Source organism: Neltuma alba, unplaced genomic scaffold (genome assembly GCF_004799145.2).
Source record: "Neltuma alba isolate B1F8T4 unplaced genomic scaffold, ASM479914v2 tig00000111_pilon, whole genome shotgun sequence".
Taxonomy (NCBI): domain Eukaryota; kingdom Viridiplantae; phylum Streptophyta; class Magnoliopsida; order Fabales; family Fabaceae; genus Neltuma; species Neltuma alba.
The window spans coordinates 113,619-185,707 of NW_021631922.1; the positions used below are offsets into that span (position 1 = coordinate 113,619).

Sequence of the window (72,089 nt, forward strand, 5' to 3'; positions counted from 1 at the left end):
TATCCTTTAGTGTATGGATCATACGTTTTTTCTGTTCGTCAGTCTGTGGATGATAAGCTTAGCTTAGTACCCATGGCTTCCTGTATTGCTCTCCAAAACCTAAAGAGAAATCTGGGGTCTCGATCAGAAATAATTATCTCAAGCACTCCATATAACCTCACAACTTCTTTAATGTATATTTGTGCCAGCTTCTCTAGTTGGTACTCTTTCCTTATTGCCAAGAAATAAGCTGATTTTGTTAGGCGGTCTACAATCACCCAAATCGCATCAAAACCTAACAATGCGTGAGGTAACCCATTACAAAGTCTGAAAATCCTATTCCATTTCCACTCTAGAATACCCAAAGGCTATAAGGGTCCTGACGGCTTTTGATGTTCTGCTTTTACCTTTTGGCAAGTAAGGCGCTTTGACATAAAATCTATTATATCTCTCTTCATGCCAGGCCACCAAAACAATTCGTTAAGATCTCGATACATCTTGGTCATGCCTAGGTGTATAGTGTATTTACTTTTATGTGCCTCCTCTAGAATTTGTCCCTTAACATCTGCCTTAGGAGGAATATAGACTCTTCTTTTATACTTTAGAATTCCCTCTGGAGTTATCTCATGATCCCTCATCTCATTTCTTAGTACTTTGGCTTTAAGAATGTCAGCTAGTGAGTCTCTCTGTTGAGCTTCTTTTATTTGTTCCTAACTTGTACTTCCGCATTTGCAATTCTAATCTAGCCTGCAATCAATTGTATCTAGCCAGTAGGGTTCCAATCTCAGATGCTTTCTATAAGTTCTTGCTCCTTGATTATTAACGATGCTACTTGCACTGTCTTCTGGCTTAATGTATCTGCTACAACATTTGCTTTCCCTAGGTAGTGCTTGATTTGATAATCATAATCTTTAAGCAATTCTATCCATCTTCTTTGTCTCATATTGAGTTCCTTTTAGTCCTATAGCTACTTGAGACTTTTATGATTGCAGTAAAATTCAATGGTTGCCCCATATAGATAATGCCTCCAAATTTTCAAAGCATATACAATTGCGACCAGTTCAAGATTATGTGTGGGATAATTCTCCTCATGAGTTTTCAAATGTCATGAGACATAAGCAACTACTCTACCTTACTGCATTAACACGCATCCCAATCCTTGTTTACTCATATCTTTATACACTACATATGGTAGTTTAGGATCAGGGATAATCAGCATGGGAGTAGAGGTTAGATTCTATTTCAATTCTTGAAAAATAACCTCACATTTATCATCCAACACAAACACCTGATTCTTCCTCCTAAGTTTAGTCAATAGAAGGGCAATCCTGAAAAAGTCTCATATAAACCTTCTATAGTACCCTGCCAGTCCTAGAAAACTTCTAATTTTAGTCACCATCTTAGGCCATTCCCAATTCAACACGGCTTTTACCTTACTTGGGTCTACCGCTACTCCTTCTCGAGTAATTATTTGACCCAAGAATTTCACCTCGTTTAGCCAAAATTTGCACTTACTCAATTTGGCATACAACTGTCTTTCTCTTAAAGTGCCTAGAAGAATCCGCAGATGTTGTTCACGCTCTTCTAGTGATTTAGAATACACCAGAATGTCATCAATAAACACCACAAGAAACTGTTCCAAATATGGCCAAAAGATTCTATTCATATAATCCATAAATATTGTAGGTGCATTTGTTAATCCAAACAGCATCACTAAAAATTCATAATGTCCATACTGAGTCCGAAAGGCAGTCTTCGGAATATCTTCTACCTTAATCCTTAACTGGTGATAACCCAATCTCAAGTCAATCTTTGAAAATACTGTGGCTCCAACCAATTGATCTGACAAGTCATCTATTTGAGGCAATGGATATTTATTCTTTATTGTCACTTTATTCAGCTCCCAATAATCTATACACAATCTCAGGCTACCATCCTTCTTTTTTACGAATAACACTAGTACACCTCACAAAGATACTCTAGGCTATTTGAAACCTTTCTCTAATAGATCCTCTAGTGCTTCTTTTATTTAGCCATTTCATTTGGAGCCATCTGGTATGGTGCCTTCGAAATTGGACTCGTCCTTGGTACCAAGCCAAGAGCAAATTCCACTTCTCTTTCTGGTGGTAATCTGTTAATTTCTATTAGAAAAGCTTCAGGGAAATCACATACCACTGGTATGTCTGTAATCCCTTCTTTAGTTTCAACCTTTACCGAGAAAAATACCATATAGCCTTGGCAACCCTGTCTCAAATATTTATCCGCCTGAGCCACTATGATTAAGTTTAACTTTACTTTTGTCTGAGGGGTTGATTCTTGGGTAGGAAGGATTAACGTTTTGTTCTTACAATTGAGGAGGATGTTGTGTGAAGACAACCAGTTCAAGCCAAGGATAACATCAATATCACAGAAAGGCATGCATGTAAGGTCTAATATAGTGTAACAATAGGCATACCAGACAATGTAATTCAAACAAATACTAGAAGTCAAAACTTTAGTTCTAGTAGGAGTAGAAACACATAAATCATATAGCAATGTGTCAACAACAAGGCCTAAGTACCTAACACAGTCATATGATATAAACGAGTGGCTGGCACCTGAGTCAAACAATGCATTCACAAGGTAACCATTCATACTAATCGTACCTTAGATCATCTCGGGTGACTTACGAGCTCTTCCTGATTAAGGGCGAACACCCTACCCTGAGCTTGAGGTCTCGTACTGTCGATACCTTGCAGGCACTCCCTAGCAAAATGTCAGGGCTATCCATATCTGTAGCACATGTTCTAACCTATTGTGCATGGCCTGGTCTCTGTGATTCTCCCACAGATCTCATATTTACGTCCTCAGTGAACATTTTCAAAGCCTCCTCATCTAGCTCCCCATTTAGGCGTCCTAGTAAACTTAGGCCTTCTCTTCTTCTTATTGTCCCTGTAGGAAGTTCCTTCCTATCTGGTCCTTACCCTTGACTTCTCAGCTTTAGGGGTTGCCTTGGCTAGTTCATAATGAATCTAGCTGCTCTCGGTGATGCAACAGGCTTCTACTATCTTATTAAACACTTCAAGTTGTCGCAGGGCTACTTTCTCTCTCAGTTCAAGTCTTAGCCCCTTGATCATTTTCTCAATAAACCAACACTCATTGTTCATGTGTTGAAGGTAAGTGGAATATCTGGACAGTCTGATATACAAGGCTAAATACTCATAAAAAAATTCGTTGGCCCTTACTTCACTGTAAGGAGTTCTACCTCCTTTTCATCTCTGATTGACCGAGGAAAATCCTTTAAGAAAAATTATTCTTTAAACACTTCACAAGTAATGGGTGTTACACCTTACTTTTAGGATACCTTAGGGTCCAATTAGAATCACTTTTGACCACTTTGGATGGCCTTAAACTCAAAAATATCCATTCTGGATGCTGATTTTTCTAAAATCACTGTTTATTTGGTAAAAATCCAATTTTTTTGTCTAAATTTGAAAATTCATAACTTGTTCTAGAAAAATCAGAATAGAGCGATTCAAAATTCTATGAAAAGCTATTTGAATTCTCTTTGAAGAAAAAATAATCTTGTGAACCAATTCCATTTGTGTCAGTGCCAGAGTTTTCAGAAAGTTACCATCGTTACTTTGGTAAAAACCCTTTTTTCATATTTCAATCCTTAAATTTGAAAAATCACCATAAATTGTACCAATGTCCAATTTTCATGTGCTACCTATTGATATGAAGCTCAGGATGTGAATTATAAGCATGCCAAATTTTGTGATTTAATTCGTTCAGTGACCTACTCAAAATGCAGCTCTAAGTTACAGTCTATGTAGGGTTACAGTAACCAAGCAAGTATGCTTATACATAACCAAAATGTAATTGTTTCCCATGATTTATCACATATTTACCCTTAAATTTGCAGCTTCTTCTTGGATGACTCAGCCCCTAGAATGTTAGATTACATTTGAAAGGAATAAGATTTCAAAGAAATCCCAATAGTAAGAATAATAACTATAACATCAAGCATACATCATCATTATGCATATCAACAATAGCTACCACTGGAGAACTAATTATATCATAATTAGGCAATCTTAAACATGCAAAAGCCAAGGCAATAAAATGTAAGGAGCAGCTACATCACAATCATCATAGTTCACCTATATAATAGCAAGCATCCATGCCATAATAAACAATGCAATGTCAACATTAGTACTTAATTAAATCTTACTACCTTGCGCGAATAGCTCTTTGTTTCTTGGCTCTTCTTCTCTTCCTCCACAAATATCAAACCTAACATCACATTACACAAAAAGGGGCAACAACATTACAATCCAACCCATACAAAAAGCAAAGGCAACACTCAAGTAACCCTTAGCCCTTAATCTTTGAATTTTGGAGCTTTGTTTTCCTTAACCCTAAAAATTCCTTTCTTAGGTCAATCCTATATCAAAATTTCATATAGAATCCAAATATGAACTTGGATTCATGAAAAGAAATTTTCTTCCCCGTAAACTAAAGTTGGTCGAACCTAGGGGTCTTAGTTTCCAAAAATAGTAACTTTAATTCTAATGCTTCCAACACTTGTTCTTTAAGTTTACCCTCACTATTTTCCATCTTAAACACAATAGAAGCATCAAAACTATGAAAATCTCATCCTAGGTTCTAGTTCTTGCTTTCGCGGAATAGCAACCCTAAAGAACCAACCATGAAATCTTCCAAACAACAACTTAAAACCACTTGAGACAACCTTGAATCAAAGTGTTCTTACTAGGTTTTGCAGCAAAACTTCCTCCCCTAACCATTATACATTTTGGCCAGCATACACAAGAGGGATAAACAGAATTTTTAACCATCAAACTCAAGAAAAACAAGCAAGAAGTACAATGAAACAACTTACTAACCTTGAATCTTAACTTAGTAGACCAAAATAGCTTCTTTTTCCCTTGATCACACTTCAAGAATCCAACTTGCAAGAGGTCCCCTCTCTTGGCCGAAAATGTGGTCTTGAAATTAGGAAAAAAGTGTTCTATTTAATGCTAAAATATCCCAACCACCAACATTAATGATATGCTAGGTGTCATTACCCTAAACCACCTTGTAACCTCTCCCTTAATTAAGTAAATTCCAAATGAAATTAATTTCAAAAGTCAAGATCCTCTCCATTTGAGGCTTGACACTTGGCAACTTTAAATCCTCTCCATTGATGGCTTGACAAGTGGCAACTTGCAGACCATTTAAAGTGTAAGACTCTTTATCTGTGTACTTTTACTCCGAGTTTAGTTCTTTTTATATAATTATAGTACTTTGGCCTCTGTAATTATTTCCTATCAGATCCATAATCCATTCTTGTCACATCTAGTAATCTGGTATTTAGGAATAAAGATATTCCTAAACATTTATAGGAAAAAAAGGATGAGGAGAAATAGAAGAATTTTGGTGGAAAATATTTATTATGATTTTCCAAGTTAAATGTGAAAGTTTGACTAATTAAGGAAAATTGGTCAAAGATAATTGTGGAAAAATATTTTCCAAACTTCAGAAAATTAAGAAAAATTAAGGAAAATATTTCTTGAGAAGCATGTGAGGTTATATAATTAGTTTTATCACCAAATTGCCCTTACAGAAATTACAAAGGAATTTAAGGTTGATTTAGCCTAATTTAAAGCCTTTTATTTGGAAAATTCCAAATAAATATTTAGAAGGAGAATAAAATCGCGAAAAATTCCTATGATGTCTGAAGGAATTATAAGAGATTATGGGATTAAAAGGAGACTCTCAATTATCCAGGATTTTTCCTAATTATTTAGAAAAATAGAAAAATCACTAAAGAGGAGGAAATTAGTTTTTCTTTTTATTTAATTATTGAGAAATTGACTATGAGACAAAGAAGGCATTTTGGGAAGAGAAAAATGAGGAGAATAATCATGTATGTGACAGAAAATAATTACAGAGGCTAGAGTACTGTAATTATAGAAAAAAATTAAACCCCGAGTAAAAGTGCACTGATAAAGTGTAAATTAGAGTCTTGCACTTGGCCCACAATTTGCCATTTTTCAAGCCCATAATGGATGGTAATTAAAGTTGCCAAGTGTTAAGTCTTGAATGGAGAGGATTTTAACTTTTGAAAATTAATTACCATTGGAATTTCTTAATTAAGAGGGAGGTTATAAGGAAGAATAGGCAAATGACACATGGCATAGCATTAAAGGATGGTGGTTAGGATATTTTGAGCATTTAGTGAGCTCTTTCCCTCACCATTTTTAGATTTGAGTTTGGCCAAGAGGAAGGAGAAAGTGATCTTCCATATTTGTGAGCTCAAGCAAGGAGAAAGCAACCACCTTTGATCAAGTAAGCTTGGAGGTAAGATTAGTGGTTGGTCCTATGATCTTTCTTGCTTGATTCTCTTGAGTTGGATGATTGAAATTTCTAGTTCTTCCCTTTTTATTGTGCTGGCCGAAATGAATATATAGAAGGGAGGGAAGTTTTGATTGGTAGACATAGTTAGAATACTTTAAATCATGGTAGTTTCAAGTGGTTTGGTGTTGTTTTTGAAAGATCTCTTGGTTGGTTTTCAAGAGGGACTATTTGGCCAAAATGAAAGCTACAACCTAGGATGTATTTTTTAATGTTTTGATGCTTACATTGTGCTCAAAATGGAAAAAGGTATGGGATAAACCTAAAGAACAAGTGTTAGAAGCATTAGAATCAAAGTTGTGATTTTTGAAAAACAAGCCCTAGTGTTTCGACCAAACTGAATCTTAAGGAAGGAGATTTATTTTCTTAAATCCAAATATATATTTGGATTCTACATGAAAAATCATGTAGGAATGAGTCAAGAGAAAATTTTTAGGGTTAAGGAAATAAACTCTGAAAATTCTAAGAACAAAGATGGAAGCTTTAAGGGTTTAGGAGTTACTTGAGTTAGGTTGTTAATTTTATATGGAATGGTTGATGATTCTTGCTGCCTTTTTTACTGATTTATCATGTTAGGGTTTGGTAATTATGGATAAGAGGACAAAGGTCAAAGAATCAAAGAGTATTGGATTAAGGTAGTGGGATCTAATTAGCCACTAATGTTAACTTTGCAATGTTATTTATGGCATGAATGCTTGCTCTTTTATGGTTGAACTATGATGATTGTGATATGGTTGCTCCTTATATTTGTTGTCATTACCTTGCATGTTGAAGTTGCCTATTCATAAGAAGATTAGTTCTCCTATGATAGCTAATGTGAAATGCTTTATAATGATGCATGTTGATGTTTTGATTGATTGATCTTGCTACTAGGATTTCATTGAAAGCTCATACCTCATATGTAACCTACAATTTTAGGGCTGAATGACAAAAAAGGAAGCTGCAAATTCAAGGGTATTTGTGGTGGTGATCCATGAGGAAACAATTATATTTTGGTTATGTAAATGTATGATGATGGGATGCTGTAACCCCAAGCAGGATGCCAAGTAGGAGCTACGTTTTTATTAAGTTCCCAAACGAATTTCTTCACAAAATTTGGTATGCTTAAAGTTCACATCATAGGCTTTAAATCAATAGGTGGCACGTTAAAAATATACAACTATACAATTTTTGGTGATTTTTCAAAGTTAAGGTCTAGAATCCGAAAAAAGAGTTTTTACCAAAATGACAGAGTTGACTTTCACAAAAATCTGGCACTTTCTCATAAGGAATTAATTTCTAAGATTATTTTTCTATGAAATGGAATTCAAAGAGCTTTTAACAAAACTTTGAACCACTCTATTTTAATTTTTTTAGATTAAGTTATGATTTTTTGAAGTTAGACTAGAAAACTGGAATTTTACCACATGAATAGTAAAAATTTGAAAATTAGCGTTTTTGGGATATTTTTGAGCCCAAGACCATCCAATGTGGTCTAAAATACCCCAGAATAAATTCTAAATTGTACTAGAAGTGAGGTGTCACATCCAGCATTATGATAATTAGAAATAAGAAATATTCTTAAATTATTGAGGATTAAAAATAATAAGGAAAAATATTTCCAAACCTTGGAAAATTAAGGAAAAATGAGGATAATATCCTTTGAGAGTTATATGAAATTATAAAGTTAGTTTTATGACCAAATTACCCTTAGATAATTCATAAGAGAATTTAAGGGTGATTTAAGCTAATTAAGGGATTTTATTTCGAAAATTCCAAATAAATATTTTTAAGGGGAATAAAATTCCAAGAAAATTCTTATGAGACCCCAAGGAATTATAAGGGATTATGGAATTAAATGAAGACCCTGAAGTATCCAAGATTTTTCCAAATAATGGTGAAAAGTGAAAAAATCCCTAAAAATAAGGAAATTAATTTTTCTTTTTATTTAATTATTAGGAAATTAATTTTGTGGCAAAGAGGGCAATTTGGGAAGATAACAATGAGGAGATTAAATTAAGGATTTGATAGAAAATAATTACAGAGGCAAAACTACTGTAATTATAGAAAGAAAGCTAAACTCAGAGCCAAAGTATATTGATAAAGCAAGACTAGTGTCTTGCAAATCAAAGGGATCATATTGAGCCATGTGTCAAGCTCTTGAAGGAGAGGATTTGAATTTGCTAAGTGTCACTCCTCAAATGGAGAGGATCTTGACTTTGGTAATTAATTTCTTTTGGATTTTGTTAATTAAGAAAGAGAAAACAAGATTAAAGAGGGTAATGACACTTGGACTCTCATTAAAGATGGTGGTTGAGATATTTTGGACCATTAAACAAGCTCTTCTCTCCCCATTTTTAGATGCATGTTTCGGCCAAGGGAGGAAAGGAGAGAAAAGAGAGAGTCTTGAGTGAAAAGCAAGGGAAAGCAAGCACCTTTGGTCATACAATCAAGGATTCAAGGTGAGTTCTTGGTTCTAGATGTGTTCTTGCCTTGTTTTCTTTCTCCTTTATGGTTGAAAAATCTGTTCTCCTCTCCTTTTGATGCTGGCTGAACTGATTATTTAGAGGGGAAGGGAGTTTTGTTCATCACGCTTGTTAAGACACAACAACACAAGCTAGTTCCTAGTGTTTGCAAGTGATTATAGGTTGTTTTAAAGCATTTTTCATGGTTGTTTCTTTGAATATTCTTTTCGGCCAAGTTGATAACTAAACCCTAGGATGAGTTTTTCAATGTTTTGAGGATTCCATGGTGCTTAAAATAAGAAATGGTGTAGGGTAAACCTAAAGGAACAAGTGTTGGAAGCTTTAAAACAAAGTTGTGATTTTTGGTTCAAGTCCTCTAATGGTTCGGTCAAAGGGTAGCTGAAAGAAGAAGTTTTATTTTCCTAGATATAAGCACATATTTGGAATCTACATGAAAAACCATGTAGGAATAAGTCAAGAAGTGATTTTTAGGGTTAAAGAGAAACAAGTCCAAAAATGGTGAACAAAGGAGGGAGCTTTATGGATCAAGAATCATTTTTTATTTATGTTCTTGCTTTTTCTTGATTGGTTAATGATTCTTGCTACCCTTTTTGATGGATTGCATTGTTAGGGTTTGATATTTGTGAAGGAAAAGAGGAGAAGGAAAGAAAGCTAAACCTTTTGGAACAAGGTAGCAAGTTAAACCTAGCTACTAATACTAACTTAGCATTATTGATTATTGCATGATTAATTGCTATTATGTGGTTGGACTTTCTTGATTATAATGTGGCTACTCTTTGTACTTTCTTGCTTTGGCCTTTGCATGATTGAGTTTGCCAAATGATAAGCATGCTAGTTCACCAATAGTAGTTAATATAGTTATGCATGTTGATGATGCTTGTTGGTGATATAGTTGGTTAATTTGCTATTGGGATTTCAATGAAATCTCATTCCACAAATGCAATATAACATTTTAGGGCCTGAATTCTCCAAGGAAAAGCTGCAGATTGAGGGCTAATTTGTGGGGTTTAGCCACAAAAATTCGTGAACTCATTTTGGTTATGTATATATTATACTAACAGTGCTGTAAGCACACTGACACTGTCTGGTTCATGTGATTTTTTGATGATACTCCTGAACATTTTTAGTCACGAAATTTGGCATGATGAAAGATAACATCCTGAGCTTCAATTTGATAGGTAATACGTTAAAAATGACCCAGTATACGATTTATAATGATTTTTCAAAGTTAAAGGTCAAAATCTGGGAAAAAGAGTTTTTTGCAAATGGATAGTGTTGCATTTCTCAAAAACCTGACGCTTTTTCATAAGGAATTGGATAATGAGATTATTTTTCCTTGAACTAGGACTTAAAGATCTTTAAGTAGAATTTTAAACCACCCCAATTGGATTTGTTTGGAATAAGTTATGAATTTTTGAAGTTGGGCCAGAAAAACTGGATTTTTACCTGATGAACAGTAAAAATCCAAAATTTAGCGTTTTTGTGGTAAAAAGTGAGCCCAAGACCATCCAATGTGGTCTAAAATGGTTTTGAAAGGAATCTAAGTCAATATAATAGTAAGGTGTGACATAAGGTATAACAATTCTTCTTATTTTTCTCTTCCAGGAATGCTCTCTTTTGCTAAAATCCCAATTTCCTACTAATTATAGAAAGAAAAACCATTTTCCTTTTCGTAAGAGTTTTTTACTTGTCATAAGAATTAGGGAGTATCTTGAATATTTACGAGACTCCTTTTAATTCCATAATCACTTATAATTCCTTGGGATATTATAGGAACTTTCTTGGAATTTTATGTTCCTCCCAATTATTTATTTGGAACTTTTCCAAATAAAATGTAATATTGGCCTAATTTCGTTTTAAATTCCTTTGTAATTTTTCTTGGGATAATTTGGGCATAAAACCACTTATACCTTATCATATAATTCTCAAGGCATATTAACCTTATTTTTCCTTAATTTTTTAAGGCCTAAAAATATTTTTCTATAATTATTTTTGGCCAATTTTTCTAATTAGTCAATATTCAATAATTACTAAAAATTCAATAATTATTGCTTTCCATCATAATTTCAACTTTTTGAGCCTAGGATGTTATTCAGGGGCCTTTTCTCTATCTTTCATAATTATTTGCTAAATTTTAAAAATTTCTAACATATTTTTCCCAAATTTCCATATTCTTGCCACTATTCTGGCCCTTAGATGTTCGGGAATTTCTTTACTCTTAATTATGGATTTTTTGGATGTGACAATGGGAGTTACATTCACTTGGAGGACTAATTTAGTGTTCCTCCATCATCTGTTTGCTTCTTCCTTTAGTTTGTAGATTGCCATCTGAGCCTTCCTCTCATATGAGCATTCCAAGATATTGAAGATCTTTTCTGGCCGAGTTACCCAGTCTTTGGCCACTTGTACATCTAGAGTTCCCTTGAAAGCTAGAGGGTGGTATTTCCCAAACTTTACTATCCATTACTGTAATGTATCAGGTTCTGCAGTAGGTCATGCCCTCTCAGTGACTCCTTCTTAAGGTTGCTGAGGTTGTTGGGCGGGTTGAGCTGTTTCGACTAAGCCTTGCCTAATTTGCTATAACTATACTAATGCTACTACTGTAGCAGCATCTCTTTCCTATTTTTGTATGGCTTGCGTAGCCTATATCTCTTGCATAGTCCTCTACCGTTCCTCTAACTGTTCCATAATCCTTTGTATTGGGTCAACAGGGGGTGCTGGTTCTTCCCCTACTTGAGTTGCACGCCTTGTTCTAACCATTTTGTTAAATCTTCTTAACTACAAGAGGAACAGAATCATTACTTCAATACAAAAGATATTTTACATTAAACTTTTTTTAGTTTTATGCATATGTAAAAATTTGTTTAAGTATTAGCACAGCCCATCATAACCATAATATACAGTCATCCAAGTTCACATCACAGAAGCAGAAAAAGGAAACAAAGTAATAACAAAAATTTCCAGATCATCTAATAGCTGATCAAAAGTATGACATACAGAGCAACCACAGATCTTCCAGAGCTCTTCCTGCCAAATCCAGGTCCTCAGTAGTGTGTCCATCAATACCCGACTCCAGAGGGTGTCATCTGTATTTGGATTCTACTCGAGTACTTCATTATGTAGCAGTCTCAGATAAAAGAAGTAATCCAAATAGATGGTGGCATACTAATTCTGTGTCTGGTCAATATCTCTCCCCCGTTCCACATACTCCTAAAAGATGTCATCATACCCTTTAAATTCTTTCTTAACCGGTAAAGGTCTCTTCTTGATTGGTAGGTCCTTAACCTTAATCTGATTAGGTCTTACCACACTGATAGGTACTGCCCTGATTGCACTAAGGCTTGCTTCATCTGGATTTGGTCTAGGTCTCATGGGACTTTGAGCATCATGATTAGAGTCTACCTCTAGGTGGACATCCTCTATCTCACTCAATAGTTGGTAATACCCTGGTAGTGGAGTAGGGTTATCAGGGTCTTCGGCCAGTGGATGGTACCAATTCAGGTATGGTTCTGCTGACATTCTCTAGTTGACAATGCCTTCAGACTCATTGTCTTCACAACAAGCCATCTTTTCTTTCTACACTTACATCAATTCCATAATACACATCCAGACACAATCTAATTCACATCATAATAACTAACAATCAATCATATTTTATATCACACATCAACCAGCACAATACAACCATACAAAGAGAGAACCTTTGCTCTGATATCAAAAAGCACCACGCCTCCTTTTTATACCATATTATATCACAAATAGAGTCATTTGGAACCAATTCCCAAGACTTAAAGATGAGAAAATTCAAGATTTTAAATTTTGGTCTCAGGTTACTATTTATCCAATACTGAATTTTTAGCAAAAATTAAAAATTCATAATTAATTGTAAAAAAAATCAAAATGAGATGTTTTTAACCTCTATTTGAAGCTTGCTGTATGTTCTTTAAGGAAAAAATATACTCATTGGTACCATATCATTATGAAACAGAGCCAGAAAATTCATAAAGTTGCACTATTCATTTGATCATTTTTCAATTTTTTAGAATTTTAACCCAATTTTGGAAGGGCATAACTCTTAGCACAAAACTTCAAATTTGATGATCTACCACTTGATTTAAAGCTAAAAATTAGATCTATAAGTCTACAAAATCTTAGATCCAAATTCATTAATTTCCTCATTATTTTATGTATCACAAAATCATCTATTTTTAAACCCTTTTTATCCCCTATTCATAATTTCTTGAATTTCTTTCCTCTTTTTCATGTCATACCAACCAACCATACCAAACCAACATTCATAACAACATTACCACATTATAAATGCGTGGTTATAGGTTCACATTATCCAAGGCTCTTTACAAAATTATATCAAAATTCTTTAAATACAACATATTAACATTACATTGTCACAGAATTCATAAAGCCTCCTTAACTCAAAACTCTCTCCTTGCCCTTGTCCTCACTTGATCCATTTCCTAGTTGATGTATAATTTAACATAGGAAGGAATGAGATTTCATAGAAATCTCAGTAGTAATGAATCATAATTCTCATGTTAATCAAACTTTGCATAATGTATTATGTCATAATACTTCAAGACATCCTCAAGTCACATGTAATGCATTATGCCATGAATTAAAACAAGCACATAATCATTTTGACATGTCATTATGTGTTTGGCCAAAGCATATCAAGCATCATAAAATCAACCATTCCATAACATAATTCAACCAATATAAAGCAAGCAACATAAACACATTAAGCAAGCAAGAAAAATAATCAAATTATAGATTCAATGCTACCTCTTAAACTTGGTATAATTCGGCCTTCTCAAGGGGTTAATGTTCTCCTTGATTCTTCTTCACAAAACCTATCAATTCAAGTGTAATTACAAGCTATATTAACAACCAATTAAGCTTGAACACAAACACTTAACCTTAAACCTACTTAAAATTCTCTTTTTCTTTGCTTTTTGACATAATTATTCCTCCTATAATTCCAACAATCTCTTAGGTCATTCCTACATAATTTTCCATGTAGAATCCAACTATCAATTCAGATTTATCAAAATCACACTTCTTCCCTTCCATCTTACATTGGTCGAATAGGGGTAGTATATTTTTCAAAAATCCCATTTTTGATTCCAATGTTTTTAAACGCTTTTCCTTAGTGTTTCCCTAACAAAAACACCTTTTAAACTTATTGGAATCATCAAATCATAGCAAAATAATTTCCTACCCCAAGAACCCACCTCGGCCGAATTGTATATATAAAATCCGTAACTTGGTTTTCTTCCAAAAATCAATCCAAACACCACTCAAATATGATAATTCCAACTCATTTTTAAGGCTTCTATCCTTCCCCAATGTATACTCATTTCAACCAAAATATGGTAGCAATTTAACCTTGGAAAACAACTCAAATTTCTAACCAAAACAAGCTTTAATCTGAACCATAATGAAGTTTAAACATACCTTGATGAATCCTTGACTAAAGCTTGATAATTCCTCCTTCAAATGCACTAACTAACATCAACTTCAAAGCTCAAGAAACCAATTTGACAACACCTCCCCTCTTTTGTCAATTTTTGCCTATTTTAGTGTATTTGGGGGGGGGTATTTATAGAGCAAGAAATCTGCCCTCTCCCCCTCCATTTAGGCATGATTAGTTGCCACCTAAGGGGACAAATGGCAGCCATCATATGCTCCAAAATTCCAGATCAGGCCATGTGTAAAATTGCAAGAATATTCCATTGATTTTTATGTGAAAATTGGTCTTAATTCCAATTTAAATGTTTGGGCTAGGTCTTGCATTAATTTTTGGACTTTCCTTAGACAAATGTGGGGCCTAATTTGATCCAAAAAGTTATAAGAAAATAGCATAACAATAAAATATTAATTCCAAGCAATATTGAAGCTTGTCTATTACTATTTACTTGTAACTTTTCATAATTTTTCTAGGCCTCCAAAATCACATTTTTCTGCATGAAAAATCCTATTTTAATATAAGAATACATTCTAAAAATTCAAAAATTCATCTCCACCTCTAATTATTTATTTTGAATTTTTCCCGAATAGGGCTTTATCGGTAAGACGTTTAGAAATAAATTCTTAAAGATGAATGCCTATACTTCCAGGGCCTAAAATCAATTATATAAATTCCAAAAAATATTTAGATAATTATTCCATATTTTTCCAGGAATTATTGAGATCTCTAAATAATTATAATAATTATTTTCACTCAATTTGCACTATTTTCACCTTTAGGGCCTCTATTAAGATTCCAAAACATCTAATTCACTTTTTTACCTGCTTTTTGAGAATTTTCTATAATTTTTCAAATTTTCCCATCTTGCCTTTTTTAAACCGATAATTTTAAAAATATCAGTCCAGACCTTATCAGGGTTTTACATCAAAAGTTGTTTCATCCTTCCATCTACTTTTCTATATTGGCCCACAAAAATATTTTTAACTCTCAATACTAGGATGAATTTTTCAGGATGTGACAACACATTATCACCAACTCTTGCCATTAGAATCTCTCCAAAGACAGTTAAGTCTTATTTAAAGAGACCTACTTTGATACCAAATGTTAGTGCAGCAGTTTCACCCAGGAAGAGGGTGAATTGGGTGATAAAAAAATTGCTTTCAAGTTTAAATAACTGGATCAAAAAGAATAGATAAGATTAGAGACATTTCACCAAAGGAGAGTTGATTGAACCCAATTGTTCTATGTTATTTCATATCATTTTAAGGGTATTTATCATAGATTTTGGCTCCTTTTGATGATAATTGTGCTTAATTTAGATTAAGAGTCTTTACTTTGAGTTAGTGTCTTTTTTAGGGTAAAATTGTCATAATTGGTTATTAATTGTATTCAATTGATTTCTAGGACAATTGATGCTTCAAATTGTTGCTTTTTATTGTAGGACACTTGAGAATTAGAGCCAAGATTGAAGACAAAAGTATTACACAACATGAGAGTTTCCAAGAAAATGTTGTGCTGTGGCACAAAGTCTGAAAATGTGCATCAGTGGCTATTCTAGAATAGTTCGCCGCGGCAAACTCTCAAAATCTCACCAAAATTCCCTTTTGGAATAGTTCTCCGCGGCCAACTTTTGAGTTCGCCACGACAAACCCTCTCATATCAGTAACGTCAAATTCGGATCCATAATGCAAAAATGGACCCTCTACTCATATGATTCGACCCAGATTGACCCCTTAAACCCTTAGAAACCCTATTTTTGACCTATCACTCCATTCTATCATCAAGAACACCTTTATTCTCTCATCTTCTTGCCTTTCCACCTCCATCTTCTTCCCCATCCATTTCCTTCATCTTTCCTTCACTCCATCTCATTTCCTTCTACTCCGAGCTGCCATGGCCAACGGATTCACTTCAGTTGGAGCTTTTCTTGAAGTTATGGAGGGCTAGGGTTTATCAACTCTTGAAGATGGTGGAGTAGCATGAGTTTCCAAGCTTCAAATGGGAGTTTCAGTTTCAATCTTGAGTTTCTACCTATGTATTTATGATTTCCTAGGTCTAGGATTTGTAAATTCTTAGTGAGACACTTTGGTTGATTCTGTAATCATTGGTTAATGATTTACATTTGTAGTTTGGATTGGTTGATGTTGAATTTTGTGCTTAAATATATGTGGTCACATATATGCTTCTTTGTAACTCTCATGATTCTCTCCTATCTTGCATGGTCATGTTTTGATACTGAGTTGATTGTGGGTTACATTGCGCCAATTACGTGATCATTCTCAAATTACACATTAGGGAAGCTTAACAATGTTTTCATTAATGAAGTTCATTGATTTAAATATTGGACTCAATGAGTTATTGAGGTTGTTATTAAGCAAACCTAATGGATTTGTGAAACTCCCAATATCTTAAGTAAACTATCATTGCCATCAAAACTATGTTCAAGAGATTTCCTATCATTCATTTCCATTCCATCATTATTATCTTAAAACACCAAAAACATAGTATCTTAGGTTTGTTTTCATTGCATTTAGTTTAGGCACCATTCATTTAAATCTTAAAAACCCAAAACCCCATTTCATTGCATTGCATGGCATTTAGTCCAGCTTAGGTAATTAATAAAGGCTCCCAAAAATGAAACGACCCGAGTTTGCACTATACTGCATAACTTGGATTTATTTTTTATTGAGAACCCCAAGGCGAACAACAAAGGTCCTCATCAAGAGTTAGAGAAGAAAATCACGCAAGACTTTATACTGGTTCAGTCTCAACCACTTAATCTACATCCAGTTCTCATAACACCTCTAAGTCTCTTCACTAAACTCCAAGATTAAACGGGCTCCTGGCATCACAGTATAGTAATTGAACTCTCTCAATCACTCCCCTTTACTTCCCTCAAGGATACAATCCTCACAAGAGTCCTACACTCTTGAGTCACTCGCTAATTGAGTATAAAAAGATTTTTACAAAACTCTCTTCAAGAGTGTATATAAGACAAACACTGAAGCTCATACTTTAAAAGAAAGTATTGAATGTAAGGTATTAATGTAACAGATGGTAGCTCAAGTTTGTTAACTGCTTCATTCAATGTTCTCATGTTTTATACTTCAAGAATCTCAGTTATCCATTAGACACAAGGGCTTATATCTATTGAAGTAGCATTTGAGTAGGCTAGTAGTTGCAATAGTTGATTCGCATTTAATGCATTTCTGACAGGTAGCTTAAACCTACAATAATTTTTTGTTGAGCCTCGTAACCTATAGAAATATCTCTGTAATAAATGTTGTAAGTTAATTTATCAGAAAATATAAACAATTAAATGAAGAAATGATCAGCATTTGATTTGTCTTAAGAATTGAAATTCACATATCAGAGAACAAAATATCATAGAATTATTTCTTCAAAGAACGTATCAATCAATAGCCTTATCAATAAGGTTATTGACTAATCAGAAAGTGAGAATTCAAAAACAAGACTTATTTATTGAAGTTAGTGTTGATCAAAGTGTTTATAGAAAAGGTTATCAATAAAGAGTGAAATATAAAACAAAGTGATTTATCATGAGGATTCTTCAAAAACTAAGTCAAACGATTTGTAACTTAAATCCCATTCGAGTCAGGGGATATTTTTGCTTTAAATAATAATATAAGATGAAGAATAAATGTTGAAGAAAGCTTAAAGATGCAATAATATCATATTTCCCTTAAAAAAGTGTGAGAAACAATTTCAGACAAAATAACTTAACCTTATCAAGGACATTATTGATAATTTACTTTATTGAAAAGGTTATCGATAATTGAGGTAAATTTTTAAATTCATTTTTAAACAACTTTATCAAAAAGCTTGTCGAAATGATAGTTTAAATCCAGTTTGTGGAAGAGCTTTTGGAAAAGGCTCTTAAAAGGAGATTAGGCATAAATAACAAGAGGAAGAGAAAGTGACTTTTATTGATAAGATATTTGATAAATATATTTACCGATAAAGATATCGATAAATGAATTTATTGATAAGGTTATTGATAAATTTCACCACTGAAAATATAACTTTTAACTTAGAGAGTTTTATCAAAAATTCTTTCAAAGATCATAACTGATTTAGTAAAACTTTAGAAGAACAATGCTTACTCATTTTTCGATCATATTATTGAGAAGTATAGAGTTTGATAGACGCATCGATAAGCCAATACGTATTAACAGTTTGCAGTACAAAGAAGCTTTCCCATTTATCGAAGAAGTTTTTGAAAACCTTATTTATCAATAATGTCATTAATAAATGCTTAATAGTAAAGGTAAATGCAGAGAAATAAAACAACTTACTTTGTTATCATCAAAACTTTAAGTATAACAATTGGATTTTGATAAATTAGATGCTTTCAATGTGTTTAAAATGAAAAATTGTGTATAGTATAAGTGAGGAAAAAGTTTAGAAGCATTAGAATTGAAAATAGAGATTTTGAACCCTACAACCCTAACCTCTCGGCCTTGTGTGTTTTATGGGGAAGGAGTTGGATTATGATTATTTTGAGCTTAGAAATAAATTCTACATGCACGATTATGAAGGAATAGCATGTGAAATTAATTTTAGAAAGGCTGGAAATTAAGCTCAAAAGTTAGAAGTTAATATAGTTTAAAGAGAACAAAGTGTTAATGTTGTTGATTACAATAGCTCTAATGAATCAATGACAATGATGTGTTGATATATTTAGGGTCATGATTTAGCCCAATTATTCTATGTTATTTCATATCATTTTAAGGGTATTTATCATAGATTTTGGCTCCTTTTGATGATAATTGTGCTTAATTTAGATTAAGAGTCCTTGCTTTGAGCTAGTGTCTTTTTGAGGTTAAGATTGTCATAATTGGTTATTAATTGTATTCAGTTGATTTCTAGGACAATTGATGCTTCAAATTGTTGCTTTTTATTGTAGGACAATTGAGAATTGGAGCCAAGATCAAAGACCAAAGGATGACACAACACAAGATCAGAGTATCAGCACTAATAGAGTTCGCCGCGGCGAAGATTCTCTTCGCTGCGGTGCCAAATTGAAATCTCACCAGTAATCTCTCGGGCAGAGTTCGCCGCGGCCAACTTACAGCTTCGCCGCGGCGAAATCACAAGATTAGGCGGAGCTCCTCTCGGGCATGCTTTGCCGCGGCGAAGGATTTCCTTCCCGCGCGAACTCTTCATATCAGCAACGCCAGATCTGGATCAGAACGCGAAAATGGAGCTTCTAATCATATGATCCAACCCAGATGGACCCCTAAAACCCTTAGAAACCCTATTTTCGACCGAACACTCCATTCCATCTCCTACAACACCTCTATTCTCCCATCCTCTTGCCTCTCCATCTCCATCTCCTTCCCCATCCATTTCCTTCATCTTTCCTCACTCCATCTCATTTCCTTCCACTCCCAGCTACCATGGCCGACGGATTCACTTCAGTTGGAGCTTTTCTTGAAGCTATGGAGAGCTAGGGTTTATCAACTCTTGAAGAATGGTGGTGTGGCTTGAGTTCCTAAGCTTCAAAGGGGAGTTTAGTTTCAGTTTGCAATTTTTAGCTATGATTTATGGCTTTCTAGGTCTAGGAGTTGTAATTTCTTAGTTAGGAACTTGGGACTGATCCTGTAATTATTGGTTAATGATTACATTTGTAATTTGGATTGATTGATGTTGAACTTTGTGCTTAAATATATGTAGTTGCATATATGCTTATTGTAACTCTCATGATTCTCTCTTATCTTGCATAGTTGTGTTTGGGTACTGAGTTGATTGTGTGTTTCATTAAGCCAATTGCATGATCATTCCAAAATTACACATTAGGGAAGCTTAACAAAGTTTTCATTAATGAGTTCATTAATGTAAGCTTTGGACTCAATGAGTTATTGAGGTTGTTATTAAGAAAACCTAATGATTTGTGAAACTCCCAATATTTTAAGTGAACTATGATTGCCATCAAAGCCATTTTCAAGAGATTTCCTATCATTCATTTCCATTCCATCATTATTATCTTAAAACACCAAAAATATAGTATCTTAGGTTTGTTTTCATTGCATTTAGTTTAGGCACCATTCATTTAAGTCTTAAAAACCTAAAACCCCATTTCATTGCATTGCATGGCATTTAGTCTAGCTTAGGTAATTAATAAAGGCTCCCAAAAGTGAAAGGACCCGAGTTTGCACTATACTGCATAGCTTGGATTTATTTTTGATTGAGAACCCCAAGGCGAATGACAAAAAGGCTCTCTTTCAGGTCATGAGACATCAAGAAAGAGGAATAGCAAAGGTTGAACAAGTAATCTCAAGGCTAGTAGTAAAAGGGAGCCAAAGAAGACAAGAGGAAACTTAAAGACACAAGGCAGTAAACTTACACTATTTGTGTGCTTGAGATAGATGCTTATGTATTGATGTTGCTTGATGATACATTGATATAGGCATAATGAAATTCTATTCTATTTTTTGTATATTTCATGACCATGTGTGAATGAAACATTAATTATTAAAGCATGTCATTTTATAAGCATGAAAGCATGAAAGCATGTCATTTTAATGCCAAGCATGTCATCCACCAAGCAATTGTCTTGCATATGTACAAGTAATTGTTTGCTACTGAGATTCTCCTAAATCTCACCCTCTCTTAACCAACCCTAATAGGTGATAATGAATGAGCAAAATGATATATAAAGTAGAAGCAAGGGAAAGAGGAAAAGAATTGAGGAAATTTATTGTATTACATTGTGTAATTTATATGCCAATGTAGATATAAATGTGCTACTAATATTATGTGATAATAAATGATGATGATGGGCATGTAAAATTGAACATGATGATGTATGGAAATGGTTAGCGCATTGATGGAATGGTAATATGCATGAAAAGATTTAAATATGAATTATTAATGCTAGTAAGGGGGATAAATTATCCCTAAATTAGCCTTGTAATGGTGACAGAGTAGAATTAAAGCAAATGATTAAATTTGCTTGTGAAATTTGATACGCTTAAAGTACACATCCTGATCTTTAAAATAAGTGGTAGATCACTTAAAATAGATGTGTGTTCTAAGAGTTATGGTTGCTCAAAATTAAGACAGAGAAACTAGAAAGTACAGTTTTTGCCAAATGAACAGTAAACTTCCAAGAATTAACTATATGAATTGGCAAGGTTAAGTCCAGATTTATATTTTTTTTCCCTAAAAGAGCTTCAAATAGAATTTTGAGCTACCTTAATATGATTTTTCTACCATTAGTTATGAATTTTCAGAGTTGGTCTAGATCCCAGAGAATAGTAACCCAAAAAACAAACCTTATATTTTAATTTACGGGCTTGTTTCATGAATTGCCAAAACCATAACGCTTCCAAATGCCCACTAAAAGGGGTTTAAGAAAGGATGTTTTACTACCCACCTATTTAATTCTAATAGGGAGTCTCTATGTTCTTGGTTAGCTGTCTTACGATTCTTATTAGATTCTTTAAGCTCGAAGTACTAGGAATTATATTCTTGTCTAAACCCAGCCATAGATTCCTTTAAACACTTGGAAAGTTCAGTTATCTGGGTCTGAAGGGTATTAAAATTCTAGTCTATTTGGGATTGAAAGGAGCTAAATCAAGTCATCTAATAGATAAGCAACAACTATCACAAAGTAATGGAAAGTAACCAAGCAATAAAAGCTCCAAAGTATAAAAAATGAAACAAAATTCTATTTCCACTTGTTTCTCTTTTTTTCCTTTTTTAATTTCTCTTTTTTTGGTCTTTTTGTCTCTTTTTTTTTTAGTTTCCTTTTACAAGCTATAATATAAATAAAGTCAAACACAGTAATATGAACAACTCAACAGCCCAAGGAACAATCTAGCAATAGTAAACAACATCCTCTAATAGCAATTAATAGCTCAAAATAGTAAAAGAATAACCTCTAGTATATCAAAATCATAGTAATTAAAGGGTCAATCGGGCCTTACCTGCACAACTTAAGAAGTCCCAAAAAGAAAATAACCCCAATATTGCTCTTATGATTCTCCTAGGCTTCCAGAAGGCTTAAAATTGAAGAATGGTGAAATCTAGGTCAAAAAGTGAAATTTTCTCCAAAAAATAGGTAAGAGTGCAATTTTCTCAAAAATGGGTAAAAGTGCAATTTTCGCAAAAAATTACTTCTAACGCGAACCATGCCAAAGGAATATGAATTTATCCATTAAAGCTTCCAATGGTGTGTGATAATGCGTTACGTAGTCAACAGTGGTGATCTTAGTAGGGTTGAGCCATATTTCTTGAGGCGCACATATTGAAAGTGATTTTTAATCAAAAGTGGTTGATAGTGGTCAATAGTGGCAATCTTAGTGTCTAATAGTCAACAGTGGTTGCGCATTGATCAAAAGTCAAGAAGAGGCACAATAAAGATGAAAAGCGGTGACATGTGAGATGCCTGGATAGCGAAGTTGGGTCATGTGTGGAGGCTTATTTGGCCTTGAAATTACAAGTTTTAGCTGTGTTTGGCTAGTAAAGATCATGGAAGTATAGGCTAACTAAATGAATTTCAACATGTAGGGAATAAGAAAGCTTGGCTCTAATGCCAAAATTGATGTAAGATGAATAAGAGAAAAGGGAAGGGATGAGATCAAAGAGAAAAGTGATAATAGAGAAGAGAGAAACTAAGAAGGGAAATAAACATCAGTAAATTCAATATCTAAGTCTATTGTAAAAATGAAACCCTGATAATATATTTCCTAGGGCTGAATAAGAAGTCTGGAAAGCCAGTCCAATCCAACACAACCTGATTTGGTCTAAGTCTTGAAAAGAGCAATCCAATTAGAAAAAGACCAGAATGGACTAGATTAGTTACTCGGGTCAGACCGAATTTCGAGCTTCCCTTTCAGACCAAACGATCTGATTTAACCCGATGTCATATCCCGTAGAATTTAGCATGGATAGAAGGGATGAAAAAATTGGTTAAGGGCTAATAGGTAAAGAAGATTGGCTAAGAAAATTAGGTACAATATGAAACTTGCAAAGGGTTCAGACTGACATTTTCAAATTTATCGATCTAGAAAGGGTAAAAAAGGAAAATTTGAAACAAATTCTAGAAAATTCCCTAAAAAATATATAATTAGTGAATTAAAGGTTTTGGAACCTCAGTAGAGGCTTTAAAGGTTAAATTAGTAGGAAAATAAATTATTACAGAATTTCCTGAACACAGAGGTTTTTCTGGAAAACATTGAAAAATTGAAGGAAAATAATTATTTTAAATAGCTAGAGGCCTTAATAATTCCCAAAACCATATGGACTAATTATCTAAATATTTATGGGAATTTATAAAATTAGTTTCAGGCCTTGAAAGTATAGGAAATTATTTTTGAAAATTTATTTCCCACGGTTTCACCGATAAAGGCCTAATCGGGAAAATTTAAAATAAATAGTTAGAGGTGGAAAAAATTCTAAAACTTTTTAGATCATGTCCTCATATTAAAAGAGGAATTTTCATGGAGAGAAATGAATTTTTGGAGGCCTAGAAAAATTATGGAATGTTACTAGTGAATAGTAATTGATAAAGTTTCGAAATGGTTTGGGACTGTGATTTGGTTTGTTGGGCAATCTTTTTGGATCATCCTAAACCATAAGTCGACCCCACATTGAGCCCAAATAAGGTCCAATTTTGTGCAACTTCTGGACCTTTCCATTAAATGAAAATAAAACCCAAGTTCACATAAAATATTAGTAGGAATATTCTGGATATTGGATACTTGGCATGATCAGAAAGTTAGAGGGGTGGATGGCAGCCGCATGGCCATTTTGCTGGCCAAATTTTGTCCATAGATGAAGGGGAGAGGTCAAATTTATTTTTCCTATGAATACTCCCCTGAATACCTAAAAATAGGTAGAAAATTGGTAAAACAAGGGGAGGTGTTGCTCATTTCATTTCTTGAGTTGGAGACTGAAGTTGATAAGGGTTTTTGGACAAGAAATTATCAAGCTTTAGTGAAGGATTCACCAAGACATGTCAAAGCTTTACTATGGTTGAGATTAAAGCTTGTTTGGTTAGGTTTTTGAATTTAAATTCCAAGGGGGAGATGTTGTAATTTTTGTCCAACATGCTTATGCATTAAGGAAGGGTAGAAACCTTAAATATGATATGGAATAAGATTGTTGAAATGGTGTTTGAATTGACTTTTGGAAGAAAACCAAGATAGGATCCTTAATGATTCAATTCAGCCACTATGCTATCTTGGGTTGATGATTCCAATGAATTCAAAAGGTGTTTTTGTGTAGGGAAACACCAAGAGAAAGTGTTTGAAATCATTGGAATCAAAAATAAAATTTTTGAAACATACACTACCATATTCAGCCAAGCTTACATGAAAGGGAAGGAGTTTGATTTTCATAAATCTAAATTGATATTTGGATTCTACATGAAAAATTGTGTAGGAATAGGCTAAGAGATTAATAGAAACAAGGAGGGAGTAACTATGTCAAAAATCAAGGAAAAAGGGGTTTAATTGAGATTAATGTCCAGCATTAGTGTTATGCTTGAACTATTGATAAATTGGAATGTGTTTGTGCATGAATTGATAGGCATTGTGCAAGGGAACAAGAAGGAACCCAAAGGAATTAAAGAGGCCGAATTGGTTCAAGTATAAAAGAGGTAGCTTTGAATCTAATTTGATTGTTTTTCTTGGTTACTTAATGTGTATGTGTTGCTTGCTTTATGATTGTATGAATTGATTGATTTATACTATGGTATGGAATGCTCTTTGATATTTGATATGCTTTGGCCAAATGCACATTGATATGAAATGTGAATATGTACTAATTTCCATAATGGAAATAGTGTTATTCATGGTATTGAAATTGGTTATTATACATTGTAACACGTCACATTTTATGGAGCTTGATAAACATGATAATTACGATTCATTGCTACTAAGATTTCTATGAAATCTCACTCCCCTCAATGTATAAACAATAATAGGAACCCAAGTGGTGTTGCCAAGGGCAAGGAGAAAGGATTGGAAGTCATATTAGAAGAGCATTAAGTTTAATGGCATTGAAGTTATGATTTTGTAAATTATTATGAGTTGTTATCTACTGTTATAAACTACGTTCAAATATTATATTAATGATTAAGGATGCTCTATCTATGAGCAATTGACTAAGGAATTATGTTATGCATGTGTTATATGATTGGAAAAGCTAGATGAAAGGAAAAGAGAAAGAAAAAGCAAGAATTGTATTAAAAAGGGATAAAGGTTGACTTTTTGGAAATAAAGTTTGACTAATGTGATTTTGGGCAATTGGATGAATCTGAATCTGAAATTTGGCATGCGTATAGATCTCATTTTTAGCTTTAAAAAAAAGTGTTAATTCATTAAATTTAAAGTTTTGTACAGAAAGTTATGCCCTTCCAAAGTTGGGCATAAAACCTAAAAAATTGGAAAATGACCAAATAAATAGTATCACTTTGAACGAAATCTGTGATTGACGCATTGGATTTGGGTACCAATGAGTATTTTTTCTTTAAAGAGCATGCCAAGAGCTTTCATAGAACTTGGAAACACTGTGTTTTGATTTTTTTACAATTAGTTATGAATTTTCAAAGTTGGCACAAAATTATGTGAATAGTGCACGAAAATTCAAAAATGGAAATTTTAAAGTTGAAATTTTCCCATCTTTAAGCTTTGGGAAATGATTTTAAATGGTTCCAATTATTATATAATTAAGTAATAAAGGAGATGGCACTTTTTTAGTATTAGAGTAAAGGTTCTAGCTTACTGTAATATGCTTTGATTATGCATTAACTTTGCAGTAAATTAAGGATTTTGATTGTGTTTGGTAAATGTCTTGTTAGTAGTACACTATGGTATTGTATGGCATTGTGTTGCCCTATGTTACCTTTGACTTATATTGCATTGTATTGTTGGTTTGGTTGTTGCACTACTGGGGAAAGAACATAAATTAAATAGTATGACCAGTTATAAATAATGGAACTATGCTGCTGTTTTATATATGAAAGGGATTATGTATGAAGGTTAAGGGTTATATAGTAGTGTTGTTTCCCATGAAGTTAAAAGGCGATAGTAAGTATGGTAAGGATAAGATACGATATGCAAGGGGAAGAATAGAACAGATCCCCCTGATGGCTTAATGGTGCAAGAGTTATTAATAACTAAAGCTCATCACGAGCAAGAAAGGAAAGCTGCAATAGCAGCAGTAGTAACGGAAGCCACAGCATGGTTGCAACAACCTAGACAAGGAGTGGCCGGGATAGCCCAACCCTAAGAATTGATAATGGAGTAGGCAAGGCCTATAAGGGAAGTGAATAAGTTGCAACAGTGGATTATGTACTTTGACAAGTATAATCAACTAGTGTTTGAGGGCACCCTAGATGTACGAATGGCCAGAGATTAGACTACCCGGCTAGGGGAAATCATTGTAATGATAGATTGCTCTGCTGAATCAAAGTGCAGATGGCAATCTATGAGTTAAGAAGGAAGAGCACATAGGAGGTAGAAGAACTCAGAAATAGACAGCTAAGTTGCTAAGACCCCAACTACTTAGGAATCTTTAAGGGTGATTCTTCTAGAAGTATTACTCTGAGATTTAACACAGAATGAGAAGGGAACTGAATCCCTCATTACAAGTAAGTGAATGATGAATAATGGTTCATTGAGAAGATGATTAGGGGCCTAAGACCATAACTGAGGAAAAGTTAGCCCCGAGGAAAATTGGAAATTGCAATGAAATAGTGAAAGCTTGCTGAATCACCAAGAGTAGTTAAGAAGTGTTACGGTCATATCAAGACAATATCGAGGGTTGATAAACCTCAGGTAAAGATGATGACTAAGGAAACTTTCAATTTAGTGATAGCCCAAGAACGACATGTACTGAGGAGAACCAAACATCATTAGATAGGCCCAGAATTATGAAAATTATGGGAGAAGTTATAGAGACTAGTAATACACAATGGATTAAAATCTATACTTTCATTTTAGAAAACCTGGACACTTTACAAGGAAGTGTTGCCCCCAGGGCAGATGGAAGCTAATAAGGCACCTAAGGTGACTTGGGATATAATCCATATGATTAATTGCACAGGGTGCAATGTCGGATTAGGCGCTAGCTATTTATTTATATTGTATGGTTATGATTGGCAAATGGACTTTATTGGAAATATTACCATATGATTTTTACTAACACTAGAGTAGTGGCCTCTAGTGTGTTTAAAGTATATTGTTCGATATATACATTATCGTGCTATCTCTGATCTGATATGTATACCATCTTGTGATATTGATTTGAAAACTGACCTAAATTGATTTTCATTTAATAGTGTTTTTCTTGACTGCAAAAATTTGAAACTTAAATCTTCCCTCCCAAGGAACTTGTCTTTTACCTAGAGGTAAGATTGAATTTCACTAGGTCGACCCTGATAGAAAAAGGCATGAGGTAGGATTACTAAAGGTATATGATAACTCTTCGGCGTAGGCAGAAATAGAAAGTGGAAGTCGAGAAAATGCTAATCATAAAGGGACGTCTGAGGAAATTCCCAAAGAGGTTAATGAACCTCTACCAGAAAAGAGGAGTAGAATTTATGATTGAGGAAATATATAGGATGGGATTAATTTTAAAGGTTCCCCACTGCATGACTCCTAATGAAATAACTAAGAATATAGTAAACCTAACCAAAATAGGAGTCTATACTTTGGTAAGGAAGTAGAATGATAACTTAAACCTCAAGTAATCATTATAACCTCAAAAGAGGCAAGGTAATAGGATGGAATGTTTAAGGTTTGATGAATCCCTGAATAGTGGTAGTAATTCCTAGGGGATAATAAACCAAGGGGGATAGAAATTGAATGATGTTGAATGGAGAATTAATGATAAGCTAGATGCCTGACTAGATACAACACAGCAAAGTGAATAAACCATTACTATGTAATGTGATTAGCATATGATAATCAATATTTGACCATAGGAATGTTTGGTCGGAGAATAAAGAAGTTAGAAAGATTATCCCTCTTGAGGACAAAGTTAGATGGAGATAGATGAAAATGTGATGGTTAATGGTTGTATTGGGAACTAATTGTAATAAGAAATGAATGAATTCTTGATGGTGCCTAAAGCTTAAAGACACTCAGATATTGATAATGTTAGGGACTATATGATATTCCTTGGTATCCCTAAACAAGTACAACTATGCAATCGCGGCACCCAGGATAATATGAAATCTGAAGATGAAGTTCCTAATAAAGAATGCCACTGCCTGTGGAGTTATATAATGTTAGTGGAGAGGCTCTCTTTGATACGGATATGGCATTAAGAAGTGTACCCTAATAGAAATTGAATACAAGGATGACCTTGGCCACAAAGTACCTCTCAAAAAGTAGATATGATTCTCCAACACAGGGTTGACGCCACTCTACTAAGAGCGAGTTATTCTCTGAAGCGAAGGAAAGGAAATAGTTACGATGAAGTTGACAATGATATGCCCTCTATCAATGGCATTGAAAGCAAGGGACTACTAATTGCCTGGTATGAGCAATACATTCGCCATGAGGGTAAATCTTCTAATGGGGATAAGGATAACTAAGCCAAAATACGGAAGGAATCTTATCCTAAGGAGAGTGAAACTGGTTAAGAGTAATAGGAAAGGCATTATGAGGCTGATTGAGCTCAAATTGTTTATACTAATTGATAACTTTTTCCATATTTTTGTTACACTTTTTGGCTCATTTTAATGATATTTGTGCTTAATTGAGATTGAGGGTCTTTGTTCTGAGTTAGTGTTATTTGAGGGTAAAATTGTCATATTTATTCATTAATTGTATTTAATTAATTTCTAGGACAATCGATACCTCAGACCATTACTTTTTATTTTAGGATACTCAAGAAAAAGAGTCAAGGGTGAAGATCAAGGAAGTCCAACGGTGAAGACACTACTTCAGCAAAAGTGCTCTCGGCCAAGGCTCGCCGCGGCGAACCCCTCAAATCAGCAACCCAGACCCGAACCATTTTTAGAAATTTTACCTACCCACTCTCATAAACCGACCCAATACACCCCATTACCGGTTTAGAAACCCTATTTTCGTGTAAGTGTGATAGACCTTGTCGCTAGGTAATCAAAGTTTTACTAGGGAAAATGCAGCAAGTGAGGCACTACCTAGGTCATTCTTCACAAGGAGCCTTAAGTTGTATTTCAATTCTTAACAATTCACTATTAATTATCAAATTACCAAGATGAGAGCTTTAGTTCAGAAAAAGAGAAATCAAAACAAGAAACAAATCTAATGAAAGGTAAATTGCAAATGAGATTCAGATGAGAGATAGTAGTTCCCCTAGCAATTTATCCAACCTTCCTTGTTCAATCTTATAATTTGGAGTCTCTTAGTGTCAATTAAATGGATAGATTCAGCTACTGCTCAAATCTCTCTTAACATAGATCAGAAACAACTATCTTACTAGATTCATTATTTTGATCTATGAGAAGGAAAATCAATTGACAAGAACACTTGAGAAGCAAGTTGCAATTCTCTAAGAATGACCACAACTGTGAATCATCAATATATTCAACCAAAATTCAGATTTACAGAACAACAGTCCAAGTAAAACGAATTGGATTTACAAATCAACAGAGAATCCTCTATTCAACTGAACTAAAGGACACAACTCACATCTGAATGTTCAATCAGATCTAAATTCCAAGAAACATAAATCTAATCACTCAATCTTCATTCTAATCACAATTGTTCAACTGAAACAAATGACTCTTAGAATAGAAGGTAGAAAATAGATCTGAAATGACTCCCTGTTTAGCTCCATGAACTCAGGTCAGCTTCATTGCTAGAAGAACTTGGAAATTCAGCTACTCATACTCTGGATTAGGGTAGAAACAGCAAGAATTGATGAAAGATCCATGGTTGATCGGTGGAAATTGATGGAATTGGACGAAAATGGAAGAGAGAAATGAGAGAGGGCGGAGAGAGCAAGAAATTCGCGTTGGAGGGAGAATGGGTAACTGAAAATCTGCTCCCCTGTTGAAGCGCGCGACTTCAGCTTTTAAATCTGGAAATTTCGGTCATCCGCCGCGGCGCCTCAGTCAATCCGCCGCGGCTCCTGTCCTGTACGGCGTCGTTTTGATTAATGATCCTGAGCTTCATGAAAACCTCCGTCCGCCGTGGCGCCTTAGTCCATCCGCCGCGGCGCTTTTCACCGAGAGTACCTTGGAAATCCGCCGTGGCGCCTTCCCAAATCAGCCGTGGCGCCTCAGACAGAATGGCGAAAATGCTACTGAAACTTCCTGAAATTCATGCCAAAGCAGGGATCAAAAGTACACACAAATAAAATCATATAAAAACATGTAAAAACACTTGCAAAACCTCATAATTCTTCTCACCAACTCTTATACACAATGGAACCTAATTATGCCCAAAGTATGTAAATATAGATCGCAAAAGTATGTGTTTAGGGCTAGAAATGTATGTAAATAATGAGACTTATCAACTCCCCCACACTTAGCTTTTGCACTCCTGGGCAAATCAAGTCTAAACTTATTGTGAAAGAGAAGGATGCGAGAAAGGAATAAGCAAGCTCAAAAGTTCAGGTTACAACTGCAACCAACAATGATTCTTCAACCAATATCCATCCATGGAACATTCTAATGCAAGAAATCAAGCAATGATATGTAATTTAATCCAAGTGAATAAGATATAGAAGACCACACAAGGGAATTAGTGTATCACTCAACTAACAAGTATCAAAGGTTCTTTCACTCAATTCACTTATTCAAATGCTCTACCATATGCTTGTAATAGCTCTACCTCTCCACCACTTAAATACATAAGTACTCAAGAATCAAGAGGACTTTTGTGGCTTGTAATGTAAGGGTGAGAAGAAATGCACAAGGATGCATAGAAGGATAGAGATAATATGTGAATCAATGTGTAGAATTCAATAGCATTAGTAATATTCAATTGAGGATTTGACTTCTTGATCTTGAAGTCTAAAGCTATAAAGGTGCTTTTATTCCCACTTTCTTTTCTTTTCTTGCCTTTTTATTTCTTTTCAACTTTTCTATTCTCTTTCTCTTTTTGTTTTTTTTTCTTTTTTTTTTCTTTCTTTTACATTCGCATGTTTCTTCTTTTCTTTGTTGTTTTTTTTTTTCTTTTAAGTTCAAGTATGCATCTCCTCATATCAATCCATCAATTGAATCCATCAAAATGCTAGTGAATTCTAAAAGGAATTAATGAAATGAAATATGCATCCTTGTAGGAGAAAAGTTTTATAATTGAGAGTGAAATGAATGGAAAAATTCAACTAAAAGGCTCAAATGGGTAACAAGGGATAAATCATGTAGGGGTTGGCCATTTGGTCTAAGTAGCTAATTTGAATGAATGCCTCAATCATGTTCAAGAATACTAATGTTACATGTGGTCTTGATTAAGAACTAAGACAAGTTCTAGAGAGTATAAGAACTAAGTGAATGCACACACCAGAAATGAATATAAAGGCTCAAAGAATCCTTCCAACTAGGCTTGTCTTCCATATTCATTCACCTCAGGTAAAGAACACATCATGCTTAATCTCTATGCATTAGAAAATTTCACTTCAAGATATTAATTTCTAAATCAAATCAGTCACAAATGTAACATTAGAAATCCTGAAGCAAGCTTAAACCTTCAAAAAGTTTTTGAAAACTGAGGTTCTTCTACAAAAGACACAGAACACACAAAAACACAACATTCACTCCCCCACACTTGATCCTTGCATTGCCCTCAATGCAAATTTGAACAAAAGATAGCAAGGAAAATTGGTAAGGGAAGGAATGGAAAGAAACAACAGAACACTTCAAAACAAACTAAAAACAACCTACACTTGCTACTAGTTATGCCCTCCCCCACACTTGCTCAAAAATGGAGTTCAAGAATGATAATAATCAAATAAACACAGACTAAAGTGTGTAAGGAAGGGACAACCTGGAATTATGGTGGATCAAAATTCTCCTTGTAAATTTTGAGCAGGTGACCATTGACCTTGAAAGTCTTACTGCTCTTCTCATCTAGCAGCTCTATCATGCCAAATTTGTGAACTTTAGTGACCAAGTATGGTCCTTCCCATCTAGTGCTCAACTTCCCAGGTTTAAATGTGAATCGTGCTTTATACAGCAACACTTTATCTCCAACCTTGAAAGTCTTCCTTAGGATTTGCTTGTCATGAATCATCTTTGTCTTCTCCTTATAGAACCTGGAATTTTCATATGCTTCGAGTCTCAACTCTTCAAGTTCCTGCAATTGCAATAATCTTTCCATACCAGCAGAATCAAAATCAAGGTTACATGCTTTTACAGCCCAAAGAGACTTATGTTCAATCTCAACCGGTAGGTGACACATCTTACCATAAACCAATCTGTAAGGAGACATGCCTATTGGGGTTTTAAATGCAGTTCTATATGCCCACAAAGCATCATCTAATCTGGCACTCCAATCCTTCCTAGATGGTTTAACTATTCGTTCCAACACCTTCTTGATTTCTCTATTTGCATTTTCAGCTTGCCCATTACTTTGGGGATGATAAGGTGTGGATGTCTTATGTGTCACACCATACTTGGTGAATAACCCTTGTAGCAATTTATTACAAAAATGAGTGCCATTATCACTAACTACTGCTCTAGGAATGCCAAATCTAGAAAAGATGTTATTTTTCAGAAATTTTAAAACAGTAGCAGCATCATTCTTTTTGGTTGCTATGGCCTCTACCCATCTTGAAAGGTAATCAACTGCAAGAAGAATGTATGTAAAACCCATAGAAGGAAGAAAGGGGCCCATAAAATCAATACCCCATACTTCAAACACCTCACAGAAAAGCATTGGGTGTTGGGGTAATTCATGTTTCTTAGTTAGGCCACCAAATCTTTGACAAATGTCACAATTCTTGCAATACTCATAAGAGTCTTTAAAGAGTGATGGCCAATACAAACCAGCTTCCAATATTTTTCTTGCAGTCTTGTTAGCACTAAAATGACCTCCACAAGTTTGAGAGTGGCAAGCATGCAGGATGTCTTGAAATTCTTCATTTGGTACACATCTCCGAATGATTTGGTCGCTGCATACCTTCCAAAGGATTGGAGGATCCCAAATGTAGTGCTTAGACTCACTCTTAATCTTCTGCATCTGAAAATGAGACAAAGAGGGGGGAATTAGACCAGCAACTAAAAAGTTGACAATATGGCAATACCAAGGTTCCAAGAGAGACAAGGCAGAAACAGAACAATCCTTAAACTCATCACAAACAGAATCTGAACCGATTACTCCCCTTGTAGTTTCTGGTAAGCGACTTAGATGGTCAGCCACCACATTTTCTGCTCCAGGTTTGTCTTTGATGTCAATGTCAAACTCTTGGATCAACAACATCCACCTTAAGAGCCTCGGTTTGGATTGTGGCTTGCTGATACTTGACAGCAGAATGATCAGTGAAAACAGTAACCTTAGAGTTAATTAGGTAAGGCCTAAACTTGTCTAATGCAAAAACAATAGAAAAGAGCTCCTTTTCAGTAGTTGTGTAATTAGTTTGAGCCTTATCTAGAGTCTTTGAAGCATAAGCAATAACCTTGGAAACCTTACCATCCTTTTGTCCCAAAACTGCACCCACTGCATTATTAGAGGCATCACAACACAATTCAAATGGTAAATTCCAATTAGGGCAAGTCAAAATAGGTGGAGAAGTCAATCTGGATTTAATCTCATCAAAAGACATCTTACATTCATCAGTGAAATCAAAGGAAGCATCTTTTTGCAGCAATTTAGACATTGGAAAAGTCACTTTACTAAAATCTTTTATGAATCTTCTATAAAATCCAGCATGGCCTAGGAAAGATCTAAGCTCCTTAAGATTTGTTGGATAGGGTAGAGAGGAAATTACTTCAACCTTTGCTTTGTCTACCTCTATTCCCTTTTCAGAAATTAGGTGACCTAGAACTATTCCTTGTTGAACCATAAAGTGACATTTTTCAAAATTCAGAATAAGATCCTTTTCAACACATTTGATAGAGCTTTTTCCAAATTCACTAAGCATTCATCAAAATTATTTCCATAGATGGTAAAGTCATCCATAAACACCTCAATTCCATTCTCTAGCAAATCACTAAATATGGATAGCATACACCTTTGGAATGTGCCCGGTGCATTGCAAAGTCCAAATGGCATTCTTCTATATGCAAATGTGCCAAAGGGACAAGTGAATGTAGTCTTCTCTTGATCTTGAGGTGCAATGGGAACCTGAAAATAGCCACTGAAACCATCAAGGAAACAATAGTGAGATTTACAAGCTAATCTTTCAAGCATTTGATCTATAAAGGGTAGAGGAAAATGATCTTTTCTTGTAGAATCATTAAGTTTCCTATAATCAATGCAAACACGCCAAGAATTCTGGATTCTAGTGGGGATTAATTCATTTTTTTCATTCCTAACCACAGTGATCCCACTTTTCTTAGGAACAACCTGAACTGGACTTACCCACTCACTATCTGAAATAGGGTATATGATACCAGCACTAAGCAGCTTTGTTACTTCCTTTTTAACAACATCAAGTATGAGTGGGTTAAGTCTTCTTTGAGGTTGCCTTATGGGCTTTGCATTTTCATTTAACAATATTCTATGAGTGCAAATTGAAGCATTAATACCAGGAATATCTGCTAAAGACCACCCAATTGCACTTTTATACCTTTTCAAAACAGCAAGTAATTGAGATTCCTCAATATCAGTTAAAGAGTTAGAGATTATCACCGGGAGTCTTTCATTTTCAGCTAAAAATGCATATTTCAGTGTTGATGGTAAGGGTTTAAGCTCCAATTCAGGAGGTTGAACTACTGAGGGTATCAGTTTCTTGAGCTCCAAGGTAGTGCAATTATTTCCAGATTGCTTCAAGGCTTCAATACCAAAAATTTCAGTTGTACATTCATCCTCATGTGAGTAACTCTCCTTAGTTGGTCCCTGCAACAATGCATTTAAAACATTTGTAAATCCATGTGAAAACTCAAAGTTAGATGCAGAATAATCTTGGGGAATTCCAATTTCAGAAGTAAAATTAGATTGCAAAAGTGCACTCCCTATGCTACATATTTCAGCAAATTTGGTTGGTGTCATGCTTAATCTCCTAGGGTTGGGAGTAGCTGCACTTCGCATGATTTCCAAGAGGTGTTCCAGTTCTGCATGGTTAAAGAAATTAAGATCAAGTGACTTGTAAACAGGATTGGAATACAAAATGTGATAAGAATTTAAAGGCAAATCCTGTTGTTCAGAAGGTTCAGCTGCATGCTCTTGAATGGAGGTTCATCCATGAGACTTGGGCTGGCCTTGCAATCATGAGTCTTGTGCCCTTCACCTTCCCCTTCTTGTATAGGAGTTGATTCACTCTCTTGTGTTGTTGAGAAATCTACAAGCAATCTTTTTGCAAGTTGTTCATCACTTGACAGAGTGGAATTAGCATCAATGGAAGACTTAATGGATGAAACTGAAGACAATTCACTCCAAGTGGAAAGCCAGCCATCAATTTTAGAATCAATGCTAGGCACATCATCAAGGTGTGAAGAAAAAAAGATGAAGGAGAATATATGGAGGAGAAAGAGACGAAGGAATCTTCAGTATCATCATTGTTATCATGCTCAAAAATAGATTCACACTCATTTTCAAGTGACACATCAATCATATTAAGCCCTAACAGAGAATAATCCTCATGTGGATGTTTCATCATCTCATACATGTTAAATTGAATTTCTTGTCCACCAAATTCCATTTTTATAATCCCATCCTTCATGCAAATCATGGTGTTGGCAGTTCTTAGAAATGGTCTGCCCAAAATCAATGTGCTTTCACTTATGGCCTCATTAGTCATATCTAACACAAAAATCAGCAGGAAATACAAGGTCTTTTACTTGAACCAAAATGTCTTCTAAGATTCCCTTGGGATTCCTAATAGACTTATCAGCTAGTTGCACTAAGACACTTGTAGGTTTCATGATTTCAACTCCTAAAGCATAATAAACAGAACTTGGCATCACATTGATAGCAGCACCCAAATCTAGTAAAGCTTTAGAAATATGAAACTTACCAATTTGACAAGGAATGGAGAAAGCTCCTGGATCTTGGCATTTCACAGGTAATTGAGCTTTAAAAAGGGCTGAAACATTAGGCCCAACTTGCACCAATTCATTAGTTTTAAACTTTCTTTTGTTAGTGCAAATGTCTTTTAAGAATTTTGCATATTCAGGCACTTTCTTCAACAAATCTAGCAAAGGAATGTTAATTTCTACTTTACTAAAGAAATCTAAAACTTCTTTATTTTGCTTTTCTTTTGCAACCTTCTGCCCAAACATAAAAGCTTTAGGAAAAGGTAGATCTTTCAAGCTTACCTCCTTACCTTGACTTCCCGGTTTATTGCTCTTATGAGAATCTTCAACTTTCTCTTGCTCAATCTTTCCATTGTCCTGGTTAGGCTCTGAAATCTTTGAAGAAGATTGCCCCAAGTCCTCTCCTAATGGTGCTTCATGGACTCCTTTATCATCCATAGTTGAAGGGCCGGCTTCAGTTGTGCAACCTTCAGTAGTTGCACTTCTACATCCGGTTTCTTTTCTTGCTTGCAGAAGTTGCTTCTCTCTTAAGCTTTCAGATTCCACACTTGGTGGTTTCTTTTCATGAGTAGAATTCCCTTTAGTGTAATGATCTTCATCCAAGTCAGATTCTTCATCATTCTCATTGAATGTCACCTTTCTTCCACTTCTCAAACTTATGGCATTCAATGACTTGGGATTAATCACAGTATTGGAAGGCAAAGCTCCACTTGTTTTTGCTTGAAGACTGCTGAAATTATCTGAAATTTGGGTAACAAAGTTAGCCAAGTTTGCTGTCTTAGTTTCCCATTGTTCAACCCTATTCTCTATAGCAGCCATTCTTGCATCAGATGCAGTGGTATGCTTATCAATTCTGTCCATTTGAGATGCCATAGCACTGAGATTAGCATTCATACTGTTCATGCTTTTCAACAAGAGAGACATGTCATCATTCCTTGAATTCCCAACTTCTTGAGTAGTTTGGGAAGGAACCATAACTTGTTCTGAATGTTGACGTTGCTGGAACCTATTCTGCATGAATCTCTCCTTGTTGTTCTCTCCTCCTCCCCATCTAAAATTGGGATGATCCTTCCATCCTTCGTTATAAGTGTTGGAGAAAGGGTTCCTTTGCTGATATTGACCGGCTCTTTGTTGATACATGGCTGACACTTCTTCAAATTGAGAAGGGCAAGATTCAGTACAATGCATCATAGAACCACAGGAGTCACAAGAGGGAGCTACCAAGGCTTGAGATGTTCCCATAGCACCACATTGTTTAGTTGACAAGAGTTGCTCCATCCTAGTCATTCTCTTGTCCATCCTTTCTGATAAGGCAGCAAATTGAGAGTCTAAGTTAGTAGGATTTGACCTTAAAATTTCATTGACAGATTGGTTATCCCTTGTGCTGAATTGCTGATTATTGTTGGCCATCTTCTCCAATAATTCCCAAGCATTGTGAGGAGTCAAATCAAATAGTGAACCATGGGCTGCAGCATCTATTGTGTTCTTGTGATGAGATAGCAAGCCCTCATAGAAATATTGAACTAGATTAGACTTGCTGATTTGATGATTTGGACATTTAGAAAGCATAGCTAGAAATCTTGTCCAATACTCATACAAGGTCTCTCTACTATCTTGTTGAACTCCATAGATTGCCTTCCTCAATTTAGATGTCCTTGATGCAGGAAAGTACTTCTCTAAAAAGGCCTTCTTAAGTTGCTCCCATGTAAGTGTTGTGAAGTGCTGAGGTAGGCTTTGCAACCATTCTTTGGCATTTCCTTCTAATGTGAAGTGGAAAGCTCTCCTTAGCACATCTTCCAATTGAGCACCATGGGGCTTCATAGAGGAACAAACCGCATGCATATTCTGAAGGTGTCTATATGGATCATCCCCTGCAAGACCAAGGAATCTTGGTAAGGCATTAATCAAGGTACCTTTAAGTTCAAAATCAGCTTCAAAGTTATAAAAACCACATGGATCACAGTTCACACTTGAGTTATTAATTTCTCTAATGCTCCTATTCTCCTCATCTCTATTCAATTGAATATTAGCATTATGGAGAACATTTTCAGCTTGCCTTTCATTTTGAGGTCTATTTGTAGCATCACCTCTCTCAGTTTGGGCATTGTTATTATTTTGATCCATCACAAAATGATTGTCTATAAACCCTCCTAAAGTAGATTCAGATTCTGAGGAAGAACAAGATTCAACTTGAGGAAGAGAGTCACTCACTATAGGTTGCTTACTAGACTCAGCTATTTGTTTGGTTTTCTTGATTTGCCTAAGAGTTCTATTGATTTCCCAATCAAAAGGTAAAAGACCTTTATCCTGGGACATGCAACTAAAGAACACTAGAATAGACTAATAAAATAAATGTGAAAAAGCAATTAGACAAAAGACAGAAGTCAAAGAGAGAACAAAAAGCTAAGAAGGGATCAGGTGAAATCCGCCGCGGCCTCTGGTGCAATCCGCCGCGGCTCTTTTTGCAGGATTGATTCTGTGAAATCCGCTGCGGCGCCTGATGCTATCCGCCGCGGCGCCTGGTACTGATAAACCAGATGGACGAATTCTGCAGCAGCTTCTGACACTGTTCACACCTTCACTCCTGCAAATTGAACCCCTTAACACAATGGTATTAGTTTGTCAACAAGAAAAATATCTCAAAAGCATAAAAACAACCAACCATCATTAGGTTAAATGGAAGAACAATTAAAAGGGAAAAGGTTGCTACAGCAAGGATTCAAACAATTCACACCCTACTCAATTGTGTTAACTCCTTGACAACCTATGGAATGAATTTAAAACACAGCAAAAAAAAGGAAACTACTTAACAACAAAGCACAAAAGTGAACATGCAGCACAACTCAAAAACACTAAAGCTACTTTTTCTGAAGTTTTGGGTTTTCAAACATGAAAACTTTCTTGGCACACCAGTGAATTGCTCAGAACCTCAACAAGTAAGGCTCCCCGGCAACGGCGCCAATTTGATAGACCTTGTCGCTAGGTAATCAAAGTTTTACTAGGGAAAATGCAGCAAGTGAGGCACTACCTAGGTCATTCTTCACAAGGAGCCTTAAGTTGTATTTCAATTCTTAACAATTCACTATTAATTATCAAATTACCAAGATGAGAGCTTTAGTTCAGAAAAAGAGAAATCAAAACAAGAAACAAATCTAATGAAAGGTAAATTGCAAATGAGATTCAGATGAGAGATAGTAGTTCCCCTAGCAATTTATCCAACCTTCCTTGTTCAATCTTATAATTTGGAGTCTCTTAGTGTCAATTAAATGGATAGATTCAGCTACTGCTCAAATCTCTCTTAACATAGATCAGAAACAACTATCTTACTAGATTCATTATTTTGATCTATGAGAAGGAAAATCAATTGACAAGAACACTTGAGAAGCAAGTTGCAATTCTCTAAGAATGACCACAACTGTGAATCATCAATATATTCAACCAAAATTCAGATTTACAGAACAACAGTCCAAGTAAAACGAATTGGATTTACAAATCAACAGAGAATCCTCTATTCAACTGAACTAAAGGACACAACTCACATCTGAATGTTCAATCAGATCTAAATTCCAAGAAACATAAATCTAATCACTCAATCTTCATTCTAATCACAATTGTTCAACTGAAACAAATGACTCTTAGAATAGAAGGTAGAAATAGATCTGAAATGACTCCCTGTTTAGCTCCATGAACTCAGGTCAGCTTCATTGCTAGAAGAACTTGGAAATTCAGCTACTCATACTCTGGATTAGGGTAGAAACAGCAAGAATTGATGAAAGATCCATGGTTGATCGGTGGAAATTGATGGAATTGGACGAAAATGGAAGAGAGAAATGAGAGAGGGCGGAGAGAGCAAGAAATTCGCGTTGGAGGGAGAATGGGTAACTGAAAATCTGCTCCCCTGTTGAAGCGCGCGACTTCAGCTTTTAAATCTGGAAATTTCGGTCATCCGCCGCGGCGCCTCAGTCAATCCGCCGCGGCTCCTGTCCTGTACGGCGTCGTTTTGATTAATGATCCTGAGCTTCATGAAAACCTCCGTCCGCCGTGGCGCCTTAGTCCATCCGCCGCGGCGCTTTTCACCGAGAGTACCTTGGAAATCCGCCGTGGCGCCTTCCCAAATCAGCCGTGGCGCCTTAGACAGAATGGCGAAAATGCTACTGAAACTTCCTGAAATTCATGCCAAAGCAGGGATCAAAAGTACACACAAATAAAATCATATAAAAACATGTAAGAACACTTGCAAAACCTCATAATTCTTCTCACCAACTCTTATACACAATGGAACCTAATTATGCCCAAAGTATGTAAATATAGATCGCAAAAGTATGTGTTTAGGGCTAGAAATGTATGTAAATAATGAGACTTATCAAAGTGACATGATTCATTCAGACAACAGCCCCCATCTTCGTTCTCTCTCATCTTTCTCTCATCTAACCCTAATTTCTTCTATTTTCACTATAAAACCTCCACCATGGGAAGCTCAGATTCATTCTCAGTTGAGATGCTTCAGATTTCTATGAGTGGCTAGACAATTTCCTTCCTTTTGGAGGTGTAGCAATGGCTAGAGTTCAATGAGCTAAGAAGGGGAGTAGTTTAATCCTAGTTCAGCTATGAATTTATGAGTTCCTAGGTTTAGGATTTGTATTTTGTAGTTGAACTACTTGATTATAGTTGTAATCAGCTTGGATTTTCATATGTGTAGTGAATTGATTATTGTAGAACTTTGAGCTTAAATATGTGAAGTCTCATATATGTCAATTGTAATCTTTTGATTCTCTTTACTCTTGGATGGTTGTGTTTTGATATTGAGACGACTTTGATTGCATTTGACCTATTGCATTAGTCAATTTTTCTATACACACTAAGAGCACTTAACAGGATCTTGAGAAATAGAGTTCATTTATCAAGATTCTGGACTCAAAGAGTACTTTGAGGTTTATCAATTCAAAACTTAGTGATTTCTACTCCCATATCAATTGATTTTGAACTATGACAGCCTGAGCACACTTTTAAGAGGAACTTGATTATCATTTGGTTATTGTCTACCTGCGTCCGTCACCTATTCCCTAAAATCCAAAAAATATATACATATATTTTGTTTACCCTTCATCCAATTCACTCAATGATTTCGAAAAAAAACCAAAACCCCCTTGTTTATATTCAAGTTTGCATTGCATGACATTTAAGCTAATTTAGGTCCATTTCGCTAAGGCTCCGTTTAAGTGAGACGACTCGAGGTTGCACCCTATAGTGCAATCCTTGGATAAAAGTTTTGATTTAACCTCCAAGGTCTAGAAAAGGTATTGGGTAAGAATCAAATGGCGCCATTGCCGGGGAGCCAAGAAATTGGTTCTCTAGGTTAGCTTGTGTCATGAATCTGTCAATTGAGCTTTTGAGCCTTTTTAGCTTGCATTTTAGGCAGCTTAGGTGCATATTTGTTCATGGTAGAGGATTTCATTTTACATGGCATCAAATTTTGGAAATACAAACAAAGATACTGATTTTCTATACCTTTATCATTTTCACCCTGCATTTCATCATTCAAAAGTCTGTCTAGCTCTCTGTGACATTTCGCCACGGCAAACCTCTGCTTTCGCCGCGTCCAACTAACAAAATCACTTGAGGATCCCTCTCGGGAAACCTTTACCACAGCATACTTCTGCTTTCGCCGTGGTAAACCTTCTGCATTCAGCTCGCAGATCGTCTCGGCCTACTTTCGCCATGGTATACTTCTGCTTTCATCGCGGTGAAAACTTCTGGAAAATTTTTGAAACTTGAACTTTTGCTTCTCCTTCTGTGCATACACACTCATACTCATACATACACTTGCATTGATCACAACTCATACTTTTATTTGACTTTGTGTGCTGCAAGTCATTTTTGTCTACTTTTTCTCTGTGACTTTATTCTTGCATGCCAAGAAAAACTAAGCTTATACCCTTTAACCCTAAAATTGAGAGAAGACTCAGAGAAATACGAAGAGAGAAAAGAGTTGAGGGGACAAGCGAATTAGTAGTCGAACAAGAAAATATCTCTGTGGAATCTAGCCTATCTAATAGTGAGAGTGAACTTATTGAAGAGGAGATCATGGCTGATTTACCACCTAACCCACCTAATCCTAACCCTAATGCTAACCAAGTGAGGAATGGAGGCAATGGAGGGAATGGAGAACAAGAAAGAGTGGGAGAAAATAATGGGAACCCTAAAAGAAGAACAATTAAGGAAGCCACCACATCTGATGTCAATTTTGACCTATTTACTACTGCTACCCTAATTTTGAAGTTAATTTTGAAATTAAAGGTTTATTGATTAACTCACTTCTAAAATTTCATGGCTTGACAGGAGAAGATCCTTATCTTCATTTGCAATCCCTTTCTATGGTTTGTCAGAGCATGAAGCCTGTGGGAGTATCGTTGGATCAAGTATTGTGGAGGGTTTTCCATTTATCATTGGAGGGTAAAGCTCGAGAGTGGTACATGAGCCTTCTAAGGCATGTGGCTGATGCATATCACTGTTGGGGGAACTTAAGGAAAGCATTCTTGGAGAAATACTTTCTGGCTTCTCGGACTTTATCAATGAGAAAGGAGATCTATTCAGCTAAGTAAGACTATGATGAGTCTCTTTACGACTATTGGAATAGATTCCAAGACTTACTCTCAAGGTGCCCACATCATCAAATTCCAGATGAATAATTGATGTAGTATTTTTATGATGGGTTGAAGAACCAAGAGATGGGTATGTTAGATGCTGCATCAGGAGGATCTTTGATAAACTCCACTACAGAAGAAGCTTGGGATTTGACTAAGAAGATGGACTTGAATCATCAACAATTTAGTGCAAGAGATACTCGAGCGGTACATGAGTTGGGAAATTCAATAGTTCACAACAGAAGAATGGACACCTTGGAATCAAAGGTTGACTCTCTAGAAAGCAAAATGACTTCTCAATTGTCCCTTATCACTGCGGAGTTGAAGAATATGAACGTGTATAGACCAGCATCCCCTATGGATATTACTGCCCCTAGTTGTAAGACTTGTGGCTCGGTTATGCATATTTCTAGTGTCTGTCTTGGCTGATATGAAGAGGTATCTACGATTTTCCAGGGTCGTCCAAATCAGAAGTAGGACCCTTACTCAACACTTATAATGAGGGGTGGAAAGCGAACCCTCGACTTGGCTGGAGAAATAAAGAGAGTAGACCTCCAAACAGATTTCAAAAGAGTGGAGGAGCTGGTTCATCCTCAAACCAGTTCCAAAACCAACCTCAGGCCTTGACTATTCCACCTAAAAAAGACACCAATCAACTCTTGCATAACATGATGGCCTTAATGAAAGAAGAAAGGACTTCTAATGCAAATCAGTTCAGCTCGTTGGCTTCATTGATTCAACAAGACTCCTCTAAAAATGATGCTAGATTCAGTGCTTTAGAGAAAAGAATAGAGCATTAGGAGACAAATGCTGAGAACATTAACTCCTATGTAACTTAGCTCTCCAATAACATGAGTGAGCAACAAGCTAGGAGTAGTGGCGCCATCCCCTCTAACACTGTTATAAACCCTAAGGGTTTAAATGCTATCACTCTTCGAAGTGGGAGGCAAGTGAAGTTTAATGAAGAGGAGGATGAAACTGTTGATGAGGAGATTATTTGTGATGATCTGCCACCACCTTCCTAAGAGGTCAAGAAGTCAGAAAGCTCCAAAGAGATGAAATTGTGACGGAAGGAGTCCACTACTAAGCATGATGGCAAGGAGAATGCAAAGGAATCTAAACCAAGCAAACATGGAGCCTTAAGCAAGGAAGGTAAGGAGGTAAACATCAATGAACTACCTTTTCCTCATTCTTACTTGAAAAATGTAAAAATGGGTAATGAAAGGCAAGATCATGAATTGCTTGAAACTTTTAGGAAAGTAGAAGTCAATATTCCCTTGCTTGACCTGATTAAAAAGATTCCTAAATATGCAAGGGTTCTTAAAGAGTTGTGTACACAAAAGAGGAGGTTTGAGCCTAATGAAAGAGTTCAATTGCTCTCTAATGTGTCTGCCTTGTTTAAACTCCAAATCCCAGTAAAATGTCAAGACCCTGGATCTTTCACTATCCCTTGCACTATAGGAAAAGTCACTATAATGGGAGCCCTGCTTGATCTAGAAGCAGCCATTAATGTCATGCCTAAGTCTGTTTACACTTCACTAGGAGTCAAGACTCTTAAGTCTACTACTGTTGTACTCCAACTAGCTGATAGGACTATTAGGTATCCTGAGGGCATTATTGAGGATATTTTGGTTCAAGTTAAGGATTTGGTTTTTCCTGCTGATTTCTATGTGCTTGACATGTCTTCTGAGCTTGTAAATGACACCACACTAATCCTTGGTCGACCTTTCTTAAGGACTGCTAATACCATGATTAGCATGAAAGAGGGGACCATTACAATGGAAGTGGGTGATAATAAAGTTTCTTTTAACATGTATGAAGCAATGAAACATGTTTATGAGGACTATCCACTATTGCGTCTTAACATGATAGACATTGCTGTTGAGGATGCTTGCTCTGAAATTGAATTGCAACATGACTCTTTTTATTCTGACCTTTACTCTACTTACTCTAATGATGAAGATGAATCTGTTTCTTCTTTTTCATCCCTTTATTCATCTCTTTCTACTTGTTCATGTGGTGGTGACGTGACATGTCTTGACTGTACTGTGGTTAATTGCATGCTTTCCATCCCGCATACATTTTCTGTGTCATCTACCGATGCAAATTCAATTTGTGATTCCTCTATTATCAGTGATGATTCCCTTAGGGAAAGGTTTTCTGTTCGTGTTTCAGATTGCCCTAACATCACAGAAGCTGATGCTGAAATGGGAAATGGTGATATGGAAAAGAATCCCTCCAAGGCGGTTGCTGTTGTAGATCAACTTGAAGTTGGTTCAATGCTTGGAGAGGAAGTAAACTGCAAAGCTGATCAAATTCAGCCAGAGCTATCATTGGTTGAAGGAAAGGGGAGTAATCTGTTCTCTCTTAAACTTCATAAATTGATCCCTTCTATTGTGCAACCACCTATGATTGATTTGAAACCCCTAGCCCCTACTCTAAAATATGCTTTCCTTGAGTCTAATAAACAATTACCTGTTATTATTGCTAACTCGCTGTTTGAGAGTGAGGAAGAGAGACTCTTATCTGTTTTAAGGAAGCATAGGAGGGCAATAGGGTGGACTCTAGCTGACATTCCTGGAATTAGTCCAGCTATTTGCACACACAGGATTCTCCTTAGTGAGGGATCAAAACCAGTGAGGCTGCCCCAAAGGCGACTGAACCCTCTCATACTTGATGTAGTTAAAAAGGAGATTACTAAGCTCTTGAGTGCAGGGATTATCTATCCTATTTCTGATAGTGAATGGGTCAGTCCGATACACGTAGTACCCAAAAAGAGTGGGGCGATAGTGGTTAAGAATGAACGTTATGAGCTTATCCCTACAAGGGTGCAAAATTCATGGCATGTGTGCATAGACTATAGAAAACTTAATGATGCCACACGAAAAGATCATTTCCCTATTCTTTTTATAGATTAAATGTTAGAGAGGCTTGCTGGCAAGTCACATTATTGTTTTCTAGATGGATTTTTAGGTTATTTTCAGGTTCCTATAGCCCCCGAGGATCAGGATAAAACTACTTTTACATGCCCTTTCGGAACCTACGCTTATCGTAGGATGCCATTTGGGTTATGTAACGCTCCAGGCACCTTTCAAAGGTGTATGATGGCAATTTTCAGTAACCTCCTTGAGAAAAACATGGAAGTCTTCATGAATGACCTCACAGTCTATAAGGAGAGCTTTGATCAGTGCCTAAACAGCCTAAAACAGGCTCTTGAGAGGTGCATAGATAAGAAGTTGGTCTTAAATTTTGAGAAATGTCATTTTATGGTGGATAGTGGGATAGTTTTAGGGCACCTAATCTCCCAAAAAGGGATTGAGGTTGATAAGGCTAAGATTGAAGTTATATCCTCACTTCCTTATCCCACCTGTCTTAAAGATTTAAGATCCTTCTTAGGGCATATGAGGTTTTACCAGCAATTTATTAAAGACTTTAGTAAAGCTGCCCTACCCCTTTCTATTTTGTTGAAAAAAGATGTGAAATTTAATTTGATGACAATTGTAGACATGCTTTTGATACTCTTAAATCTATGCTTGTTTCACCTCCAATCTTAACTGCACCTAATTGGGATTTACACTTTGAGCTATCATGTGATGCTTCTAATTTTGCAGTAGGTGCCATGCTTGGTCAAAGGGAGGAAAAGCAATCAAGAGTCATAGCCTATACGTCTAAAACACTTAACCTAGCTCAAGTCAACTACACCACTACCGAGAAGGAGATGTTTGCTATTGTGTTTAGGCAATATCTAATCAATTCCTGAGTGGTTATTTTTACAGATCATATGGCTGTCCGCTATCTATTCAAGAAGCCACAATCCAAGCTAAGATTGATAAGGTGGGCTTTGTTTCTGCAATAGTTTGATATTGAGATAAAAGATCGAGTCGGGGCAGTGAATCAAGTAGCCGATCACCTAAGTAGGCTACCAAAAGACACAAGGGGAGTAGACTCTTTTGAACTCCCTTGTGATTCTTTTCCTGATTCCGCTTTATATGCTGTGGTTGTTAAAGAACCTTGGTATGCTGATATTGTCAATTATCTCATGTCTAGACTCACCCCTTTTTTATGTCTAGATTTCAGGCACAGAAGCTTCGAAACGAGTCCCGACACTACATATGGAATGCACCACATCTGTGGAGAATGTGTAGTGATCAGGTTATTAGGAAGTGTGTGCCAAATGAAGATTTCGAGCCCATCATTTCAGCTTGCCATTCCATGGTTTGTGGGGGTCATTTTAGTACAAGGAGAGCATCTAGGAAAATCTTAGATTCTAGATTTTATTGGCCAACCCTTTTTAAAGACTCTTTTGCATTCTGTCAGTCCTGTGACAAAATGTCAACGTTTTGGAGGGTTAGGAAAAAGGCATGAGATGCCTCAACAACCTTTATTGTTTTGCGAAATTTTCAATGTTTGGGGCATTGATTTTATGGGACCCTTTCCTTCATCCTTAGGTTTTGTATATATTTTGTTAGCTGTAGATTATGTTTCCAAATGGATTGAAGCGATACCTTCTAGAAAAGATGATGCCCAAGCTGTTTCGAAATTCCTTAAATCAAACATTTTCTGTAGGTATGGGATCCCTAAGGCTATAGTGAGTGATAGGGGTACACATTTTTGTAATAGGATTGTAGATAATCTATTTTCAAAATTTGGTGTCACTCATAAAGTCTCTACTGCCTACCACCCCCAAACCAATAGTCAAGCTGAAATTTCTAATAGAGAGGTGAAGCACATACTGGAGAAGATAGTAAGGCCTTCCAAGAAAGACTGGAGTTTACGTTTGGAAGAAGCATTATGGGCTTATCGGACGGCTTACAAATCACCTATTGGCATGTCCCCCTACTGGTTGGTTTTTGGGAAAGCTTGCCATTTACCAGTGGAGCTTGAGCACAAGGCTTATTGGGCAGTTAAGCAGTGTAACGTGAATATAGACTCTACCAGAAAGGAAAGGAAGTTGCAACTACAAGAGTTGGAGGAGCTTATACTTAAAGCTTATGAAAACTCCAGACTCTATAAGGAGAAAACAAAGTTCATGCATGACCAGGGAATCCTACAGAAACACTTCAAAGAGGGTGACCAAGTATTGTTGTATAAGGCCCGGTTCACTTTCAAGCAAGGAAAATTCAACACCAGATGGGACAGTCCCTACACGGTCACAAGAGTGCACAACTTTGGCATGGTTGAGCTTTTGCACGAGGAGACTAGAGCTAGACTAAAAGTCAATGGCCATCTACTGAAGTTCTACCATGAGAATAAAAAGCCTCCTTAATTCTCAGGTTGTTTCTTTCCTTCACTCATTTACTTACCTTTGCCCTCTTATTGCTCGTGATATGTTCTGTGTTTTGGTATGCTGATTGAGTATTGGGAAGAAACCATCTCAGTAGTATAGTTTTAGTGTAGTTAGTTATTTTCTTGTTCAATAAGATTTCCTTCTTGATTTTGAATATCTGCCTTTTCTCGTTGTGTGCTTAATTGCTATAGTGTAGTAAATTGTTGCATTATCTGTCTTTGATGGATAGAGAAAGTTTGCTACTTAATTTTGTGTGTTATGGTACCTTATCTTGTGTTTATTGAGCACCTATTGATCTCATTTTGTATACCTAAAAAGTTTCTAAAGTATCCAGCTGCCCCCTGTGTTTTTGTGTTGTGTTCTTCTGCTGCTTGGTTGTTTCTGTTCATTTTGGGCGTCTCTGGCTACTTTTACCACGGCTAACTCCTGCCTTCGCCATGGCAAAGTTGCCCAGTTTTTCATTTGTTGCTCTCAGTGAACTTTCACCGCGGTAAACTCTTTCTTTCGCTGTGCCAAAGCTCACCCAGTTCTGTGTCTTGCTCTCGGGATACTTTCACCGCGACAAACTTATGTTTCGCCACGATGAAGATCCTTTTCTCCCCCTTTCCCTCGTTTCGGAAAGGTTTTGCCACAGCGAGCCATATCTTTGCCATGACAAATTTCTGATTTCTACGAGTAACATTCTTTAAAATCTGATTTTTCAGTGTCATTTTACCTCTTTGCCCCTTGTAACTGCCTACCCATTCAATTCTCTTGACTCCATTTTAGTCTTTTCACCTCCCCTTAACCTTTAACCCCCCCTCATTCGTAAAACTGCCCCTTATCTCACCTTCGGTTTTTATTTTCGTTGAAACGCTCCCCTTTTCTTTCAGTTTCCAGCCAATGGCTTCCACTCTCCCTCTCCTTGCATACATTCGCTTCCTTCCTCCCTGGTGTCGGTTCTTGGTTCTCCTTTGGCGCCTTCCTCCTCCCCTCTCTGTGCAAGGATTTCCCTTTCCCCCTATTTGGTAAGTTCTTCTCCTTCTTTTCTTTCCTCTGCCCTTTTCCTTCTTGTTCTGAGTTAATATTTTGCTTAGGGTTTATGTGTTTTTCTGTTTTGTTGTTTTAGTTTGTGGTTGGGTGGGTTCCTTTTCACTTCCAATTTTGGTTACGTAGCTCTTAGGCTATCTAATGATTCATGGTGCATTTTGTTTTTCTTTGATTCCCTTACTCAATTTTGCACGTTTTTGGTAAATTAAAAACCTATGAATCATTACATAGCCAATTGCTATTGCCTGAGTTGTTAATTCCGATTTTTCTGGGGTAGTGTTCGTTGTTGTTTGTTTAGTCTTTGTTTAGTGTGTTTTGTTTCTTGTGTTCAGAGTATGCCTCGTACTAAGAACCCTGTGCCTGTGTCTGAATCTGATTCTAGGGATGAGTATACTTTTGAGGAGTTGTATGACAAAATTGACAAAAGACCTCTCCTCAAGGAGCGACCTTTTCCCTTAGACCCCCCTGATCACCCTTTTGTCCGCCAGCTTCGTGCATACCAATTGACCAGTTTGGTCCAAGAGCGTTCTATTGGCAATGACGCTTTTGTCTGCCATTTTTACACCTATGCCCGATTCCATGGTTCTATGATCATTGACTTTCATAATGTCCATGTCCACTGTTCTTTCACGACCGAAAACATCCGCTTCCATTACCACTTGCCTCCTTGTCGCCATTGTAGTTACTATGAACTCAGAGATAACTACCCTTTTGATGATGTTCTCCAAACCCTGTGTCATGAGGGTGTCACTTGGCATCGCCCCCGCATTACAGAGCAATACCTTAAATGATCTGAGTTCCGACCTGAGGCTCGTCCTTGGCTACATTTTGTCTGCAACAACTTAGTCCCCACCACCCACTTAGCTAACGTTTCCAAGCGCCAAGCCCTATACATCTATCTTCTCATGATTGGCTGCTCAATTGATGTAGCCGATGCTATTTACTCAGCTCTCTATGATTCCATCAACACCCCCAAACTCACCAATAGCATCCTTTTCCCTCACCTAGTCACTGACCTTTTCCGCGCTGCTAATGTCCCTGAGTACAACAATGACAGCTACTTTAAGCCAGCCCCCTTATTTCGCTATGACCATCTTAAGTAGCCTGTCATTGGACCACCTCCACCCATCCAGCCTGTTTATGATGTTGGTGCAGCCCATGCAGCTGGTGCACAAGCCCCAGAAGCCCAAGCAGGCCAACAAGACCACACTACTAGAAAAAAGACTTTTAACGTCGCAAAATAACGGCGGTTAAGCAGAAAAACGACTTGGAAACAAACGCGGTGGCATTTTTGTAAATAAGTTGAAGAGGGCCTACACTTTCAACGGCGGTTTTTAAGAAAACCGCCGTTGAAAGTGTGTTCTCTTTAAGAACCGCCGTTAAAAACACTTTCCATGACAGTTTTCTTAAAAACCGCCATGGAAAGTGTGTTCTCTTTACCTTTCTCCGCTTCGACTTCGATCACTTTCTTTCTCATTTCTTCAGTGCGCCGTGGTCCCCCTCTGCCCCACCACCGAAAAACTGCCATTACCAACCATTCCCGCCACTATCCCACCTTTTAAACTCCTCCATTGAGCTTGTGGTGCCTTGCCGCCGTCCGTCGCCGTTTGCCGTAGTCAAACGCCTCTCATTTCACGTCGTTCTTGCTCAGCCGTGGTCCCCTCTGTCCCACCACCAAAAACCGGTCATACCCCCCACTATCCCACCGTCTGCCGCCGTTTACCGTGCCTTGCTGCCATCTGCCGCTGCCCTCACTTCGCGTTTGAAGCTTCTCTGCTCTGTGAGTATCCTCTTCTTTCATTCTTTTCAATTTTTCTTGGTTTGTTGAATGTTTTGGCCATGAAAATCTGTTATATATGAAATGGGTTTGTTAGTTTTACATTGTGGTTGGCTTGTATTGTTCATTTTACATTTTTTATGTGGTTGACCCATTGATTGGTGTTGATTGGTGGGCATTGGATGTGAGAAAACCTTAATTCCTTTTTATATACTGTATTAGAAACATGTTTAAATGTTTGGAGTTGATTAGTTGTGAAGTTTTTAAATTTTTTTATAATTTTTTGATATTTATTTCGAATTTTTGGTAATTTTTTTGTAACAAATATAAGAATTTAGTAATAAATAATCTGTTTGTTATTTTGTGTTTTTTTTCTTCATTATGAATTTTGATTGATAGTAAAGTGTTGTTTAAATAATCTGTAGAACAATGGATCGTAGTTGGATGAAAGCTAAGAGAATTAGCAAGGAATATGAGGATGGGGTTGAAAAGTTTCTTGAGTTTGCTCAGAGAAATGCCCCTAGTAAAAGAGATGGATTGTACTATTGTCCTTGTGTCAAATGTTTAAACAATAGTCGACGGAGTATTTCTGAGATAAAAGAGCATCTTATCTGTGATGGGATAAATTTAAGGTATACAAATTGGATATGGCATGGAGAAATTAGAAAGACTACACTGTCTGCAAATGAGAAGGTTGTGAATGAAGACTTTAGTGATAGAATTTCGGATATGTTTCATGATATAAGTTTGAATCCTCTACACAGTTCTTTTCCACCTTTGAAACTTTGTGTAGTGATGCAGAGACACCTTTATACCCAGGGTGCAAAGATGATTACACAAGATTGACAACCGTATTGAAACTGATGAATTTGAAGGCAAGAAATGGTTGGACCGATGCTAGTTTTACGGAATTGCTTGAATTGCTGAGTGATATTCTTCCCAAAGGGAATTCACTTCTGAAACGAATGTATGAGGCGAAAAAGATTTTGTGTCTGATGGGTTTGGAATATGAGAAGATACATGCGTGTCCTAATGACTGCCTATTATTCAGAAATGATTATGAAGGGTTGAATAAGTGCCCTAAATGTGGGACTTCAAGATACAAAATGAAGAAAGATGATGGTGATTATAATGAGATGACCAAAGGTTCTCCTTTAAAGGTTCTGTGGTATCTTCCAATAATACCACGATTTAAGCGTCTATTTGCTAATGCCATAGATGCAAAGAACTTCAGATGGCATTTCGATGAGAAAATATGTGATGGAAAGCTTCATCACCCAGCAGATTCTCCTCAATGGAAAACAATAGATCAAAAATTTCCTCAATTTGGTGGCGAGCCAAGAAACCTTCGGCTAGGGCTTTGTACGAATGGAATTAACCCATATGGTAATCTTAGTAGCACACACAGTGCTTGGCCAGTGCTCCTCGTAATTTACAACTTGCCTCCTTGGTTATGTATGAAAAGAAAGTATATCATGCTATCTTTGATGATCTCGGGGCCAAAACAACCGGGAAACGATATCAATGTGTATTTGGCACCTTTGATTGAGGATCTGAAGAAATTATGAGAGGAAGGTGTTGATGTGTTTGATGCATATAAACAAGAGACCTTCAATTTACGTGCCATGATCTTCACCACGATAAATGACTTTCCAGTATATGGAAATTTGTCAGGATACAGTGTTAAGGGGCATAAAGCATGCCCGATATGCAAAAAAGGCACCCACTATATGCAACTTAAACATGGCAGGAAGACAGTATACCTTGGTCACAGAAGGTTTCTTAGTCGGTATCACCCTTACCGTAGATTGAAAAAGGCATTTAATGGCTCACAAGAATATGAAATGGCTCCAAGACCATTAACTGGAGAAGAAGTTTATCAGCGGGTGGAGGGAATTAATGTAGTCTTCGGTAAGAAGAAGAAGAAGAAGACTGCCGGTGAGAGAAATATATGGAAAAAAAAGATCTGTCTTTTTTGATCTTCCATATTGGCAAAGTCTTGATGTGAGGCATAGTCTAGATGTGATGCATGTGGAGAAGAATGCATGTGAGAGCCTTGTTGGTACACTTTTGCATATAAGTGGAAAGACTAAAGATGGAATCAATACAAGACGAGACTTAGTCGAAATTGGAATAAGAAATGTCCTTCACCCACAAGAAAGAGATGGTAAGAAGGCTTATTTACATCCAGCTGCGCACACATTATCAAAAGAAGAGAAAAGAAGTTTCTGTGGTTTTGTTAATAGTATTAAGGTGCCACTAGGTTATTCTTCTAATTTAAGCAAACTTGTTTCAATGCAAGATTTGAAGATAACGAGAATGAAGAATTTAGATTTGTTTCGGTCGATCTTGAGAGGTTTGGATATGGAGACGAGCCATTTATTTTGGCAAGTCAAGCAAAACAAGTGTTCTTTGTTCCCGATCTAGCAAAAAAGAAATTGTCTATCATGCTTCAAGGTAAAAGGCAAAGGGTTGGTGGAGATGATGGTAACTTAGAGCTTAATCTTGATGAAACCCCGCCTTTCACAGCTACTCGACCTAAAGTAGTTGAATTAGATTTGGTAGATGATGACTATGCTGTTAGAGATGATCATTGTGAAGGAATTTGGGAGGATAATCGTTGTAATCCTCAAATGAATTATTTGATATATTTTTTTGCTAAATATACTTAATAATATAATGTTTTATATTAACTTGATATTTCTTATTCTTACATTTATTAATTCGTTGTTCTTTAAACAGGAAATGGACAGATCTGGTCAACAGGGTTCTGGTGATGATAGCTCTTTTACTAGCCGGAGAAAGGGTAGAGGGCCAACCCATATGAGGCATTTAGCTTTACGTGATGAGAGCACACAGCCTATGAGGATTATAGTGGAGTTTGATGATGATCTGAAGCCTATAGGAAAGGCTGGGGCTCAATTTACTAGTTATGTGGGTTATCTCGCATGCAGTAAGATTAGCATTGACATTCCTAGCTAGAAGAAGGTGGATAAAGATTTGAAGAAAAACCTTTGGGAGGATATATTGGTATATTGTGCATTGTTTTCTCTACTTGTTTCAATTATAGTTGCTTATTTACTTTATAACTCTATGCTATTATTGTATTGCAGCTGACATTTGATATTCCTGCCACTAAGCAAATGAGAGACCGTCTGTTGAAGCAAATTGATGAACGGTAGAGGGATTTTAAGGCCACGCTTACAAAACATTATATTCGTGGAAAAAGAAAGGGTGAGTATCCTAAGGAACGATATTCATTTATTAGTGAAGAGGCATGGGAAGTTTTGTGAAGCAACGTGAAGACCCTGCATTTCAGGTTTGGTTTCTTCAAACTTAATTTTTAATCAGGTCATATTTTATTTAACTAAACTAATTTTTTCGATTTGGTTTCATTATCATAGGCATTGAGTCAGAAGAACAAACAAATATCTTAGCAGAATGTATACCCACATACCATGTCTCGTGCAGGGTATGGTGGCTTGGAAAGAAGTATGATGGAGGAACGGCTAAAGAATGACAGATGGCTGCTGCTTCAGATCCTACTGGCTACATGCCACCTATTAAGCGTCCTTCTCGCTAAGAAAAATGGAAGGCAGCGAGGATTAAAAAGGGTCAATACATTACTCTACAGTCTGCTGCTGTTGCTGAGAGGATTGTAAGTAATATTTAAGAATTATGCTTCATTAATTGTTTTTTTCAATTATCTTAAATTGAATTTGTTGCTTTAATGATATAGGATACACTTGAGGAGCAATTATCTCAAGGTACATTCATCCCTCAAGGACGGATGGATATCTTGGCCACTGCTATTGGAAAGGCTGACCATCCCGGAAGAGTCCGAGGGACCCCTAAAGGGATTGGTATTAAAGAATTTTTTGACTCTGCTTCACGAAGAAGCACTAGATCATCCTCCGCTAATATGGTATCTAAAGAGGAGCTCGACCAACGAGTACAGGAAGAAACAGAGATAGTTCGAGCTGAACTAAGTCAACAACATATGGCAGAGATGCAAAAGATACGTAACGAATTCGATGCCAAGTTTCAACAGACTCTGATGATGATGGGCACAAGCGGATTCCAAATGCCCCGAGTATCTGAACCTTCCCAGGTAATAATCACACATCCTTTTAAATCTTCTAATGATTTTGATGATCCATTTAAACTTATTTAATGTTTCTTAACTAATTTCATATTATGTTTCAGGGTTCACCTGTGATAAAAAGCGGAAAGGGCAGTAATAATCAGACACAGCCACTGACAGTGTCTGACCCTGACCCTAGCCCTGACCCTGTCGAAGACAATGGGATGCCGTGTTCTCTCTATATGGATTATGAAAATTCACATGTTCATGTTGCTAGTGGTCGAGCATTCATGGGCACAACGATTCACGGCAACAAAATTCCAAGCAATCAAGCAAGGGTGACAGTAGAGAGGATTGTTCGTGGTCAGGGGGTACACCAGTGCCCAATCCTACTGATGAGGTTTGACTCTTGGCCCTAGCTAAAGGACATTTCATTTTGTGGCCAAAGAGACTTATTGCAAAGCCAATGATGAAGAAGGCGGCAGCAAAGAAGGCCACAATGAGCGCATCATCTGATCCTGTACTCTTGCCTCTTCCTGGTGATGTTGCGCTTATGTATTCCAGTTTGGAGGTTCTTCATTCCATGGTGCCAAACATGGATAAGCCTGTGACTTTCAAGATGCCGTTGGGGGTTGTGGGTTCAGATATAACATACGACTTCACCATTGACAAGAGGGACCTCGTTCAGTTCCTCAACTTTGAGGAGCTTGATATAGCCTTCATGCAGCTCGCTATTTTGTAAGTTACAATATCATTTTCTTATTACATTTTATACTTCATGCATGTCCTAATGTTTTTTACTTGAATAACAGGCACTTTAATCAAATCTGTCGAAACGGAGGACTTGAAGGAACATATGGCTTTATGTGTCCTCAAAGGGTGCAGAAAGAATTTAATACTGTGGAAGCAAGGTCAATCTACATTATGACCACAATGACTCAGACTAGAAAGCTAATATATTTTGCACCTTACGTGGAAGGGTAAGTGTATTATTGTATTTGAGATATACAAGTTGTATGTGTCGGGTTATAATTAACATGGTTTGCCTTTTGCAGTTATCATTGGACTCTAATTGTTTGTGCCCCTTTTGACAACAAAGTTTACTGGTTCGATTCACCCTGTGGAAGTCCATCCGAAGAAACCAAAGATGTCATCGACACGTTAGTTTTTATTTATATATTTATTACTTGTGAAGTTTATACAAGCATGCTCTAATATCATTTTCTCTTATAATGTTGATAGGGCTTTTCATACTTTTAATGTTGTGGCGATTAAACAAAATAGACAAGCACCAACATGGATTCTTCCAAAGGTATATGTTGTTTTGAATTAACTTTTAAACATTTTTGGATGAATTAAAGTTAATGTTTATAATCAATAATGTCTAATATTCAATTTTATATCTTATTTTTTTAGTACCATTGTCAACAAGGACATGTTAAGTGTGGATATTATGTCATCCGCTCCATAAATGACATAATTGAGACAGGAACGACTGAGAAATTAGACGAGGTAAAGATGAGTTACGTTGTATGACGTTCTTCAATTCATTTCACATTTTTGACTAAGTTTACTATGTTATTTTTTATTAACAGATATTTCAAAATACTGCGCCATATCTCATGGATGACATCAACTTGATGAGAGACACTTTGTCAACAACATTGGTAGAAAAATTGAAATTTAGCTTTCAAATAGATAGGTTATTTCTCAAAAAATTCATTGTTAGATGTTTTCTCTCGGTTCCCTCTTATATGTACATGTTCATGATTTCCATTGTACAGAGAAGTAGTTACTTCTATTTTAGAATTGTTGGACCTAACCAATACGTGTTCCTTGGTCTTAATTAACCACTTAGTTCTATTATATTGGCCCGTTTCCCTATTTTCGAATTGTGTAAAAGAAATTTCAATGCTGTATATATATTAACTAGCTAATTGATCTTGTTCTACGTGATCTGCACTGCCTACATTTATTTGGAACTGTAAACTGCAGGGTGGTAAAAATGAAAATCAAGCAGAATTTTAAAAAAATATGTATTTTTAACGGCGGTTATATATATAACCGCCGTTAAAATAATATTCCACGGTAGTTTATAAAAAAACCGCCGTTGAAAGTCAAATTTCAACGGCGGTTTTTATTTTAACCGCCGTGGAAAATGGATTTTCCATGGCGGTTAAATGTAAAACCACCGTGGAAAATGGAGTTTCCACGGCGGTTAAATAGAAAACCGCTGTGGAAAATCAACTTTCACGGTGGTTTGAAACCGCCGTGTTTTCTTTACCTTTCAACGTCGCCTTTATCAACTTCGCCTTCAAAACCGCCGTGAAAAGCCTTTTTTCTGGTAGTGCCAGGAAGATCCAGAAGCTCTAGAACCTGTCACCTTGGACACCCTGGCTGATGATATCGATGAGCTGGCACATCATGTCCACCAGTTGTGTGTCATACTCCTTCGAGAGATGAAGAGGCAGAAAGACCTCGATGCTCTGTATGATAGAGATCGGTGCTACCGTCGTTGTGTGGATGCTTTGATTGCTGAACGGTTGAACTTCCTCCTACCTCTTGAAGAGGATGACCCTCAGAGTGGAGTCGGAACATCTGGAGCAAGCACTTCTGGTGCAGGACCATCTGGATCTGGGGTAGATGATAGTGGGATGCAGCAGTAGTTCTTTCTTTGTGTTTTGTTTCGTTTCTTGTTCTTTATGTCTGTTTTGCGTCGGTTTTGCTTGATACTTGTTAAGCTTTTTGGTATTTTCATTACTGTAGTACATTGGATACTGGTTTAACTGTTTGGCTACTGATGGCCTATTTATTTTGCTGTTATCTTTATGCCTGCATTGTGTCCTTCCACTGTTTTCACTTATCCTTTTTGTTTTGCCTGCAACCTGTCACCCTTCTTCCTCCTCTTTGTGAATTCGATGTGTTGTGCTTCAATTTAAAATTGGACTTCACAACTTCCAGTTCACTTATTGATTGGTTTGCATGTATAGGTTTAAACATTAAGGACAATGTTGTGTTTAAGTGTGGGGGAGGGATATCTATTTTTGATTTCATTAAGTGCTTCATTATGCATCCATTTTGATCCCTTAGGTGTTTTAGAACTGATTAATTGTGGCATTTTTGAAATCATTGAAGTTAACTTTCGGGGAAGTTTGAAAATTGCATTGCATTTTGTCTCTCTGCCAACCTTTACTGCAGCAAACTCCTCCTTTCGCCGTGGCAAAGTGCTGCCTTCTCAATTATTTTTCGCGTCTTAGCCATACTGTAACATCTAGACTTTTAGGCTTAGAAGTTCCAAAAATAGCCTAAATTAAATAGGTTACCAGACCCCTGTGAGCAGAAGTCCCAAAGATGAGAAAGGAAGTTAAAGCAGTTTCAGGGACTAAACTGCAAAGTAAAAGTTTTCAGGGGCTCGAGTATAATTATGGCTAGAGGCTCCAGTAAAGTCTCGAAGGCCCAAAAAGAGAAAAGAGGCTAGATACAGGCCAATGGGTAAGTTAGAAACCTCAAAGAGATGGTTCTATGAGGTTAGACTTAAGCAGGGGTAAAACCGTAAATTCAAAAAGTTATGACCAGCAAGGGCAAAAATGGAAGAGTGTACAGAAAATCCCAAAAGATGGGAAATAATATTCTAAGACTCTTCTATGAAGAGAAAAGATGAAAATACCCCTGAGGCAGCTTAAATGGAATTTATGAGGTTGTGACCGGTAAAAAGTATACCGTTTGAGGTAATTATTTGAAATAGCAAGAGACCTCAAAAGTGTATACAAAAATGAGGTTAAAGGGTTGAAAGGTTGTACTAATTTATAAAATTAGTCCCGCAACCAAAAGGCCAGTAGAGTGGCTTTAAGAAATTAAAGAGCCGATTTTGCCGATAAAAGGGTATTTTAGTAAATGAATTTTATGCAAGGCTTAAAGGAAGTGTTATGGGCTAAGAAAATTCATAGATACTCTCTAAAATTAAAGAGAATTTATGGATCTGACAAAAATAATTACAGAGGCCAGAGCACTGTAATTATAGAAAAGAAGTTAAACCCGGAGTAAAAGTGCACCGATAAAGTGTTAATCAGAGTCTTGCACTTTGCTTGGCCCACAAGTAGCCACTTGTCAAGCCTTTAATGGATGGTAATTAAAGTTTTCCAAGTGTCAAGCTACCAATGGAGAGGATCTTGACTTTGGAATTTAATTACATTATGATTTAAGTTAATTAAGAGAGAGGATTATGATTAAGTAGGCTAATGACACTTGGCATAACATTAATGATGGTTGGTGGGATATTTTGTACACATTAATGAGCTCATCTCTCCCCTAAATCAGATGGGAATTTCATGCAAGGCATGAAGAGAGGGAAAAAGAGAGAGTTTTGAGGGAAAACCAAGAGAAAGGCATCAACTTTAGTCATACAATCAAGGTTCAAGGTGAGTTCTTGACTCTAGATGTGTTCTTGCCTTGGTTTCTTTCTCTTTTATGGTTGAAAATATGTCTTCTCTCCCTTTTGATGGCTGGTCGAAATGGTTGATGAGTGGGGAAGGGAGTTTGGTTGTTAGATCTTGCTAGAACACCTCAAAGTATGGTAGATCCAAGTGGATCTATGTGAAACTTGGAAGAATTACGTGCTGATTTGATGGCTTTTTCGAATTAGTTACTGTTCATATCTGGTTCTAAAATTTGGCATGCTTAAATTACACTCTATGAGCTTTAAATACATGGGTAGAACACTTTATTTGGATATGTGTACGATTTAGGGTGATTTTTCAAAGTTAAGGTTTGAAATCTGGAAACAGTGTTGAACTTTTGGGAGATTGTCGAGTTCCGTACAATTCTGGTACTGTTCTGAGTAGAATTGGTTCCTGAAACTATTTTTCTGTTAAATTTAACTTAATTATATTTCAGTGAGACTTGGAATCACTCAATTTGGAGTTTTCTAGATTTAATTATGAATTTTCAAAGTTGAGCAAAAATTCTGGAGATTCTGCGTGAACAGTACCCGCGAGCCAAAATTTCCAGATTTGATATTCTTGAATCTAAAGCCATCTAAAGTGGTCCTAATTGATAGGAAATAGATCATAAGGATGTAAAATGATGAGATTTATGTTAGAAAAGTTAGAAAGAAAACCCTAAGACTAAGAGAAAGGGGTTGAGGTTCAAGAAAGCTAGTCTTGAACTTTATGTAATCTAATGGTCCTAATGGATTGTGTCATCATTATGGTTATGTTTAGGACCTTTGGAACATCCAAGAGGATGTTTAGTGATGTTGACCGAATGCCCACATGGTTGGAAAGTCAAGGGAGTCAAAGGAAAAGTAAGAGGAAAGCTTGAGGTGCAAGGTAGTGAGCTTACCCTTTATGTGCTTGACATGGTATGCTTATGTGTTGGTTTGTATTTGTTGTTTGAATGATGTTGTGACATGATGATTGTTGCTGGAAATGCTGTTTTTAATATGTTCCCATGGCCATGCATTTTTATACCAAGCATAAAGCATGATGGTGTCACACCCTGATAATTTTATTCTAACTGATGAATGATTTGTGACTGATTAAGGCCAAGTAGTATAGTAGACTGGTAGAGGATCCAGGCTATGAGGAAAAATCAGGATAGGGACATAACGGTCATTTCTGAAAAGATCAGTTAAGAAAGGGCAGTATTGGAAATAATGTCCAAATTTCCTGAAAAATTCCCAGAAAATTATGAAAAATAGAAAGGAGGGTACAGAATAATGTTTGAGGCTTAGAAGATGAATATGAGATTAAAAATAATTTATCAGGAAATTATTTGTAATTATTGGAATTTTTGGTTAATTAAGGAAAATTAGCCAATTTCCATTATTTAAAATATATAGAGGCCTCAAAAATTCAAGGAAAAATATGGATAAATTATGTGACATATTATCCTAATTTATAAAATTATTTCCCACCTTTGGATGTACAGAGGTTAGCTTAAAGAATATTTACTACCGAATTATTATCGGTAGAATAGTGATTTTTGACAGAATAAAATTTAGAAAATTATAGAGGGAGATAGAACTTGAGAAAAATCATGGATTACCCTTGGAATGAGGGGAATTTAATGAGGTGTTGAAATCGGAATTTTGTGACAGTAAATTGGACAGGATTGTTGGAAAATCGGGCCGGAAATACACAAATAATCAGTGGATTGCACTGATTATTGGATGAGTCATATTTTTTCCAATATTAAGAGCAATAATTCGGCCAAAATTAGAAGGAGAGGACAAAGTTGGAATTTTCCAAATTGTTCAAGGGCATAAAGGGAAATAAGAGACAAAATAATAAAATAATATTTATTTTCCACATGAAAATCACATGGTGATTAGGTGTCCCTACATGTGTCACTTTCTTATGGTGTGTGCCCTAAGATTTGTCCATGTGTAAAGTAGAAAAAAATGGACGGCCGAGATCGCATCTTTTTCCCGAAGGGCATTTTCGGCATTTTGAAATATCAAGGCCTATAAATACCCCCCCTTTCATGAAGAATTCGGCCAAGAGGTGTTGTTGGGAGAGAATTTTGTGTTCTTGAGTTCTAGGAGAGAGAAAGGAAGAAAGAAGAGAGAGAAAGAGAGACAGCAAGCTTAGACACCTCTAATCGCCGATTAAGCGCTAATTAAGGTATGTTTATCTCCCTAAGTGTTAATTACTTTTAGTTGATTATTTATTTGAGGAAGATTAGGATTAATTGCCTTGATTAATTATGGTTTAGTGATAGCTAAGATTAGTCATGATATTTGATTAAGGATTAGTAAGTGATTAAGGTTAGCTACCCTAATTAATTAGTGATTAGTTATGCTAATTGAAGGATGTTTAATTATGATTAGTCATGTTGATTAAGGAATGATTAAAGCTTGATCATATTGATTAGAGAATGATTAATGATTAATCATGTTAAATAAGGATTGATTAAAGCTTAATCATATTAGAGAATGATTAATGATTAATCATGTTGATTAAGGAATGATTAATGGTTAATCATGTTGATTAGAGAATGATTAATGGTTAATCCAAAAAGGGATTAGTGATTTAATTTAGAGGATTATGACTATGTGACTTGAGGACCTTAATTAAATATTGGATTAAGGATTAAGGGTTAGTGATTAACCAAGAAAGCATGATTAATCATGGATTAAGGAAGAATTCCAAGACCTTAATTGAGGATTAAGGCTTGGTCAAACCAAGGTCAAAGGTATAACAGAAATTATAATTGAAGGACACAAGGGTAGCATTATATTGAGAAAGAATGGTATACTGGATATGGAATTTACCATACCCTTACTGTATGGTTGATAGGCAACTCTTCTGGAAACCTAGGAGGATCTCCAGCAAGGGATCAAGGAGGAAACGTTAAGCAAGGAATTGAGGTAGCGTGAACTGCAATTATTTTGTTGATCTGCATTTGATGTATCTGCTATGTGTGTTTATGTGCCATGAGAATGTTATGTACAGATGATGTGAACTCCTTGCAATGTATGCCTTGGCTCTTGCATGATTGAGTTTTGACCAGAATGATTATATGCTCCATGATATGATGACATGGATACAGAATGATTATGGCATGGCATAAAGACTAGAAATGTTATTATACTGCATGTAGCATGACATCTTATGCATGTTGACTTGATGGTTGTATGTTCAATGCTACTGGGATTTCTATGAAATCTCATTCCTCCTATAACATGATATCCTAGGTGCCACTACTGCCAAGGAGAAGGAAAGGAAATAGTCATGGCTTGAGGAAGTTATGAATTATGTAATGTATTATACGGTTTTGAACCTTTCTCTTTCAAGCCATGTAAACATGCTATGTTCATGAATACATGATATGATAACCTTTTTGGAATGTATATTAATGATAGAATAGCTTTACATGTGATTATAGTATGATTATAGTGAAAAACGAAATGCTGTTAGAATTAGTGAAAAAGGGGATAAAAATGGTCTAGATTTGACCAAACTTTGACCAACGAAGACCCTGGTCAAATGGTTGACTTTTTCCCTGAAATTTGGTATGCAAATAGATCTTATTTTTCCCTTTAAAATGAGTGGTAAAGCGTCACAATCGGAGCTCTGTGTAAGAAGTTATGCCTTTCCGAAGTTAGGCAAAAATCCTGGAAAATAGAAAAATGACCAAATGAACAGTACTTTTCGAAATTGAAAACGAATGCGTTTCTGATTAAAGCGGAACCTGAGGTCATTTTTCCTTGATAGATGATGTTAGAGCTTCGAGTGAGACTTGGAACGACCTCGTTTCGATTTTTCTAGAATTAGTTATGATTTTTCAAAGTTATGCCAAGTTTAAGGTTACGGTGAATAGTAATGCGGGAAAAGAAATTTTCAAATTCAGGTTTTTCAACCCGGTAACCTTAGTTGCGCTTCCGAATGTCTTAACTTGGCACAATATAAGGTCGTAAACGTAAGGTGTTACATTTATGGTATCAGAGCACATGGTTCTGGCACACAGAACAAATTTTGATATTTTGTATGCTCTGCATTTTAAGGAAAGCATGTGATAGTGCTTATTAATGAGTTCATTTGGTCATTAGGATTACAGAAAAGCTCAGGTAATGGCTGTTTGTAGTGGAAGTGGAAAATCCGGAGAGACCATCAGCAAGGTCATGCCCGGTGAGCGATATCCATGGTGGTATGATGAGACATGGTGGTACGAGGACATTGAGAGGTATGGAGAGCTTAGCACTAAATCCCCAGCTACTCAGGTAGATTACTTCGGTTTCAAGGGGAAGGCTCTAGAGAAAGACATTGCCACTGTTGCCTCTAATAATATAGCTCCAGTTGTTAAGATGCCTACTAAGGATGAAGCAGGTCCGAGTAAGATCCCTATACCTGAAATTAAGAAAGAGTTCCAGTGCCTCCCTCAGCTAGTTCAAGAATTCCAGTTTAGAAGCCGTTTCATTAGCCGTATGAGCACCAGGAAGCTGATGTATACTTAAGGTTCTTAGAGGACATTAAGAGCCTTTATTATTGGGTGACTAGAGAGGATCATACCTTTGGGAAATGAAGATTGGATCCTAGCCCTGTTCCATGTAATCCCCAAGACATGGAAATGGAATGAAGGAATCAATGAGATATGTAATCGCCTAACCAGATGCACTTTCCTGGAGATGGTCGACGCCATAGAGACCTTTGTATGGGCTACTTTTCCATGAGCTGGTCATGGTCAATGCTAGACTGATGATGTATATAGTGTAAATAGTTTTGGACTGTATATAAGTTAGGCTAACTGCTAAAAACTCTGTGTAACCCTTGTGTTGCTGTACAAATGTTTGTTATATAAATAAGAAGGGTATGTTTATATGATAAATGATTAAAGAGTTCCTTTATTCTCCCATAGTTAGTTAAAGAACAAGCGAAATGGTGAGAACACGGAGAGGAGCAAGAAACACTCCTGAGGAACCACATAGAGATCCTATCCAGCAAGTAATGAATAGGCTGGATGAGCAACAACGAGTCGTACAGCAACTACAAGAGGCACAGTTACGGCAGCAAGAAGAGAGAGACGCCGTTATAGCAGCAGCGGTAGCAGCAGCGATTGCTCAGTTACGACAACCTGAGCAAATGCAAGCTGAAGCGACCCCACAAGTCCAACAGCAAGTACCTGAAGAGCAAGCAGGAGTGGCTGAAAATCAAGAAGATATTCAGCAGTGGATTACGAAATTTTGCAAGCATAATCCACCAGAGTTCAAGGGTTCATTGGAACCACAAGTAGCTGAAGATTGGATTACCCGACTGGAGAAGATCTTTCGGGTAATGGGATGCTCATCTGAGATTAAAGCTCAGATGGCAATTTATAAGCTAGAGAAAGAAGCAGATCAGTGGTGGAACAACACTGAGTTGGTACTGCAAGCCAACAACACCCCAATAACATGGGAGGTGTTCAAAGAAAGATTCTATCAGAAGTACTTTCCCCGATCAGCACAGGATAAAATGGAAGCTGAATTCCTAGTGTTGCAGCAGGGGAATAATGAAACTTTTGATGACTACTTAGCAAAGCACATTCGGCTGTCCCGTTATTCTGCTTATTTAAAACGTCTCAATGATGAACGGTGGAATACGGAGAAGCTGGTCAGAGGATTAAAGCCAACACTAAGAGAGGTCGTGGCGCCTCAGCAGATCGAGAGTTTTAACAAGGCAGTAGAAGTCTGCCGTATTACTGAAGCAAGTCAAATCATCGAGGAATGATGCCGATAGCTTTGAAAGCTGAGAGACCCCCATCGAGGCCGAATCAAGAAGGAACCTCTTATGTTAATAAAGAGGAAGAGGCCTGGCTTTGGCAGAAAGATGAGAAGAGGAGGCAGACGACCTGAAGGGTTTGATATCACACGAAGGGCCAAGGAATGTGAGAAGTGTGGCAAGAATCATGGCGACAGGCCATGTTTATTTGGCCAGAACGTGTGCTATAGATGTGGGAGACCAGGACACTTTTCAAAGGAATGCCCACAAGGGGCAGAAGGGACGAGACAGCAGACCCAAGGCAGGGTGTTTGCCCTTACACAGGAAGAGGCCCGTAAGTCACCTGACATGATCCAAGGTACGATCACTGTTAATGATTGCCTTGTGTATGCCATGTTTGACTCAGGTGCTAGCCATTCCTTTATATCACATGATTGTGTTGGGCGATTGGGTTTGACTGTTGATACCTTGCCATATGATATTGTTGTTTCTACTCCCACTAGTCCTAAAGTTGTGACTTCTAAAGCATGCCTGAATTGTGTGGTCTGTTATCAGCATTGTTGCACTATCATTGACTTGATATGCATGCCTTTTCGTGACATTGAGGTGATAATTGGTTTGAATTGGTTATCTGCCAATAACATACTTCTAGATTGTGGTAAGAAAACGTTAGTATTACCCTCTAAGGAAGAAATCCCTAGAAAAGAAGTAAGTTTAAATTTTATAACTGAAGCCGAAGCGAGTAGATGCTTACGGCACGGATGTCAAGGATATTTGTATTCTTCTCAATTCGAGCAGAGGCAGAAGAAGGAATTGAAGAAATACCGATAGTGAAAGACTTCCCAGAGGTATTTCCAACAGAGATCAGTGGACTTCCGCCAGAGCGAGAAGTGGAGTTCACGATTGATCTTGTACCAGGGACAAAACCAATATCCAAAGCTCCATATCGAATGGCTCCCAACGAAATGGTTGAGCTAAAGAGACAAATTGAGGAGCTGTTGGAGAAGGGTTTTATAAGACCAAGTGTATCTCCCTGGGGTGCTCCAGTACTCTTTGTGAAAAAGAAAGACGGTAGTCTAAGGCTATGCATTGACTATCGAGAGCTAAACAAGGTGACGATAAAGAATAAATACCCTCTGCCGCGAATTGATGATCTGTTAGACCAACTGGCAGGAGCAACGGTGTTTTCCAAGATCGATCTACGATCGGGATATCATCAGCTGCGGATAAAGACAGAAGATGTTTCGAAGACTGCATTTAGGACCCGATACGGACACTATGAGTTCTTAGTGATGCCGTTTGGATTGACAAATGCACCTGCTATTTTCATGGACTACATGAACCGGATTTTTAGACCATACTTAGATCTGTTTGTAGTAGTTTTTATTGATGACATACTAGTGTACTCCAAAACTCAAGAAGAGCATGAGCAGCACTTGAGAATTGTGCTGAGTACACTGAAGGAGAAACAACTCTACGCCAAGCTCAGTAAATGTGAGTTTTGGTTAAAGGAAGTTAAATTCCTAGGCCATGTGATTAACCGTGAAGGTGTGGCCGTAGATCCCAGTAAAGTTGAATCAGTACTGAACTGGGAGCAGCCTAAGACAGTGACAGAGATACGAAGTTTCTTAGGGCTGGCAGGTTACTATAGGAGATTTATCCAGGACTTTTCTAGAATTGCCCAAGCGCTGACAAAGCTAACCAGGAAGAACCAGCAGTTCTTGTGGGACGAGAAATGTGAGGCAAGTTTTCAAGAGCTGAAGCGAAGGCTAACCTCTACCCCAGTACTAGTTATCCCCGATCCAACACTACCATATGTAGTGTACACAGATGCTAGCAAACAGGGATTGGGATGTGTACTGATGCAGCAGGGAAGAGTTGTTGCCTACGCCTCGCGCCAATTAAAACCTCACGAAGAAAATTACCCCACTCATGACCTGGAGCTTGCAGCGATAGTGTATGCCTTGAAGATATGGAGGCATTATTTGTATGGGGCAACTATAGAATTGTTCTGTGATCACAAGAGTCTCAAGTACCTGCAAGACCAGAAAGAACTTAACATGAGACAGAGGAGATGGATGGAGTTGTTGAAAGATTATGACTATCAGATCAAGTATCATCCGGGAAAAGCCAATGTAGTGGCTGATGCTCTGAGCAGAAAAGTGGTGCAAGTAGCTACCCTCATGATCAAAGAGGGTGATCTGTTAGAAGATATAAGAGATTGGGGTCCTATTTATCACATGCAGTTAACAGCAGATGATGTGGCTAATGAGCCATTAGTGCAGAGAACAACTGTTGATGTGATAAGACAAATCAAAGAAGCTCAAAGAGGAGATCCGTTAGCAAAGACCCTTCGAGCTAAAGTCTTGAGCAATGAGACAAAAGATTTGAGATCTCAACAGAGGGAGTAATAGAATTCAGAGGAAGATCGTATGTTCCTCCTGTAGATGATCTCAGGAAGCAAATCCTAGATGAGGCACATAAAAGCAAATATACGATTCATCCAGGAATGACCAAGATGTATCAAGACATCAAGTCATTGTTTTGGTGGCCTGGTATGAAACGAGATGTCACTGAGTATGTGACAAAGTGCCTTACATGCCAAAAGGTGAAGACGGAACACCAGAAGCCGTCAGGATTTTTACAACCCCTTAGTATTCCTGAATGGAAGTGGGACAGTATCTCTATGGACTTCATAGTAGGACTACCTCGTACGTCGTCAGGATACGATGCAATATGGGTCATAGTTGATAGACTGACGAAGTCGGCCCATTTCTTGGCGATTAATGTTAAATATTCGCCAGAGAAGTTAGCGAGGTTATACATTAAAGAGATCGTAAGATTACATGGGGTTCCAGAGTACATTGTGTCTGACAGGGATCCAAGATTCATGTCGAGATTCTGGAAAGCAGTGCAAGAAGCCATGGGCACGGTACTGAGTTTCAGTACAGCTTATCATCCGCAAACGGACGGACAAACAGAACGAACGATACAGACACTAGAAGATATGCTGAGAGCGTGCGTTTTGGATTTCAAAGGGAACTGGGATGAATATCTGCCTTTGGCAGAATTCGCATACAACAACAGTTACCATTCCAGTATCCAGATGGCACCATACGAGGCATTGTACGGAAGAAAGTGCAGATCCCCGCTTTGTTGGACAGAACTCGGAGAGAGAAAAATTTGGGGTCCAGATATAGTAGATCGTACCTCTGAACAGATTAAACAGATCAAACAGAGGCTACTCACGGCTCAAAGCAGACAGAAGAGCTACGCCGACAGTAGGAGAAAGCCGTTAGAGTTCGAGGTTGGAGACCATGTCTTCCTGAAGGTATCTCCAACTACCGGAGTAGGACGATCTATTAAGGCGAGAAAGCTGACGCCTAAATATGTGGGACCATTCCAAATACTCTCAAAGGTAGGACCTGTAGCCTATCGACTGGCCTTACCCCCGAACTTAAGTCAGTTGCACAACGTCTTCCATGTTTCCCAGTTGAAGAAGTACAATCCGGATCCAGAACATGTGCTAGAATATGATCAGATTGAGCTAAAGAACAATCTGACATTTGAAGTAAGACCAGAACGCATAGTGGATCGGAAAGTCAAGCAGCTGAGGAACAAAGGAATCCCTTTGGTCAAAGTGATTTGGAAAGATCTAAATCAAGAAGAGGCCACGTGGGAAAAGGAGGACGAGATGAGGAGCAAGTATCCAGAGCTCTTCACATAAGGTATGTGTTAAAATTTCGAGGACGAAATTTATTTTTAGGGGGGAAGAAATGTCACACCCTGATAATTTTATTCTAACTGATGAATGATTTGTGACTGACTAAGGCCAAGTAGTATAGTAGACTGGTAGAGGATCCAGGCTATGAGGAAAAATCAGGATAGGGACATAACGGTCATTTCTGAAAAGATCAGTTAAGAAAGGGCAGTATTGGAAATAATGTCCAAATTTCCTGAAAATTCCCAGAAAATCATGAAAAATAGAAAGGAGGGTACAGAATAATGTTTGAGGCTTAGAAGATGAATATGAGATTAAAAATAATTTATCAGGAAATTATTTGTAATTATTGGAATTTTTGGTTAATTAAGGAAAATTAGCCAATTTCCATTATTTAAAATATATAGAGGCCTCAAAAATTCAAGAAAAAATATGGATAAATTATGTGACATATTATCCTAATTTATAAAATTATTTCCCACCTTTGGATGTACAGAGGTTAGCTTAAAGAATATTTATTACCGAATTATTATCGGTAGAATAGTGATTTTTGACAGAATAAAATTTAGAAAATTATAGAGGGAGATAGAACTTGAGAAAAATCATGGATTACCCTTGGAATGAGGGGAATTTAATGAGGTGTTGAAATCGGAAATTTTGTGACAGTAAATTGGACAGGATTGTTGGAAAATCGGGCCGGAAATACACAAATAATCAGTGGATTGCACTGATTATTGGATGAGTCATATTTTTTCCAATATTAAGAGCAATAATTCGGCCAAAATTAGAAGGAGAGGACAAAGTTGGAATTTTCCAAATTGTTCAAGGGCATAAAGGGAAATAAGAGACAAAATAATAAAATAATATTTATTTTCCACATGAAAATCACATGGTGATTAGGTGTCCCTACATGTGTCACTTTCTTATGGTGTGTGCCCTAAGATTTGTCCATGTGTAAAGTAGAAAAAAATGGACGGCCGAGATCGCATCTTTTTCCCGAAGGGCATTTTCGGCATTTTGAAATATCAAGGCCTATAAATACCCCCCCTTTCATGAAGAATTCGGCCAAGAGGTGTTTGTTGGGAGAGAATTTTGTGTTCTTGAGTTCTAGGAGAGAGAAAGGAAGAAAGAAGAGAGAGAAAGAGAGACAGCAAGCTTAGACACCTCTAATCGCCGATTAAGCGCTAATTAAGGTATGTTTATCTCCCTAAGTGTTAATTATTTTTAGTTGATTATTTATTTGAGGAAGATTAGGATTAATTACCTTGATTAATTATGGTTTAGTGATAGCTAAGATTAATCATGTTATTTGATTAAGGATTAGTAAGTGATTAAGGTTAGCTACCCTAATTAATTAGTGATTAGTTATGCTAATTGAAGGATGATTAATTATGATTAGTCATGTTGATTAAGGAATGATTAAAGCTTAATCATATTGATTAGAGAATGATTAATGATTAATCATGTTAAATAAGGATTGATTAAAGCTTAATCATATTAGAGATGATTAATGATTAATCATGTTGATTAAGGAATGATTAATGGTTAATCATGTTGATTAGAGAATGATTAATGGTTAATCCAAAAAGGGATTAGTGATTTAATCTTAGAGGATTATGACTATGTGACTTGAGGACCTTAATTAAATATTGGATTAAGGATTAAGGGTTAGTGATTAACCAAGAAAGCATGATTAATCATGGATTAAGGAAGAATTCCAAGACCTTAATTGAGGATTAAGGCTTGGTCAAACCAAGGTCAAAGGTATACAGAAATTATAAATTGAAGGACACAAGGGTAGCATTATATTGAGAAAGAATGGTATACTGGATATGGAATTTACCATACCCTTACTGTATGGTTGATAGGCAACTCTTCTGGAAACCTAGGAGGATCTCCAGCAAGGGATCAAGGAGGAAACGTTAAGCAAGGAATTGAGGTAGCGTGAACTGCAATTATTTTGTTGATCTGCATTTGGTGTATCTGCTATGTGTGTTTATGTGCCATGAGAATGTTATGTACAGATGATGTGAACTCCTTGCAATGTATGCCTTGGCTCTTGCATGATTGAGTTTTGACCAGAATGATTATATGCTCCATGATATGATGACATGGATACAGAATGATTATGGCATGGCATAAAGACTAGAAATGTTATTATACTGCATGTAGCATGACATCTTATGCATGTTGACTTGATGGTTGTATGTTCAATGCTACTGGGATTTCTATGAAATCTCATTCCTCCTATAACATGATATCCTAGGTGCCACTACTGCCAAGGAGAAAGGAAAGGAAATAGTCATGGCTTGAGAAGTTATGAATTATGTAATGTATTATACGGTTTTGAACCTTTCTCTTTCAAGCCATGTAAGCATGCTATGTTCATGAATACATGATATGATAACCTTTTTGGAATGTATATTAATGATAGAATAGCTTTACATGTGATTATGGTATGATTATAGTGAAAAACGAAATGCTGTTAGAATTAGTGAAAAAGGGGATAAAAATGGTCTAGATTTGACCAAACTTTGACCAACGAAGACCCTGGTCAAATGGTTGACTTTTTCCCTGAAATTTGGTATGCAAATAGATCTTATTTTTCCCTTTAAAGAGTGGTAAAGCGTCACAATCGGAGCTCTGTGTAAGAAGTTATGCCTTTCCGAAGTTAGGCAAAAATCCTGGAAAATAGAAAAATGACCAAATGAACAGTACTTTTCGAAATTGAAAACGAATGCGTTTCTGATTAAAGCGGAACCTGAGGTCATTTTTCCTTGATAGATGATGTTGAGAGCTTCGAGTGAGACTTGGAACGACCTCGTTTCGATTTTTCTAGAATTAGTTATGATTTTTCAAAGTTATGCCAAGTTTAAGGTTACGGTGAATAGTATGCGGGAAAAGAAATTTTCAAATTCAGG

General features: G+C 36.6%; 1 protein-coding gene across 1 annotated transcript; it reads left to right on the forward strand.

Annotated features, from left to right (window-relative positions):
- The first annotated feature begins 47,902 nt into the window (after positions 1–47,902).
- Positions 47,903–48,340, forward strand: LOC114745373 (uncharacterized). Its single transcript, XM_028933557.1, has one exon. It carries the CDS (start codon positions 47,903–47,905, stop codon positions 48,338–48,340), a length of 438 nt encoding a protein of 145 aa, XP_028789390.1.
- Positions 48,341–72,089: the final 23,749 nt, after the last annotated feature.

Bases quoted from the DNA above. Each gene is read 5' to 3' on its own strand.
- LOC114745373 (XM_028933557.1), top strand. From the start codon at position 47,903: ATGTCCCCCTACTGGTTGGTTTTTGGGAAAGCTTGCCATTTACCAGTG.